General features: G+C 41.9%; 1 protein-coding gene and 1 pseudogene across 2 annotated transcripts in view; one reads left to right on the top strand and one right to left on the bottom strand.

Moving 5' to 3' along the window:
- The window catches only part of LOC147641103 (putative protein phosphatase 2C 60), a 3,417-nt pseudogene extending 1,197 nt beyond the window's left edge, over positions 1-2,220 (top strand). The window contains exons 1-4 of the transcript XR_015268870.1: positions 1-805; positions 899-1,260; positions 1,414-1,650; positions 1,856-2,220. The exon at positions 1-805 is cut by the window's left edge and continues 1,197 nt beyond it. The product of XR_015268870.1 is annotated as a putative protein phosphatase 2C 60 (transcript). The remainder of the gene's footprint in view (positions 806-898; positions 1,261-1,413; positions 1,651-1,855) is intronic.
- A 39,843-nt stretch (positions 2,221-42,063) lies between these two features.
- Positions 42,064-71,162, bottom strand: LOC147641102 (uncharacterized). The gene is made up of 12 exons (XM_086818119.1): positions 70,057-71,162; positions 69,662-69,707; positions 69,240-69,373; positions 66,468-66,611; positions 62,432-62,511; positions 61,748-61,786; positions 61,629-61,671; positions 61,429-61,533; positions 61,263-61,335; positions 60,815-60,917; positions 42,577-42,661; positions 42,064-42,487 (listed from the first exon to the last, which is right to left on the bottom strand). The coding sequence occupies exons 1-12, from the start codon at positions 70,522-70,524 to the stop codon at positions 42,380-42,382; spliced, it is 1,428 nt and encodes a 475-aa protein (XP_086674245.1). The 5' UTR covers positions 70,525-71,162; the 3' UTR covers positions 42,064-42,379.
- Between the last annotated feature and the right edge of the window lie 927 nt (positions 71,163-72,089).

The following is a 72,089-nucleotide window of genomic DNA, read 5'->3' as shown; positions in this document are numbered from 1 at the left end:
TCTGCCCTCACTGCACACAGATAGCTCTTCGTTCTTCTTTTGATTTCTCAGCAGCAAAACTTCCGTACTTGATTCAGCCCCGTTGCCTCTCTACCTTCAAATTTGTCTCTCTGTCTTCCCTGATCTGCGTGCTCCCTGCCATAGCTTGGGCTCCTCTCTCTTTGTGCCAATCTAAATCTATCTTGTCTGCCTTTTCTTCATCTTTTACTGCTTGCTCTCCCATCTGCCTAGACTTCCCTCCATCCCTCTCCTCTCAATACAGCAGAACTCCCGCCTCACAAGAGGTCAGATGATTTGCATGAGGGTTTTCATCTCCAAAGAAAGAAAAGGCGAAGGCACTGCTGGCACTCACAGTTTGTTGGCAGATCAGAACTTAATTTTTCCCCGAGGACGGCCCCTCAATCCAAGTTAAAATATCAGCACAGGTCTGAGTGGGGTGCACATTCTGTGATTCTGTCTGTGAGTACAGTTGACAACCATTGACGGAGAAAGGCCACGAATACAAGTGCGTTTTTGACTTCGATGATGAGCATGTTCTCAGCTTGCTGGAAGCCGGTGGAGCGCTACCTCCAATCTGGTGCTGAGTTGGTTGATGGCCAGCAGGATGCTCTTCTGTGGCACAAAGATCTCACACAGTATGCAACTGGAGACTTCTCCATAGCTGTTGTACAGGCAAACCAGCTTTTAGAGGATCAAAGCCAGGTCAAGGTAGGACCTTACGGTACCCTCATTGGTGTATATGATGGTCATGGAGGTCCCGAAGCTTCTCGTTTTATCACAAATCATCTGTTTCCGAAAATTGAAGGTAAGATGCTGTAATCTGTTATGTGTTACTTATGTTGTTTGCATGACAAGGCATTCATGGTTGATGATGTCTGAACTAAAACTTCTTCTCCAGGTTTTGCGCAGGCATTAGGGGGCATGTCGGCCAAAGTTCTGAAGCAAGCATTTAGTGCGACGGAGGAAGAGTTTTTGGGCCTAGTAGATAAAAACTGGCGTTCCAAACCTCAAATAGTTTCAGTTGGATCTTGCTGCCTTGTAGGGGTGATAAATGGGAATGATCTGTTTGTGGCCAACCTTGGAGATTCCAGGGTTGTTTTGGGAACTTTTAGGCATGGCAAAGTGGTAGCAGTGAGGCTATCACAGGAGCACAACGCAGGCAATGTGGAGGTGCGTGAGGAGCTCAAAGCACAACATCCAGACGATTCACACATAGTCGTGCTCAAACACGGTGTTTGGCGAGTGAAAGGCATTATCCAGGTGGGCTTAAATTCTAACATGTGAAGTATACTACTTGCTCTATAGGTTATCACGTCCATTGGAGAATTCTTGGTGGTCAAAAATGGGGAAAAAAAGAGTCCAAAACGTCTGTCAAAAATCAAGCTTGCTTACATGATTTTGTAATCATTGCAGGTTTCCAGGTCTATTGGGGATGTGTATCTAAAGAAGCCAGAGTTCAATAGAGATCTGCTTTTGTCTCATGATGGGGTAGCTGTGTCTTTCAAGAAGCCTGTCTTGTCAGCAGAACCATCTCTGCATGAGAAGACACTTGCTCCTGAAGATCGCTTTTTGATTTTTGCATCAGATGGATTATGGGAACACATGACTGACCAAGAAGCTGTTGATATGGTGCACAGAGGCTCTCGAAATGTATGTTTTTCCTCATATCTTGTTATCAATTTGGCTGGTTATTTACACAAGGTAGCCCATGTCAGTGGTTGCCCATCCCATTGCCATGGTTGGGAATTTTGTGCGACCATTCTACTTATTCCAGTGGTTATTTTGCCTGTTTTGGTTTGGTTCTGTTGTTGATGATATTGTAGCCTACTGAGTGAGATTCTGCTGCTGTTAACAGGGTATTGCTAAAAGGCTAGTCCGAGCTGCTCTTCAGCAGGCTGCTAAAAAGCGTGAGATGCGCTATTCAGATCTTAAGAAGATCGAGCCAGGTGTTAGGCGTTTTTTCCATGATGATATCAGTGTTGTAGTTGTGTACCTTGACCATAGTTTGATGAACATGGCAGGGTCAAGCCCAAGGCCGAGGGCACGCAAGGTTTCTATGGACAGTGTGAATGCACCTGTAGATATTTTCTCTTCTTGACACACTGAAGAACATGCCCTTGGTCTAAGCAGCACTGATTGCTTTTGGTGAATAGAACAAAACAACCATGTAGTTTCGGTATTTATTAATTCTAATTTGTGTTGCCTTTTTGGGTTTGTGACACACAAGTTTGGAAAAGTCTATATTTCCTACTGAGATTTCCTTGCTTTTTTCTCAAGAACATGGATATTGCATATGCTTGTGTGTAGGACTTAACCAGGAACATCTACCAACAAGCCATAGGCACGCCACACCTTACCATTTGTTGCATGTGCTTAGAACAAGTCCCTTAAGAGTCCTAGAAGGAAAAACTCTTTATGACCATATACGAAGTCTAACCTTCGAGTTGCAGTTATTGCTATTATGGTGACATGTACATGCATTGCATCTTCCAATAGGTGAATGATTCTCGTTATGAAGAGCAACGAGTCTGTTCCATATTTTTAGTGGTGATCTACAAAACTCATGGAAATCTTGAGAGGAACAAAAGAGGCATTGGGCACTGCCCTGCCTTCATAGAGTGGGCTTGGTATTGCCCTCATAGAGGGGTTAAGAGCGGGCTGCTGCTACGATTCCTACTAGAGAATGTGCTACATAACTTGGCCTCTTCCCTACCGGCTTCTCTAAATTTTTTGGGTTGTGTTAATTCTGTTGTTATTTCTGCATGTATTTTATTGTTTTAAGTCTGTCCCATTTTTTGGGGTGATAAATGCTTCTATTTTTTTAAAATGAAATGATTAAATTAAATGCTTCTGTATTTGGAAAGTGAAATGATTAAATGATACCAAAGTCGGATTAAAATGGAGATGAAAGTTAATTAGTTTTAGAAATTATGAGTTGTTAAATCTAAACCTAAATATTTTGATCGTCCAATTGGTCAATACATTAACGACAACATGGTCAAAGAGATTTAACTTTATCTTAGCTTAAAATAAATGCACAATACTCTGAGATTCATGGATTGACAAAGTGTTTGGGTCTTTAAAAGATTAATAATTTTGAATAACTCCATTTTTAAAACAAGGAAAAAATTTAAGTCAATTAAATATATGGCATTCTAACTTTAGATAACTCATAACTTAATAACCAAAAATATAGGAACTATCAGAACAAAATTTGTCTAGAAATATCGTACAGGTAAAGATCAGATCATAATCATGTTGACCATTATTACTTTGACTTAATCACGATATCTTGCATAAGGCAAGACTATAACAAATATAACATATTTCCTGCTCGACTAGCATTACTAACATAACTAAGCACCCCTAACATAACTAAGCTGAAGTTAGCATTTCTTAAACCATGCCAAATATGGACATCACCAAAATAGCAATATCTATTCGATTGACATTCATTAAATCAAGCTACTATTCATAGCACCAAATTAGCAATACATATCATATTAACATATCCTAAACAAATATCAATGCTAGTGTTATGTTGGTGTCACAAAGTTTGCAATACATACTAGACTAGGTTTATTAAAGAATAGTGATAAACAAATATCAATGCTAGTGTTATGTTGGTGTCACAAAGTTTGCAATACATACTAGACTAGGTTTATTAAAGAATAGTGATGGTACCACCAAATTGGAGCTACCTACTAGACTTGTTATTATTCAAGAACAATTGGGCTAATGTGGTACCACCAACTTGGAGCCACCTACTAGACTTGTTATTATTCAAGACTCAACTAATGTGGTACCACCAACTTGGAGCTACCTAGACTAGTGCTTGTATGCTTCACAATTAAATTCACGACCATGCAATGCATGCGTGTACACTTGCATATACATAATGATAGAAACACAAGAAATGGGGGTAAAACCTTGTCCATCACTAGAGCCAATTCTAATGGATGTAATGAGTCGTCTAAGTTGAAACTTGGAAGCTTTTAGTATAGATAAATAAAGCCACAATGTAATATATAAAGATGATACTTTGTGGGTAAGTTGGGTAAATGGATGTGATGAGTCGTCTAAGTTGGAACTTGGAAGCTTTTAGTATAGATAAATAAAGCCACAATGTAATATATAAAGATGATACTTTGTGGGTAAGTTGGGTAAATGGATCTAACTGCACTTAACAACTTTGCAAAAAGGATATCAAAGGGTAATTCCTTTAGGGTTGGTGAGATACAAGCTACTATGTAATTGCATGTTTAAAGTGTCCTTGCAAGGTAGTGGTAGGAGGTAGTAATTGGAGTTGATTCAACCACTTTTTTACCTTAATGAAATAATCCAGAAGTGGCATATGCCATTGCATTTTTATAAAGATATGTGCATGTGTTGGAGAAACTATATATATATATATATATATATATATATATATATAACACTCCTATATATATATAACACTCCTTTGAGTGCTTCACATAACATAACTTGTAATTTATATTTTTGAATTACATTATTTAACATTTTCCGTCACTGTCTATATTCCTTCAAAGTAAATTCTAATAGGCAAATAAAAATCAACTAAATATAGAATGAGCTAAGTGACCAATTTCATGAATAATGATGTGTATGAAACAATAACAGTTATAAGACTAACAGAGTTACATAAAGATTATGGAGTGGGACTAGTAAGGGAAAAGCATAATACAAGAAACTTGATGGATAATGTCCATGGCACACTAGCCAAGACATGATAAAATGGCTCCAATCATGTTAAAAAAACCAATCTTTAGTGAGGCTTATGTATATTTTGCATGCAAGCAACTTGTGGAAGGCATAAATTTTGAATCTTTTACTAGAACATAACATCTTAAATTGATAAATAGATTTTAAAAAATTAGTGCCTATTGCAAAACATTAATACTATAATTATCACAATTGAGAAACTTGCTAGTGAGGCTTGCACATGTAATATTGTACATCCTCAATGATTTTATGTGAAAATATTTTTTTGGCTCTACACATCTATGCTTATTTATATTCAACACAAAGCCCACATCTCCAAAGCAAAAGATTTACAAATCAACAATATTTTCTTTGAGTTTTGTAGCACAAAGGTAAGCATAAAGATTACAACAAAAGACACTCTTAAGGGCATGACTCTCTTTACATTGCACAAAACAAGCTATTGAACTGGGCTAGTTTATGGTAGCCTTGATTTGGCACTTTTAGTAAAATACTATTTTATGTTTCTAAAATCCTTTGATGCTTTGTATAGAGACATCCCATTGATACATGCCTAATGTTCATTTAGGAAAATTCATATGCTATATCTATTTGCAATGATTCTTTTTCCAATCAATATCTTACTTTAAGTTCCATCACCATATTGAAGGCCATAGTTATTGGAAAATATTGTTGAAATCACGCTAACGTGTAGTTTGGGCTTCTTTTCATTGCTTTTGTTCTTTATGTCTATACTTTGGGTCACTAAGAAGATGACATGGTAAAGTGGATGATCTTCAAGATTTTCTTTGAGGTTGCAAGAGACAACAAAAAAGAAAAATAGGCTTCATGAAACTAAATTTAGACTTGTACTTTGAAATTGGAAATTTTGTGCTCCACCTTTTTGGTTGTCCTTTTCCACTTGAGCATTTTTTTCTAGTCTAAGTATCTTTATGTCCTCCACTCAAGTTCCTAGTCAATATGCTCACTTTAGAAAGAAGGAATCATGTAATATCTTTCATTAGTTCAACTAGGTGTTTCAATTCATTTTGTCTATCATTATGCAGAAAGGTTTTTATCCACTAAGGTTTCAATAAGGGGATTTTTTGGAAGGGCAGGGGTTTCACGTATGGTTGATAAAGCATATCAACAAAGGTTTTTAAACCTTGAACCTAAGGCTTTTGAAGGTTTAAACAAAACTAACAAACAAAAAAATAGAAAGTGGTACCGCAAGCTATTTTATTATACATCACACCTTGATTGCCTATATACATGTATAAATCGATATCTCTAAAACTTTGAGAAGGAGTACACATGTGAAGAAGTTCCACGCTAGTGTCACAAATAAATACTTTTTCTTACCATTGAAAAAAAAGAATGGCCTTCAAGCTCAATTGGATTTTATTGAAAAAATGTAAAGATTAATCATTTTAAAGCTAACAATTTAAAATTTTGAATCGTTAAATTCAAGGCTACGCAAAATTACAATTGTTTTTTCTCAATTTGAACCATGAAAATTACATTAAAGGATGGTTTTTTTTACACTGATCCACATTACCTTGTTAACCACTCCATTGGTTAACGTGGTTTTTCCCTGCTCGATCTATCGTAAGATGATTTGTTATCTCACTTGTGAGAGAACGGGCACTTATCTTTTGTAAGGTGCTTTGCTATCTTATCCGTGCGAGAACGGGTACTTATCTTTTGTAAGACGATGCTGGGACATATAAAATCGACCTTACTCTACGCTTAATATCAAATAGGGAAAGTCTAGGGACTATTGTACATAGTTGCTTAAGACTAATAGAGACTGTACCATTTTTAAGTGATAACTAACCACTTATATATATGTCAAATTTGACACTAAGAAATAGACAATCATTCCTTTGTAATACTTTACTTGTGAGCTCTCCTTCTTCCCTCTTCTTGCTTGCTTGATGGATGCATGATAGATAGAATGTGAGAGACTAGAGGCAGGTATACCTAATATAGCATGGACCAATTATACCTAGAGGTAGGTATAATTGGTAGGTATACCAAGTTTAGTATGGACCGATTATTATAGCCATCAAGACCCATACAGACACACCTACCAATGTCCTTGGAAGATTTGTTCTAGCTCCAAATTTCAAGAAAAAATCTCATCCTAATTAATTACACTTACTACCTAATAAGCACCAACCTTGTCATATATGCTATTTAAATTTTTGTGCCCCAGATAGGCTTATTTCATACAAGGGAAGTACGTGAGCCGAGTTCATACAAAAAAGGAGTGACTTGCATACATGAATCTAGACATGTGAACCTGCATGCATAAGCGAAGCCCAGACACATGAACTTATAGCAGATGTGAGCCCATAGACGTGTCTAGAGACATGAACTTGGATATTTGAGCCTAGAGAAGCGAACTTGGATATGTGAGCCTAGAGATGTGAACTTGGACACGTGAGCCCATACATGTGAACCCACAAATGCAAGCCTATCGATGTGAGTCTAGAGGTGTGAACCTGGACACGTGAGCCTAGTAGTAAACAAAAAAAAAAAACTTATCTGAAACGATTCTGAAACTTGATCTAGAAACACCAGGGACCTTAATGCAAACCCCAATTTGGACTTATATAGTTGAAATAATAAAGTCAATTGCAGTGTAGCAAACTACACCTCCTCAACTCCACCGAGCCTTTGGTCCTAGCAAATGACTAGCACTTAGTAGAGTGCTCCCTTGTTAAGAAGGTACATTGCTCTGGTATTAACAAGGCTAGACTCCTTTGGATCCACCTTAAGTGAGGGGATTTAGGAAGAAATGAGTGGAGGAACAATGGAACATTGGAAATAGGAGTTGACATAGTCCTCTGAACTTCGGATTCACCAACTGGCTCTGTAAACAATACCTTAAATTTTATGATGAAGGTGTTCAATTGTCCTATCTTTGGGCATAACCCCAGGGAGCAAGACTACAGGATTAGGACTAGGATGAAGACATTCAACTGCCATATCTTTGGGCATAGCTCCAGTGAAGGAGTGAGAGCAAGACTGCATGAGCAGGACCACAAACCTTAAGGTTCACTCCCATAGAGAGTCAAACCATGTCCAACGCCATAATGTTTCAAACATTTGGTATCGATCCTAAGATAGATTTATCCCAAGTAGACTATGACCATCAATCGGCCCAACAAGTGCATTGTTATGGCAAATGGGACATGTGTTCCACAATAAATCTAGCACCCAGTGCACATAGCACAAGTAGGAGTCCGACTCTCCACTGGATCCCTTTTGTTGGGAATAAGCCCAACTTGTAGTCCCTAGCGTTTTCAATTATTTTGCATAGGATACCTTATAGTCTAAGATCAAAGATGAAATCCACCACCAAATGCCATAAGCAGTGATGTCATCCTAAAAATGTATCAAGTCACATTGAGTGTACCTCTCATGGCTATATAAACACTATGTACAAGCTCATTTAGATCAATGCAATCAAGTTGTTTTTATATTATGAATGGCTCATTAGCATTCCCCCCAGGATTCTAACATGGTATCAAGAGCATAGGCCATTTTTTAAAACTTTTAGCATTCAATTTTTGGACCCTTCTACTTTGGAGTCTTCTAGAAAGCATGTGGGCCCGTCTCCCCCTTGAGCTAAGAGCAGCCACCACACCTAATGTATTGTCAATGCTATGATTCCAAAAGTGGGCCAACTTGGTAGCTTTCTCAAAGGTGGAATCTGCCCATGAAAATCTGCAGTGCTCCTTCCACCACTATGCCTTGGCCAATTTCTTTTGTAGCAATGCGTCTTCAAATCTTTTTTGTTCCGTCACTTGTTGTTCTCTCCAATCCTGGAGCTGCTCTTCTTCAATCTCTTTTGCTGAATGCCTGCTACTACTGATGTCGCTCCTCTTTACCCTTTCGTCAATTGCACAGCCCATTGTAGCAGCAAGCTTTGATGAGATCACCATGCCTGTTCACATCTCATAGTGTACTGTTGCGCATATAGCCATCAACTCACCTGACAAGCGCCATCCTGTAGGTTCTCTATACACAAATCCCTTGCCCACCCTACGCATTCCGCTGCAAATCCTAACCTCTCCACTTGTTTGAGTGAGTCCTCTCCATCGCCACCCAATCAGCCACTTTCACCTCACCCACTTCGATTGCATTAAGACTTTAAGCCTTAAAGCCTTAGGTAAGGCTTAAAGCCTTAGGGTAAGACTTTAAGCCTTAGAGCCTTAGGGTAAGGCTTGATAAAGCTTATTATGTAAGGCTTAATAAAAGCCTTATTAAAAAAGGGTCTTTCCCAAAAAAGGGAGGGAGACAGCTTGCATTTGAGCCTGCATCAGAGCAGAAATCGAGAACAGAAGAAGAGCTTGGCAGTATTTGCAGAGATAAAAAAGAAGGTACAAATCAATTTGGGGATTTTCTAATTTTTTTGAAAAATCCAACTTAACCGACGCATTAATCTTAACTTTTACATGATTTTTCAAAATTGAAAGCATATATGAAGCTTGAGTGCCATATCTTGTAAAGGGTTTATAGACACTACCCTGAGCCTCTTATCTAAGTGGTAAGACCACCCTTAAATGGCATCTACCCTAATCATGGCTACCAACGCAAAGTCTCTCGACAAATTCAATGGCCAAGGTTTTCACACTTGGCAGACCAAAGTCAAAGGGCATCTCATGAAGAAAAATCTTTAGGCATTAGTTAATCCAATAGAAGGGGGACGGTGTGTCCATTAGAGCTGCCATAGCCGCAAATCGAGCACGGGATGATTAAGTCCTAGGCATCATTATCACTGCACTAGATAATAATTATATTCATTACATTGATGATTGTGACACTGCATCTAAAGCTTGGGATACTCGAGAAAACCTTTGGAGCATGGGCAAAGCACTCTAAAAGAAGTCTAAAAATGTAATTATATGTGACATTATTGAGGGGATGTGATTTTGAAGGTTAGGCGAGTCATTATATATATGAAACTAGGAAGATTATGTAAGCAAAAGTTATGACTTCTCAAGATGAGTATTTTCTTGTTTTCGTATTTTTGAGTGATAAAGTAGAGAAGAATGACTTGAAAGCAAGGGGAGAGGAGAAAATAACACAATGAGAGGGAATAATGTAAAAAATCAAATAATAGAGAAAGCAATGGCACCAAGCTCCTTCCCGATTATATAGCATGATGTGACGCTTCTTGAGTTAACCGAGTGTAGATGCCTAGATGCTAGTTACATATGATGTTGATGCTAATAGGTCCAACACACAAGTGATGAAGTTGTAAGGGAAGATCTGAAATAAATGGTGGTGCCAAAGAAAAAACTAGAAGGAAAATTGAGTTGAAACAAAGGGAAAAATCTGTGCCTTTTTTTGGAAGGATGACATGATTAAAGTGGCAATTTTATGATGATAGGCACCCATCTTTTTTTCTGAAATTGCACTTACACATGTTAGTTGTTGTTAACCTATAATTTTATCCTTAGTCATTCAATACTTATGCACCGAATATCTATGAGAAACTAACCGACATGCTAAATGTATGTGATACTTTGTACCACACTTGTTAGCATCTTAAGGTGCAAAGTGCACCGTAAGATCCTATTTGGCATGGTTTTATGATGATGGTCTTTCACAATGTGTTACCTTGGCATAGTTCTATGGTGTTATGCCATCTTTGGGCATATATTCCCAATTGTGAAGAAGGATCTACATTAACATATCTAGATGGTGATATGCTATTTTTTTGTCTATGATGCACATGTTGGAGCTAGCTTCATACAGATTATCGTGTGGGGTTTTGATATGAATTCTGTCCAGGCTCTTGGGGAAGGGATTTGGTTCTACATATTCATATTATATGAAAGAGCATAGTATCACATGTACATGTTGTGTGCATAAACTTGGCATGACCCTATCATGTTTTGGCAAGCAAATCTATGGGTTCGAGTCGTTAAATTTGCTATCCAATCCACTGGGTGTGCCAAGTGTTGGGGCCGTGTGTGCACTTACTCCCCATTTAGCTCATGGGAACCCATTTATCTATTAGTCATGTACACACACTTTTAGTCATGTGCACATGTAAAAATAGGCAAAGACAGTGGGGGAATGTGGAAGGTCAAAGGTTAGGAAGGTAGTTAAAGGGTTTTATTCAAGGGTATAACTACCTTTGTATCGTGTGTGTGTGTGAGAGAGAGAGAGAGCTTTGGGAGTCCTTGGAAATGAATAAATGAAGCTTCAATGGCAATCTCTATCTTTTCTATGTCACTTTGTTGTTGTTCTATATGTGTGCAAGTGTTTCTTTTGCAACATGCTTTGGCTAGCTTTCCATTTAACAAAGGTGTCCTTATAATCTATGCCGTAGATATGTGCATATCCCTTGAAAGCCAATCTTACCTTGTACTTGCTCATAGACCCATATAAATTTTGCTTTACTTTATAAACCCACTTGCTTCCAATTGCCTTCTTATCCTTAAGCACCAACTTCCATGTGTACCATTTGCATCCAATGTAACCATCTCTTTATAGAACCATCTTAATTTTGCTTTACTTTATAGACCCACTTGCATCCAATTGCATTCTTCTCCTTAGGCAAAGGCCCACTCCCATGTGTCCCAATTGCCTTCTTCTCCTTAGACACCAACTCCCATGTGTCCTATCTGTATCATCTAATGTAACCAATCTCTTCATCCATAGCATTTTGTCCAAGTGCCTCCTCAAATCATGCCGGCTCTATTTGGTGTATTACTTTAACCATATAAGCATAATGATGGGTTGTATACCCATCATATCTTAACCTCTCCACTTGATATCTGACCCTCATAAACTTATGCACACCTCGATCATTGTGAAGTGTTCTTAACATAGTTTTAGCTTTTTGCCAGCACCTAGTGTAACAATATCCTAAACTACTCATAAGGCTTTGTTCTGAGCCACCATCCCCATCAACAATTGACCTATTGAAACATTAGGCATTTTGAAAGGCTGGTCCACCTTTTCTTTTCCCTTACGTGATATATGTGAATTTGTTGATCCCCATCAACAAATGATCAAAATTCTTGGAATTCTACCTCAACCTTCCTGATTAAGTTCTAGCAGTAGAATTACTATTAGAGGACTCTCTAGGTTCTTGCTGCTCTCCATTTTTTGCCATATTGTTGTTTACATCAGCCTCTATGGAATCCTTCATGGGAGTGTTCTAGCTACTCATCTCATAAAAAACAACATCCCTACTCACTTGCATCTCATGTGAGTAGCGGGGTTACAACATCTATAGCCCCAATATTCATCTCATTAAAAAAAAACATCCCTACTCACTTATATCTCACAAGAGTGAGGAGGAGTAGTGGGGTTATAGCATCTATAACCTTTATGCTCAAGGGAGTATTTAATGAAGATACATTTTTTTACTTTGGGGTTCAATTTTCTTCTTAGTTCATTTGGCACATGTACATTTGTTCTTCCTTTTTGTAACCCCATTTTGTTGCGAGGTGTACCTCCATGTGAATTGTCTCTTAATCCCATGCTCTCTAAGATAATCACTAAACTTACTAGAGAAATTCTCACCTCCATGTGAATTGTCTCTTAATCCCATGCTCTCTTAGATAATCACTAAACTTACTACTAGAGAAATTCTCACCACCATCAAATCTTAGGAATTTTATATACATGCCTTTGTCTTTCTCAACCATAACCTTGACACTCTAAAAGTGTACAAACACTTCACTTTTCTCTTCCATGAAGTAAACCTAGACCTTCCTAGTGGGGTTATTAATGAACGATACATAATGGTGGCGCTCTTTGATTGATTCCATTTTTGTTGGAACCCAAACATTAGAATACACTAAATCCAATGGTCTTTGACACATTCCTATCATGTGGAAATGTCTGCTTATATTATTTTCCCAAGTGGTATGCTTCACATACATTGTGCATTCCATCCACTTTAAACCTTAGTAAACCTATAATAATGCTTTGCCTGTATACTTTTGAGCCGTTGAATATTGACATGACCAATATACTTATGTCAAATGTCAATGTATACAATCACACTTGTACTATGTGCAAAAATTACAGCTTTTACTTTAGGCATGTTTACATCTAATGTAAACATTCTACTAATTATGTTTCCCTTTGCAAACCATGCGGCATTGATTATTGAAGTCTTCCACATACTAAGCCGTGAAGGTTAAACCTCACTTGAAGACCTTGCTCAACCATCTATTTAACAAAAACTAGGTTTTTTATAATATTAGAAACATGAAGTACAATAGCCAAGTAATTCATTTTACCATTTTGCATAGATAATGGCACCTTACCAACATGCATAATAGGATGTACAATATCAGCACGTGTTTCTACATACCCTAGTTTTTTCATTTTTTTCATATCTCTAAACCACTCTCCATAAGTAGTCATGGTTAGAGGTACCCAAATCAATATACCATACATCCCCAGGGTTCCTTGCATTTGTAGAACTAAGCATATTATATCACAAAAAGCTGCTCACTTCTATATTCGGCTTGCTTTCTTGAAGATGCATAATTCCCTTGTTGAGCTTCCCACTTTTGATGTCATTCTTCTTTTTATAACACTCCTTTATTATATAACATAGGTTGCCACAATAGTAGAACTCCATGATGCTAATTCCACTTTGGTTTCTTTGTCATTTAACACGGCCTCTTTGGATCCCCCTTCCTCTAGATTACCCTCTTCCACATGTTTGTACATTAGGTTCTTGTTATTATTGCTACCCATGATTTCAACTAGCTTGCATCTCAGCCTCTAGTTGATGATCTGCTTCTACCTCTACTTGTGTGCATGTAGAAGGCTTACTCTTGCATATTTTTAGAAGAAGATAATTTACTCTCGATATTCATACCCTCAATGATATAAGAAGGGATAAAATATCCTCAAAGTTTGGAAAGTTTTACCAAGTTTAGATAGATGTCCAAAACTAGTCATGCTCTTCAGTAAGCCCATTCAATGTGATCGACACCAAGTCGTTCATCATCTACAGGAGCTCTTATAGTCCTAAGGGCATCTGCAAGCCCTTTTACTTTTTCAATAATGAGCAATAACTTATACTGATATTATTCCTCTACACATTATGCAGCTTTTGCTTCAATTGCATCTTTCTTGCCTTGATATTGCTTGCTATACAACTTAAGCAAGACATCCCATGCATCCTTAGGTGTCACTACATCTTGTATATGACTAATCATAGCATCTTACACACTAACCGATAGCTAATATATCAGTTTGTTAGCTCTCTCATGCCATGACTTAGGAGGAGTGGCATTTTCTTCTGGAAGCTCCAGTTCCTTCTTGTCATGTGAAATAAACTCCCAGTATCCTTTTCCCATGAGGAAATTTCTTATCTTGATCTTCCATGCTTAAAAGTTATTTGTGCCCACCTTCTTGCTCACAATCTGGCATAGACTATCCGTCAACATGATTACATACAGTAACTTATAAAACAATACGTGCAAAAACTTCTACGACACCAAACCTCTAATCTCTAACACAACACTACTATAACCTGTCATACTATAACTGTATGTGAACATGTTTACATTGGTACTATAAACATGTTATACTACACGACTATAAGGGAACTAATCATATAAACATATATCCACCAACAATATGTAGATCTCAGATTCTCTATATACAGACTGTCTTATAACCAAATTTTTGCTGCAACTTTGTACCTAGCCAGAAACATGTAAAAGTTTGTAATTAACAAAGTTAACTGTACACAATAGGGTCTTCTTCATTCACTAAGGAGGATGCCTCAATCTAAGACTTCCCTATCTGCGTGTAGCTTTCATAGCTACCCAAAAAGGGAAGGAGATTGAATTACCCTTACCCGTATACCGTTACAGACAAACATTGACTTCCTTAGCAAATAATGACTTCCCTATCTACATATAGCTCTCATAGCTACTCAAAGGTGTTGCTTCAAAGTCAAAGATGAAAGAATACAAAATTACCCTTACCCTTGTACCACTTCCTTTTCTTGCCTCTTAAGCTCTTCACACGAACCGAAACTCTGATACCATGAGAGGAATATAAGAGAAAAGGTGAGCTTGAGCTCCTTGTAAGAGTAGACAAGCACACAAGAGAAATGGATGGCTGAATTTTCTTTTATTCTCTTCTCTTCTCTATAACCATAACATAAAGAGATAAGAATACATACTATAAGGGAAAGTACTCTCCTACTATAACATATAAAGGTCGGTTCATAGCATGAAGAACCCAACTACGAGATGATACTATAACTATGCCCAAACTCTAATACACAAAAGTGGCTATCATACAACCTGAAAATAATTGGCATCATATCACCCATATTCTCACCAACCATGCCAATAGCATATGCAGAGCTGTCATCTTGGGTGTCACCAATATCTGCACTAGTTAAGCTCGATATCTCAACAATGCTTATGTATTATGGGGCCTGCATATTTTGACACCCGTGCATTTTGGGGCTTGCATTCCTTAGCCAAAAACATAAATACATACATAATAATTTTAAAAAATGATGAAAATCCTAATCCCTGCTCCATCCCCCCTACGCCTGGCAACACGAGCCCCCTTCCCTCCCATCTATGCTATGCGCCTCTAATCTTTCCTGCTCCCCTCCTATCATATATCTACCACCCTGATACCCATAAGCTTGGCTAGTCTAGGTTCAGGACCCTTGTAAACCTTGTATCGCCATATATACATGCAACAAAAAGATAAGCTTAAGCTTGAAGGTGCAAACAGTAGTGCTCAGTAAAAAGAGGGAAGAAGGCATCTACTGTTGTGCATTCAGAGAGAGGGGGTTTTTCCCCAAGTTGTGGATTAAGGAGATTGCATAAGGGTACATGGATGGCTTGCTATAGAGAGGTGAAGAAGACAAAGAGTGCACAAGGGTAACTGAATGGTTTTCTAGAGAGGTAAAGAAGATGAAGCCAGGGAGGGATGCTCGTGGGTGGTTCAGCTTGTGGAAATATTCAAACTAGATCTCAAGGCACCCCTCTCGCAGTGCTGTGGCCATTGCTAGATTCATGAGCAAGCTTATGAGGAAGATGGTCACCATGCCCACTCCACCCACTGTGTTCTGGACTTTTGGACACTTTGCCAAGACATGAATCGGGTCTTGCAACCAGCCACCCTACGCAAACACCCTGCACAGCTTGCAGTCAAGGACTAGGCAAAAATTCTTTTTGTTTCTTTGAAACAATAAACATAATAAATAAAAACCCTAAACCTTGCCTACCATTACTTTTGATTAATTACCCCCCTCTCCACCCCCATCTGGGTAGGTGTAAGCCATGTCTTCCCTCTATTTCCGCTATCACCTCGCCCCTGCATGCACCTATACCATGATGAAGGAATATCACCCCTTACCTAGGCTGAGGTATGCGAAAGCAAAGTTTGGTGTGCTTGGTAGTGCCCTTCTATATGTGTGTACAAAGATTATTTTTCCTTCAAGTTCATTGATCAACCTAAACCAACTACAAGAGAAAGGTGTGAGAGAGAGCAAGATTCTCAAATTCTGGCCTCAACATGGACGATATTGTTGACTACTAGCCACATTTTTTAAAAGCAGGTAAGAGGAGGCCCTCCACTTTAATGCAATAGTGATGGCACATAGGCAGAGGGCACATAGCCACATTTATTTAAAGGTGGTTTCTAAGCGAGAGGAGTCCCTCCACTTTGATGCAAGAGTGATGGCACACAGGCAGGGCAATTGGGTCTTTCGTGAGATCCTTATCTTTCTTGAAGTATAGGCAAGACCCACTAATTCCTATATCTTATCATCCTTACATGCAAGCATCAGGTCTTCCATTGGTATAGAGGGCTCTAATGGGGTTGATCTTGAAGAGGGCTCTAATGGGGTTGATCAGGTCTTCCATTGGTATAGAGGGCTCTAATGGGGTTGATCTTGAAGAGGGCTCTAATGGGGTTGATCAGGTCTTCCATTGGTATAGAGGGCTCTAATGGGGTTGATCTTGAAGAGGAGAAGCCTCCTGTTTCCAAAGCATGTGTTGTTGGGTCGTCCTACCTTCAAGAGCCATAAATGCAACATCCCATTCTGGGTGTGCTAGCTTGTTCATCGGCATCCTTACTCCACTGTCACACTTGAATTCTCCTTGCTAAAGGAGTGAAGGGATAACTCTCTATGCCATGAAACAAAATATCCATCTTGGTGGTGGTTCTCTCTCATAAAAGGTGGGGGAAGAAGAAGAAGAAGCTAATGCAAGATGAAAATCTATAATCAAACCTATCTAGCATGCATCCATCAAGCAAGAAAGATTCTAATAACATGCAAGAAAGCAAGAAGAGGGACAAATGAGAGATCATAAGAAAACTAATGCAAGGGAATGATTATGGCTTGCTTATTATCAAAAATTACTTATATACAAATGACCAGTTTTCATACTAGGCCGGCCAAACTTAAAAAATGGTCCGGCCTCTATTACTAATCTTAAGGAACTATATACACTAAGTCTATAGATTTTCCTTACATTAAGTGCAAGGCAAGGCTTCTTTATATGTTCCAACATTGTCATTTAAAAGTTAAGTGCGCGTTTGAGGAGGATGGCAAAGCACCTTACGGTAGGTTGGATAGGAAAAACCATGTTAATTAACAAAGTGGTTTAACACATTGGCAATGATAATGGGGTCGATGAGCTTGGAGAGCACTAGTAATAATGGAGGAAAGTTCAGTGAAGATGGTGGAGGCAAGGATGGAGTCTTTGGAGGACTTCACTAGCCATCAGAAACTTCATTGACACAAGTAGGTTATGTATATTGTTATAAAGGACGAAGTCTTTAGAGGACCTCGCTAGTCATCTACAACTTCATTAACAAAAGTAGGCTCAGTGTGAAGATGGTGGAGGTAAAGATGAAGCCTTTGGAGGACCTAGCTAGCCATCTACAACTTCATTAACACAAGTAGGCTCTATATGTTGTTACAAACCTCATCATACAAAGCATGATGCATGTGTGAGCCTCTATGGTGTTTTTGGTCCTTGTAGATCTTATGAAACCTAGTGTTTGTACTGCTCCCTAACTCCTCATCAAGATCTTGATCTAAGCTATGAGAGTCATATCTAGCATGTGTACTCCCCATGTTGACATATTTGCTGGCATTCCATGCACATCTATTGGGTTGAGGGGGACTGAGCTCACATGTACACACACACAAGAGCAAGAGAACTAGAATAGTGTGAAAAGTGATAGTATAATGCCATGCATATCTATTGGGTTAAGGGGGACCAAACTCACACACACACAGATTGGACACACACGAGAGCAAGAGAGTTGGAATCGTGTGTGAGAAGTGATTACATAATGCTCTAGGGTACGACCGCCCAAGAGGGTGGTCACACATGGAAAAAAACCCTTCCTAGCAAGAAGGTAAAAAGTTTTCGAGTACAAGAGACTATTCACACTAGAATGACCACGAGAGGTATACACAACATGTGTAACAAAGCCCCCTAGAGTTAATGATGTGAATGTATGCATGGAATAGCAGATCAATCCCTAAATGGTAGTAAGACTAAAGCCTTATGGAAGACTTCAAACTTTTGTCTTGGAAGAGCTTTTGTAAATAGATCTGCCACATCGCCTTGTGTAGACACATACACCGTGTCGATCTCTCGAACATGGAGCCTTTCCTTGACATAATGATAATGCACCTCAATGTGGTTTGTGTGAGCATGAAAAATTGGATTCCTCATAAACTACCATTGCACTTTGACTATCAAGTGTAGGTGTAGATCTGCCCCAATAGGCGTCTTAGCCATACACACTCAACCTGAATCTGTGAACGGAAGCGGGAAAGGATCAAGCTTCTGATAATCCACACAGACGCGAAGCTTTCCATTCTTTTTCAGTACAATCACTATTGGTGACGATAGCCAAGTCACCTTATCCATTGGATATATGAACCCCACTTTCAAGATTTTATCAATTTCCTCCTTAACCTGCTTTGCATAATTCAGGTTCATCTAGTACCGTTGTTGCTTTAACAGGAATAGCATCCTCCTTAAGATTGATATGATGTTGATAAAATTGAGGATCAACTCCCTTCATATCTTTATAACTCCAAGAAAATACATCCACATATGATGTTAATAATTTCTAGAGTTTTGGTTTAAATTTTGCATCAAGCTTACTGCTAACTTGAACCATCTTTGGATCTTCTGCATCTCCCAAATTCATGTCTTCCAGCTCATCTATTGTGACCCTATGATTGTGCTTCATTTCTCTCTCATGATTTTCATTTGCCTGGATGAGAGCTTGAACTTCCTCTGATTTTCATTTGCCTGGAGGATGAGAGCTTGAACTTCCTCTCGTACACCCGCAGCATCTACAATAGTGCTCTAGGACACTAAAGACTAGACCATATCCGGATTTGGAATATAATGGGAAACAATTTTATCCACATCCACTTAAAACAATGATACACTAATTTACCAATCACTGCTTCTCTCGTCGCTCGCGAGCTTCAATTGCACGTCAATATTGTACTTTTTTAATCATTCGATTGGTGTAATCAGTTGACCGTACCTTTTTTATTGCACTTTTTTAATTGTCTAATTGGTGTTTTCCACTTGACCAACCATACCTTTCCAATCATACTTCTCCAATCATCCAATCATCTCTATGTGATTACTTTTCAAGCAATAAAGAAATAAAAAAGAAGTCACAGTAGTAGTTAGTTACAAAGCCAAGAAGTGCATGTTAGTGTTTTGTGTCTTGAAAAGGAGTCATAAAGCATCCAAAGCACCATTTAGATTTGTAACTATTGGTTTGACTGCTTTGATTGCTTTACCTTTCAAGTCACAAACACGAGCTTGCAAAACTAGTAGGTGGTAGAGGTGCTTACTTGGAAGCATGCATGTTAGATAACCGTAACGCCGCTACGGGCGTTACCACGAGAGGGGACGGCCTCTGGCTCACCACCCAGCCATAGAGGAAGAATGAGGATTGCCCCTCATCCCCCAGGCTATATAGTGTGTGGCCTGCCGTCCACACTAGCCTGGCCGCCCATGACTCCGCATGGGCGTCCTCTCCCACTGAACCCCGGATATGGCCATCCGGTCTGCCGTCGGTCACAGGCATTACAGCCTACGTGACATTACCCCCCCCTTAAGAAGAGTTTTCGTCCTCGAAAACAAACTGGGGAAACCTTTTGGAAATTGCACTACGGCGTTCCCAGGTAGCTACCTCCTCATCCCTATCTGTCCATTTAACAAGTACCTCCTGGTACACTTTATGTCGGGTCTGTCTATCACGATACTGTAGAATCTTTTCAGGTTTATGTGGTATCTTTGGTGGCTCTATCAAGTCCACCAAAATCTCTGGAGAAACTGCGTTCTCTAACCCGTGAACTGATTTCTTCAGTTTACTGACATGGAAGACAGGATGGACTTGAGAACTCTCCGGTAACTCAAGTTTATATGCTACGTCCCCAATCTTCTTAAGGATTTTAAAAGGACCACAATATCTCGGAGAAAGTTTATCACACTTTCCCGTTTTCATGGTTTCTGACTGCGCAGGAACCTTGAGGAATACAAAGTCACCTTCTGCAAAGGTCACCTTTCTTCGTCCTTTATCCGCATAAGTTTTAGCGCGATCCTGAGCGCTACGAATGCTCTCACGTGCGGCTCTGAGCATATCATTCATATCTTCAAGGAAATCCTTGACAGATTGAATCTTCTCCTTTTCTAGGCCTACAGCCGTTGGAGATCTCGGCTGGAATCCATACATTAACATGAATGGTGTAAATCCAGTCGCTGAGTGTTTGGAGCTATTATAGGCAAACTCCAGTAAGGGTAAGTACTCTTCCCAATTAGATTGCTTCTTACTAACATAAGAACGCAACATATCCTCTAGAATTTGGTTAACTCTTTCAGTTTGACCATCAGACTCCGGATGATCTGCCGTACTCATACTCAGAGTAGTATCCAGCTTTTTGAAGACTTCCCTCCAAAAATGACTGTTGAATTTTCTATCTCTATCCGACACTATATCTGCGGGCAGGCCATATAGCTTGTAGAGATGTTCAATAAAGAGTTTTGCCAACTCTGGCGTTTTAACAGTTTTCTTCGTGGCAATAAACTTTGCCATTTTAGTTAACCTGTCCACTACCACCCACACCGAGTCATTCCCTCGACTCGTCTTGGGTAAACCGGTAATGAAATCCATGGAAATGCTTTCCCATTTCCCTTGAGGAATCTCCAGCGGATGGAGTAGTCCTCCAACCTTAAGACGTTCATGTTTATTGACCTGGCACTTATTGCATTTCAGCACATAAGTCTGGACGTCCTTAAACAAACTAGGCCAATAAAACTGTCTTTTTACTAGTGCATAGGTCTTCTGAATCCCGGGATGACCCGCACTTGGACTATCATGACTTTCTTTAAGAATTTGGGCCCGAAAGTCACCAATAGTTGGTACACATATTCTACCCTTGTAGAGTAAGTACCCGTCGTCAATGGAGTAATTAGCATATTTCTCCCCCCGACGAAGTTTATCACTCCCCTTTGAAGCCGTGGCAGTCAAAGGTGATGAAGGGCCTACGTCAGAACTCTCCGGTTCCAAACTATACGTCTTATCCCCTTGTCTCTCCGGACTAACTCTCGCTTCCCTTCCCGTTGCACCTTCGGCCAGTCTCTCCGGACTAGCAATACGTGCCAACGAGGGAGGTGGTCGCGTCTGTGAAGAAGTGCGTACGCGTACAGCGCGCCAGACCTCTGTAAAAGATGGATCGTGCTCACATAAACCACGTAGGGACTCCAAGAAATCATTCTTGAAGACTGTGAAACTAAGTTCATTAATCTGTGGCATGCGACTAAGTGCATCTGCCACCACGTTATACTTACCTTTCTGGTAACGTATCTGAAGGTCAAACTCTTGTAGAATCTCCGCCCACCGAGCTTTTCTACCCTTCAGTTCATTTTGACTTGAAAGCCATTTCAGACTTTCATGGTCCGTCCGGACCTCAAAAGTGGCACCATATAAATAGTGTCTCCACTTTTTCAGTGCATGAACTATCGCTAGTAACTCTCGCTCGTAAGCCGAGTAGTTACGCTGCGCACGATCTAACTTTTTACTTTCAAATGCAATTGGGCGTCCCCTTTGCATAAGTACGGCCCCAATGGCCTCATTACTAGCGTCTGTTTCCAAAACAAACGGCTCATTTGGATCGACAATTGTCAAAACAGGTGCAGCTGCTACGGTCACCTTGAGCTTGTCAAAGCTCTTCTGTTGGGCGTCCCCCCAACTAATGTTTTTTGTTTTTGACCGTAACTGGTCAGTCAACGGGACTGCGATCTTCGCGTAGTCCTTCACATACTGTCGGTAGAACCCCGACATGCCAAGAAAAATCTGCAGTTCCTCGAGATTCTTCGGCGCTGGCCATTTAAGAATAGCTTCTACTTTTTCTGGCTCCATCCGCGTACCATCGGCGGATATAATATGGCCAAGGTAGTGAATTTCTGTTTCAAAAAATTCACATTTGCTTTTCTTTGCAAATAATTTGTGCTCTCGCAACAACTTGAACACTAGACGCAAATGCTCTATGTGTTCTTTCTGTGTCTTACTGTACACAAGAATATCATCTAGGAAAACTACTACGAATTTTCCCAGATATGGACGTAAAATACTATCCATCAGCGTCATAAACGTCGCTGGAGCATTGGTTAGCCCAAACGGCATAACCAAAAACTCAAAATGCCCGAAACGGGTCCTAAATGCTGTCTTCGCAACATCTTCTTGTTTAATTCTAACCTGATGATACCCAGATCTCAGGTCTATTTTTGTGAAGTATCTCGATCCATAGAGTTGATCAAACAACTCATCCATGCGTGGCATCGGATACTTGTTCTTAATCGTTATCTGATTAAGAGCCCTATAGTCTATGCACATCCGCATAGATCCGTCTTTCTTCTTTACCAGAAGAATAGGCGATGCCCACGGACTTGAACTAGGCCGAATAAAGCCTTTGTTCAAATATTCCGTTAATTGTTTTTCCACCTCCTGTGCCTCGGAGTGGCTTAATCTATAAGCAGGTTTGCTTATAGGTTTTGATCCTGGCATAACTTCGATGCCATGGTCTACTTCCCTAGATGGTGGTAAACCATCTGGTAAATCATCAGGAAAAACATCCTGAAATTCCTCTAATAAATTCTTTAAAGTATCTACGTACTTTTTCTTTAATGTCTCATTCACCTTGGATTTTTTCTTGTTTGAATCACATGCATGCCAAACAGGGTTTTCAAACAGTGGGTCTCGTCCAAGGTTATTTTGTTTTTCTTGTTTGTCTACGCAAACATCATTTATCGTTTCATCTACGGAAACAGAATTCAAAAGAGGGTAACAAGCATATACCTCCGCTATCTGGTCTCTGCGGACCGCTGTACACAATTCCATGGAGGAAATAAGTGGTGTGGCAGGGACAGTACGGTCGCCCTGCAGGGTGATGACTCTACCTCCATGCTCAAAACATAGCGTGTTATGTAAGTAATTCCGAACTAGACTAGGGCCCAAGCTATACAGCCACTCCCTGCCTAGATATACGTCTGCTCTGGCTAAGTGCATGACCTGAAAGTCAAGCGGAGCCTTGTAGTCCTGCATAGATAATGGGACCCCCAATACTACGGTATTCCATACCGTTTTGTCATATCCGTTGGCTAGGCCAACAGTATATTCATGATCACTCCAGGTCTCAGTCAACCCCAACTTCTTGACTAACGAATAGTTCAAGAAGTTGTGGCTAGCTCCATCATCAATAAAAACTGTGACTCTACGGCCACTTATGGTGCCATACATGCGCACCATGTCATGCGGACCTACAGTAGGCTGCCACATCGCTGGTGTCACTGAACAAGCGTGATGCTCATCACTATGACACACTGTCACCTCTCTGAACTCTGCGGAACTGAGAGGGAGTCTCTGCACTGTATGCAACTGCCTAGAAGATTTACCATCTTTCTTGGGCTCGTTGCCACTCGTGCTGGCTTTAGGCTTTGGACACTCAGCCTTCGTGTGTCCTACTTCATTGCAATTAAAGCAGCGATTTTCTTTTCGCGCTTTAATATATTGTTCTTTCTTTTGGTTTTCGGTGTCTCTTTTCTTCCTGGATGGTCGCGGTTTTTTAGACCAATGACCACCCTGTCCTTCTTGGTCCGTCTTATCCCCTTGTTTCTCACTGCGGAACCCTTTTCTTTTGAGGCCTGACCTCCTCTTTTCACTACCCTCGGCCCTGCTAGAACCACCACGCGCACTACGGCGCTTGATGTCATCGAATATCTGTGCATATTGAATTGCCTCTGCTAAGTCTTTAGGCTGTAGGGGTTCTACGTACTCAAGGTAATCATCTTTGAGGCCTCTCTTAAAGCCCCGCAATGTTTGGAATGCATCGATTCCTTTTAACTTGAGTACTATCTCCCTGTAGTTTGAGATGTACTGAGTTAGGGATTTGTTCTCCATCGAGCACTTGTCCCATAACTCCCAGCTTCTCTCTGCTTCATTAACAGGCAAAAATTCTTTTCGAAACATCGTTTCAAATTCCGTCCAAGTGGCAGGGCGAGTTGTCAGACTCATCCACCACTTGTACGCTTTGCCGGTTAAAGAGAGGCTAGCCTCTACGGGCTGTATACGGCTAGGCTGCTGTCGCAGCGCGTGCAAATCTGACCACTTCGCTAGAAACATATTGACTGAGTCCTTATTTCTCTCCTTTTCCTCGCCACCAAAACTAGGCGGCTTTAAGTCTTTTAACAACGACGAAGCTGTCGCTACGGACGGCCCCGCAGGCGCATCGGCCTGTACTCCTACAACCACTGGCGAGGCTACGCTCACCCGTGCTGTAGGAGCTCGGCTACTACGAGGAGTCGGAGTACTAGCCGAGGCGGCTGTCAGTGCATCTAACCGTGTGGAGATGCTCTGTAACATCGTGACTAAATCAGCCTGGACTTTATTCATAGTGTTCAATTTGGCATTAAGATATTTAAACAGTCCACTAGAGAGCTCCGTCTCTGTCAGGACATCAGCAGGGTCTAGTAGGTCATAGTCATCGTCGTCATAATCCAAGAGGTCCTCCTCGGTCCCCTCGGCGACGTCAGTGTTCATATCCTCTGGCTCATCGGCCAGAAAGGGGTCATCAGCCAATGCGGCCGCTGCGGGCTCGCTGGGTCCTAAGGCAGGGTCGATAAACGAGGAGGGCGCTGGCGGATCACGAGTGATCGATAAGCGCGCTCCGGACCGAACAACGGTCGGGCGTGTACGGCCTGACAATTCGGTCGGGGTCAAACCCGCGACCGAGGACAAGAGACTAGAAAAACCTAGAGAAGTAGAAGGCGGTGGGGACACACTACGCCTAGCAGACATTTTAAATTCTTGCAAAAAATAATGCGAGAACTCGGAAATTACTAAAAAAAACGCTAATAAAAATGAGCAATGGTGGAGAGAGAATAATAGTCACCCCCCTTTACAGTCGCCTGTCGAATCTGCGTTGCGAGCCTCTACAAGGACGTTTCCGGGATGCTCCGATCCGCGAGAAAATGTGCCTGCAACTCATAACAAAAATTAATGTTCGGAAATACTTATCCCTTGCCGGGATTCTCCTCCCCAGCCGAGAGAGAGGGTTCCTTGAATTTTTCATTTTTTTTAATTTTTTCCAAATTTGATAATGAAAATATATATATATATATATATATATATATATATATATATAAACTAATGGTATTTTTTTTTTCTTTTCTGGTGGCCTGCAGCGCTGGTGGCCGTCTGTCGCCGGCTGTTCTGGTGACCGATGCTGGCTGGCCGCCGGCCGCCCCTGGCTGGCTGGCCTGGCTGGCCACCGCCGGCCGCCCCTGGCTGGCTGGCCTGGCTACCACCGCCGGCTGACCCCCGCCGCCGCCGCCGCCGCCTGCTGGCTGGCCTGGCTGGCCGCCTAGGCTGGCCGCCGGGTATCTTCAGACGGCGCACACGCAGGTTCAAGTCGGCTGGCTCACGCCGGCGGGTATCTTCAGACGCAGTTCAAGTCGGCTGCTGGCTCACGCCGGGTATCTTCAGACGTTGACAAGCAGGTCAATGCAAGTCGGCTCTCAACGCAGAAGACGCAGACTTACAATGGCGCACAGCTTTCATGGGGCTGGTTTCCCCCCCCCCATCTCTACGCATAGTTATTTGCTCTTCGCCCCCCCACGCTAATGGTCCTGGGCTGGTTTTCGCTTTGGGCCTTCGCCCCACACACGGTAGTGTGTTTCCAAGCCTTTCGTGGGGCTGCTCTGCGTCCCCCCCACCTGGACACACAGGTCGTTTGCAAGGCAAGCCCCCCACGCTGAGTTTCAGCTACATGTTTGCAGCCTAAGCTACTGGGTTTCGCCGCCTCACACACGGAATTGCAGCTTCCGCCCCCACACACACACGGGCTGCTGGTCGTGGGGGTGGTCTGCGCCCCCCCACTTCAACACACGTTTCAAGGCTCTCGTGGGCTGGTCTGCGCCCCCCCCCCCACCTCGACACACAGTCTTTATCTTTTGAAAACCTTCAACGAAGAATATTGCGAAGCAATTCAACGCAGAAAAACAAAGAAAACAAAGAAATTTTTGCTTACCTGCGATTGTGTGTGTTGGGGAGAGAGAGTGAGAGAGAGAGAGAAAGAGTTCTTCCCTTCAAAGTTTTGGCCCTCCTTCATCCACACATTCCCTTGTGGAGATAAGGGTGAGGAGATTGTGGATGAAAACCACTGAGTGGGCTCCGGTCCCCCGTTCGCGCGCGGACTCTGACGATCCCTTCGAACCATGCTCTGATACCAGTGTTAGATAACCGTAACGCCGCTACGGGCGTTACCACGAGAGGGGACGGCCTCTGGCTCACCACCCAGCCATAGAGGAAGAATGAGGATTGCCCCTCATCCCCCAGGCTATATAGTGTGTGGCCTGCCGTCCACACTAGCCTGGCCGCCCATGACTCCGCATGGGCGTCCTCTCCCACTGAACCCCGGATATGGCCATCCGGTCTGCCGTCGGTCACAGGCATTACAGCCTACGTGACAATGCACCTACTACATAACAGAAACCGTAGGAGAATCGATAAGATTCAAAAGAATTTTGGGTAGATACAAATGAATAACAAGGTCATAGGCTAAAAACTGAATAACAACACTTGGAAGAGGAGAGAATGCAGTGGCTAAAAAAAAGTGCAATTGGTAACTTATGAAGTGAGTCAACTCTTATGAAGAGTGAAAGCTTCTTTATGGGAAGCACATTAGGATCACACACTATCTTGTAATAATAAAGCAGTTGCTTTATTATTACAAGATTGAAATACAATACCCAAATCTAGAAGTTGTAATAATAAAGCAGCTACTTTATTATTACAAGATTGAAATACAATACCCAAATCTAGAAGTTGTAATAATAAAGCAGCTGCCTTTATTATTACAAGATTGAAATACAATACCCAAATCTAGGAGTTGTAATAATATAGCAGTTGCTTTATTATTACAAGATTGAAATACAATACCCAAATCTAGAAGTTGTAATAATAAAGCAGTTGCTTTATTATTACAAGATTGAAATTTGGGTATTGTATTTCAATCTTGTAATAATAAAGCAACTGCTTTATTATTACAAGATTGAAATACAATACCCAAATCTAGAAGTTCTAGAAGTTGGAATAAAAAAAACACATTAGGATCACACACAATGGGCACAAGATAAATTAGTTGCTTTATTACAAGATTGCTTTATTACAAGCAGTTGCTTTGTTACAGTTGCTTTATTACAAACAATTGCAGTTGCTTTGTTACAGCTACTTTATTACAAACAATTGCTTTGTTACAGCTGCTTTATTACAAACAATTGCTTTATTACAGTTGTTTTATTTACAAGCAGTTGTTTTATTTACAAGCAGTTGCTTTATTACAAACAATTGCTTTATTACAGTTGTTTTATTTACAAACAGTTGCTTTATTATAGTTGTTTTATTTACCAAGCAGTTGCTTTATTACAGTTGTTTTATTTACCAAGCACTTGCTTTATTACAGTTGTTTTATTTACAAGCACTTGCTTTATTACAGTTGTTTTATTTACCAAGCAGTTGCTTTATTACAGTTGTTTTATTTACAAGCACTTGCTTTATTACAGTTGTTTTATTTACAAGCAGTTGCTTTATTACAGTTGTTTTATTTACAAGCAGTTGCTTTATTACAGTTGTTTTATTTACAAGGGCAGTTGCTTTATTCCAGTTGTTTTATTTACAAGCAGTTGCTTTATTACAGTTGTTTTATTTACAAGCAGTTGCTTTATTACAAGCAGTTGCTTTATTATAGTTGTTTTATTTACAAGCAGTTGCTTTATTACAGTTGTTTTGTTGCTTTATTACAGTTGTTTTATTTACAAGCAGTTGCTTTATTACAAGATTATTTTCTATTGAGTAGTGAATCTCAATAGATACAAGATAGCATATGGTGGTTGGGGACTTTTGGATCACAGGAGACAATAAAGAAGTATACAAGCACTTAAAAGATATTAATAGATCTCATAAAGCTCTATTACTTAGTGATGGGAGAAATAAAGAACATGCTCCTAGAAATGATTATATAGGTAAATAGAGATTTGGTCAACTACCCCATAGTGGATGTCTCAAAAAAGTTTAAGAATTGTAGGATGTAACATATTGGACTTAACTTGAAAAAATATATAAAAGTAATACTCTAAAAGTCTAACATACCCTTGCATCATGGAGGCCCAAATAGACGAAAGAAATAGTACTTCAGATAATACAAGTAACTTACAAATTGGGTCTTCTATATTTAAAGCTAATGAGGGTTATGATTATGGATGGCTAGAACATGATGCATTGGAGGAAGTTCCCCAAAGCCCTTCTGACAGTGCATACCAATATGTCTTTTACATAGTTGGCAAGTTATACCTATAAATAATTGAAGAATGCAATCCATGGTTATAGCCACAAGTCTTCTTCCAAGCATTGATAATGCAGGTTACTTCTTTTTTGACCCTACTTGCCCATATGATCCCACCCTTGGTACAATAACTTTGATAACAAAAATGGATGTAATAAAATCTTATATGGGATATCCATCAATGGTCCCCCCCCCCCCCCCCCCCCGGCGTGCCCGCAAAATTGAGAGAGAGGGAGAAGGGTCTCCCTCTCCACTCTCCTCTCTCCTTCTTCTCCAAATTTTTCATCGCTCTCACCACCCCTCCTCTGTTATATCACAGAGAGGATTAACAATTGATTAAATTAACTTAATCATAATCATAATTTAATCATGATTAAAAATTAATCAATTTGTGCCTAAGAGGCGTTCACACGGGTGGGAGGAAAATAGAAGAGAAATTCAGATTTGGGAGAGCATTCTATGCATCAATTGACTGCCCCACACTGCTTTTCAGCAAAAAAATTGGCAGAAAACCGAAAGCACACCCGCGGAAAACCTACAAAATGCATTAAAAATATTTTTTTCATAAAAAATACTCTAATTTTTTTAAAAAAAATAGAAAAAACTCCTAAAAATTATAGAAATTCAGGGAATCCATTCTACCAAAAATATCCACAATAAAATATGTGGTATTTTGGTAAAACTTTCCATTAATGCTTATTTTAAACCACAAAAATAGGAAAAAATAGCATTAAACTCATGGAATTTCCTCGCAACATCGATTCGTCCATTAAATAGTAGTAACACCCGTTCCAACCGCCATATCGACAATCCACGTGCAAATCATCAACACAAATCAATAAAATAATATTTTTTATTTAGTAAATATTAAAATTTACTTTAAAAAATGCTAAAAAATTACAGTAAGAAAGAAAAAATACAAACAATCAACTAGAGATTGCTTGATACCACTGTTAAAACCCTAAGATCTCTCTAGATAATTGTTATGCATAAACATGTAGAAATCAAGCATAAACTCATCTACCCAACCACCCCTGAGCCCAAGGGATGCACACATGAATTATAATGAAGTACATCGTACTTTTACCTTGATGTCCCATACCATCAAGAGGTATAACTCCAATCCAGTAGCATGTAGCAATAGTGTGCAATGGTAGGTGAGTAGTTATGATTCTCTACACAAAAGAACATAACATAACCTAGCCTCAAAAGATAACATCAAGAGACCATAGCCTAAGCCTCCATTGAGTGTGTCCCATGCCCCTATTATATAGGAGGGCCCTCAAGTGACTCTTGACTCTCCATCTCCCATGTGTGACCCTTGGATGCCTAACCCTAACCTTAACCCTTAAGGTTAGTCCTAACCTATGCTCCACTAGAGCTTGTTCCCATTCTCCCATGCTCACAAGCCTAATGTGGGTTAGCCTCCTAGTATATGCACACATAATGTGCATATAACACCCGGGCACTACATAAATGAGTGCAAGAAAAGGCTAGAGAAGGAGAAAAAGAAAGAATCGAGCATGGCTATGGCTGATGCATCTGCACAAGTGTAGAGAAGAAGGAATCTACAAGTTTTGCTCAAGATGATTGGGCATGGATAGTACATTGCAGTTATGACCCTTCTGTTCATGATGTATTGATGTCAGTGGCGAAATCGGATGCTTGGTACTTTGATAGTGGTGCTAGTAAGCACATTACTTCACAAAAAAATTTGTTCTCATCTCTGGAATCTATCCCAAGTGCAGGAATCGTCACATGTACAAATGGTTCCTCATATCTTATCAAAGGAGTTGGTAGAGTTGTGCTCATTGCTACAAATGGGGGCGCATTTACTTTTTCTAAAGTTTTATATGTGCCAAGCATTAAGAAGAACTTGCTGTCACGTTGTTTCACCCTTAGCCTTGTCAAGCTTGACGGTGAAATTTGTGGATGACAAATGTATAGTTCATGATAGAAATGATGGTTATTCCATCATTGCCTCGGGTACCTTGTTTCATGGCCTATATAAGATGGATGTATTTGAGAAGTTGCAGCATGATGCTTGCTCAGTCTCTACGACTCATGCTATGAGTGATGTAGAATTATGGCATGCACGATTAAGGCCATCTAAATTATGGCAGTTTGTTTACGACTTCAAAGACATGATATAGTGTCTAAGTTGCCAACTCTTGAGACCCCTACTAGACATGTATGTGAGGGGTGTATTCTTGGTAAAATGCATCGGGCATTATTTCCAAAGGATGGATCTGTGAGAGCTGTTAAGAAATTACAGCTTATACATAGTAATGTATGTGGTCCTATGAGGACGCCATCTATTGGGAGATATCTCTACTTTGTCACCTTTATTGATGATTACTCCAGATATAGCTAGGTGTATCCATTAAAGCAGAAGTCAGATTTTATGTGCTTTAGGCACTTTATATCCATGGCTGAAAATGCATGTGAATGTAAAGTTGGCACCCTTCGTTCAGATCGAGGGGGAGAGTATATGTCCAAGGAATCTCATGCATATATGGCTGGAAAAGGCATAAGGCATCAATGTACAGTGCCATACACACCTTAGCAAAATGGTGTGGCTAAGAGGAAGAGCAGGTCTCTCATGGAGATGTTTTAGTGGATTTTATTGGATTTTTTCCAAGTTTTATATGGACTCATCAAGTTCTACCTAGATCACTTGTGTGTCTAGGGGTTTTTTAATGAGTGCTACACACGTGTTTCACTTGCTTACTTTGGAGTTTTGCTTGAAGGACACCACGTTCATATACTCCAGATTAATGAGTTGGCCACCAATTTTAATGCTTCTTTTGGTATGATTAATGACCATTAGATGGCATGCATTGATTTTTATGATCAACTATGGTTTTCATGGATTTGAGGAGCTTCTATGCTTTTATCCATGGTTTTATAAGGATCTTTTGATCTTTTGGATAATATCATGTGCTTTGAAGGCATCTGCCTTCGTTTTTTGCATGTCATTTTGGACTATGTTCCTTGTACTTTTGTACATATTCCAACTCGGATACGTAGTTGCTTATGTATCTAGGTGAGTTATTTTTCTACCCTAACTTTATTGTGTTTTGGGTAGTTATCATTAGAAAGGTGCCAATAATTCAAAATTCTTTTCTAATGATGTACTCGAAAAGAGTTATTCCTTGATGTGGTCTCACGAAAATATAGAGACAGGTTTTAATATGTGAAAGTTTAGGATAAGGCCATCTTATTTCTTTTATAAAGGATTTTATTCATATCTCCTAGACGGCATAATAGGGAGTTTCAAATTGGTAAGGTATGTCTGGGTGGTATCATGGTAGTATGGGACGCTGGCGATCCCTCACATATATTATCTTATGGGATAATTTGGGCTCAAGATTGTTGCTTTGCTAACATCACTTAGCATGTTAACCTCAACATTCAAAGACAATCTCATTTTTTGAATTCATTTAAAGTTATTGTGTGGGCATTCTCTAGATAAACTTCTTTTATCTATAGCCTATATGTATTGATGAGTGTAATCTCGTCGGCATTTTCACTTGTTGAAATCTCTTTCTTTAGAGTTCAACGAGTTTATCATGTTGTTTTCGGATTAAGGAAATTTGGATTTTTCCTTTGTTGGCATTTCTTTCTCTAGCTCCGTACTTTAGGTGATTTATACAGTCAACCTGATGGTTTACGGATGGACATATGTGACTCATCGAGACGTTGATGACTCTCTATGTTGATATGGGTAACTCGGGATGCCGATCATTCCATGAGCAAATGTGGGGTACATCAGGCCGCCGATGGATACCTGGTTCCTGCTGTTATAATGCCATGTTTTCCTACTTTATTCCGAATGGTTTACAATGAGGAAATTACTTTGAGTATGAATTCCTATGATCATCCCGCAGTCTGATATTCCAATGATGGAATTTGCCTATAAAAGTTTTAAATATACGGCTATTGGTTTTAGTCTGTTCATGCTTATGTATGGGTATCAACCCAGGGCACCTATTGATGTCAGTCTTAAGGACATCGAGCTTGATACATCGAGCGTGATGTGCAAGAAATGTTGATCGAAGCTCAGGATTCTATCAGGAGTGCTTTGGATAGGGCACGGTTCTATGCTAATAGAGGACGCTCAATTTGGTCTTTTGAACCAGGAGCATTGGTTTATTTAAAAGTTCCTAAAGATTTTCAAACTTTGTCAAAGGAAAATGCTCAAATTCATCTCCTAGATATTGTGGTCCATTTCGATTTATTCATCGGATTGGCACGGTTGCGTATAAACTTAAACTTCCTCCACATGTTAGAGTTCATCCAGTCTTTCATATTAATAGATTGAAAGGGAAACTGGGAGGTGAGGATAACATAGTTACTCCTCAAGAACTCGTTGAAGTCAAAGAATTATCCTATGTTCCACATGAACCTAATAAGGTACTTGAATTCAGGGAAAGAAAACTTTGTAGTTAACTAATTTCCTAAGGTTAAAATTAGCTGGAAAGATAGGGAAATAGAGGATTCAACTTGGGAGTTGGTTGAGATTGTTCAGCGCAGTTCTCCTTCTTTTCATTACAAGAGTGCAATGTTTTGCGAGAGGGAAAGTATGTTATATGTACATTATGTGTGCATATACTAGGAGGCTAACCCACATTAGTCTTGTGAGCATGGGAGCATGGGAACAAGCTCTAGTGGAGCATGGGTTAGGACTAACCTAAAGGGTTAAGGTTAGGGTCAGGCATCCAAGGGTCACACATGGGAGATGGAGAGTTAAGAGTCACTTTTGAGGGCCCTTCTATTTAATAGGGGCATGGGGCACACTCAAGGGAGGCTTAGGCTATGGTCTCTTAGTGTTATCTTAAGGTTATGTTATGCTCTCTTGTGTAGAGGATCATAACTACTCACCTACCATTTCACACTATAGCTACATGCTACTGGATTGGAGTTATGCCTCTTGATGGTATGGGACATGAAGGTAAAGGTATGATGTACTTCATTATAATTCATATGTGCATCCCTTGGGCTTGGGGATGGTCGGGTGGATGAGTTTATGCATGATTTATGCATATTTATGTATAACAATTATATAGAGAGATCTTAGGGTTTTAACAGCTTTGAAGTTAAAAAGCATATCTTACATACATAGGCACTTATAATAGCTAGGACCTACACCCAAGCCTCATCACATCAATAGCCATCCACGTATCTCTCTAGACGGCGAGGCCATGGTGGGCAAAAGCTTGTTGGTCCATGGTATAACCCATTGCTTGGATCCTCTTTGAGCATCCAGGAACCTCCAAAGATCATCAAAGAAATAAACTCCTAATCTCCATTGGACCATTTGCCTCTTCTTTGACTACTTTCACCATCACAACAAGAACCTCATCTCCAATAAAGAGCAATAAGTAATAACAAAATCACCCGAATCTCTAGTTTTACTATGAGATCCAAATCCAAATTCAAGACCACCATAGGGTTGGTCACTACTACTAATCAAATAAAGTTGACCTTGGTGTATGAATCCATAAGTAAAGCCATGGGTCCTTTTTCCTTTCTATATGGGCCCAACCAAATTGCATCATTAAGAATGTTTTTACCCACATTACACTAGATGTAGCCTCGACATGCCTACTAACTCAATGATCAACCAAACCCTATCTCCAGGCAGCCCCGAAACATGTAGTCTTACTAACTCAATGGTCAACCAAACCCTATCTCTACGTAGCCTCGAAACAAGTAGATTGGTCTCTTCATCGAGATGATCCACACCTTTCCAGCACTAGTAGCATCTTGCAGTCAACTTTAGGAAAGGGGGTATGTTAACCACTTTGCAAGTTAACATGGTTTCACCTGTGCTTTGCCATCTTACCCATGGGAAGCCTATCTTTTGTAAGATGATGCTCGACTTTATAAAGTGGCCTTACCCTGAGGTTAATGCCAATAGAGAAGTAACCATGGAATATCTTTAAGTTTTGTCCATCCTAGCATGAAAAATAGTCATTTGTATATGTTAATTTTGACATTAAGCAATTTGGTTGAAATAGATATCCATGTTTCTCCTTCCACCATTCTCTTTATATTTCTCTCTCACTATTTCTTTCTCCTTTTTTTCATCTCTCTCTCTCTCTCTCTCTCTCTCTCTCTCTCTCTCTCTCTCTCTCTCTCTCTCTCTCTCTCTCTCTCTCTCTCTCTCTCTCTCTCTATCTATCTATCTATCTCTCTCTCTCTCTATATATATATATATATATATATATATACTTTCTATTTGTTATTTATCTCTTACTTTAATTATCCCTTTCTCTCACTTTAACTCTCCTTAGGAGGTAGCTCAGGCCAGAGAGCCAAAAGAGTCACATAGATGAGGAGATGTGGAGCTACTACAAAGAAGATGTAGCATGCACGTGGTAGGATGAGCACAAGTGGAAGTATGCCAATGGAGAGGTATGGGTTGCTACATAAGCATGAAACTCATGTGGCTTCCGTTGGAGATGCTCATGGAGTGCCCAACTTCAAATTGTTGTATGGATGCCACACAGAGATGGATTCTTAGAGATGGTGGCTAGCGGGAGGAGAGATGACACTTAAAGAAAAAAAGAACAAGTGCATTTGATCAACAAGTGACGAGCATCCTTAGACATCCATGGTTTAGAAAAAATGTAGAATGAATCATTAGGGGAAATATGGACTATAAAAAGGCTTCTGTAAGGATTAAGCGAGTTACAAACTTTTTGGGCTTAGAATGCTAAAATTATCTCCATAGTGGGGGAAAAGGCTAATGAGTACCCTACTTTTAGGTCCCTTTTATTAAGGCTAGTATATGCTCTCCTCTCGCAAATCTTCCCTATTTTTACTCTAGAGTCTACTTGCCTTTTTGAGAAAGTTCTCACTTTTTCTAAAGCCCACTTGCCTTTTTGAATTATTTATGTGTGAGATTCCTTAGGCCACTTGCCTTTTTAATTATTACCTTTCTCTCACATATGCGTGATTCCACAATTCTCACTCCCCCAAATTTAAAAAATGCAAGTAAAAGATGCAAGTAAAAGGGGCCTTGAACTTGAAATTAAAGTTTTTTAAAATTTTAATTCTCAGCATTTTATATTCAAAAAAGGTCCCCCAATCATGTGTAACCCACAAAAGTAGCTTTTCAAGGTCATTTTCAGTCAACAATTACCTCATTGAAGCCCCACATATTTTTCCATCACATCTCATGCCATATGGTGTCCCACAATTCCCTCCCCCCCCCCCCCTCTCCCCAAATTTAAAAAACGTGGATATAAGGAACCCTAAAACTAGGATTTTTTTAAAAATAATTTTTACCATTTTTTCCCCAATCATATATAACCCCCAAAAAGTTTATTTTTAGTCAATAACTAGCCATTGAAGCCCCACATTGTTTTCCATCACATCTCATGCATATCTTCACTTGTATCACTTACTTTTTCAAATTTGTATGTATGAAATCTCTTGGGCCACCAACCACCCTCTTGTCCATACTCTTGTCTATATTCTCTCTTTCTCAAATTTTGAAAACACGGGTATAAGAGACCCTACAAATAGTATTTTTTTAATTTTCAATGGTTTATATTCAAAAAAGGTTCCCCAATCATTTTTAACCCCCAAAATTAGCTTTTCAAAGGCCTTTAACCTATAACTATCTCATTATAGGCCCACATATTTTTTCCTCATATCTCACAACTCACAAATAAGATATTAGGGTTTTGGGTAAAAATGTATAATTTTGGTGTCTTTTATGACTTCTTAACCATAGCTAAACTAAAAAATTAAAATTTTATTACTAATTTCAGCCCACATCTACCTTCTTGTACCAGAGTCTTTTGAAACCTTGCATTAGGACAAAAGGCATGTTGACCATTGCTCATGATCACAATTACAAGGGAATTTGTGATGTCATGAAAGAAATCATGAAGGACATTGAGGGGCTTTTGAGTACAAATGATATTTAAAAAATTCTTGTGATATAAAGCATGTATCAGTCCTCGTAAGGACTATGAGTCAATACATGTCGTCTCGTGAAAGAGGCTCTTCACAACCAAGGAATTAGAAGTCACTTTCTTCAAGCTTCATACAAAGCTTCATTAGCAAAGAAGATGAACAGTCAGTGAGATGAGTATTTTCATGTAGAGGGAAAATAAGTTTATAAGAACAATTCAAAGAGTGAAATCAAAGTAGTATATGATGTCTTCAATAATATTTTCATGGATTTAAAGATGCTTCAAAAAGCAATGATCAAATTTTACAAAGTCTCTCATAAAGGTTAGTATAATCTTAACACTTCTTTTAATCATGAAAAATCAAAGAATACATATCTCTAATAATGTGTTGCTTTCAAATCATAGAGCCATCTCTTTCATATTGAATCTAGATGAGTGCCAAATTGTCCAAAGAATGCAGATTCGAAAGAACTAGGATTACACTCATGAACAAGATAATGTCATATTGAACACTAAAAGGTGCCTTCTTTTAATGTTCAATCTGAAAAAGATAATTAGTGCCTAGGAGCTTTTGAGGTGCCAAAGGAAAACAATAAAATAGTGGATTGGATGCTTCAAAGATACCTTTGGATCACCGTAGAACAACTTGAAGTTCTAGTTATGGGTATCTTTGCAATGAATTGGTATTTAGGGGGAGATTTGAAAACAATCAAATGTATGCTTGGTTGCGACACAAGCGCTACCTCCTAACGTCCTTATCCTCTATGCAATGAATTAGTATTTAGGGGGAGATTTGAAATAATCAAATGTATTCTTGGTTGTGACAAAAGTGCTACCTCCTTACTTCCTTACCCTCTATGTATGAAGAAATCAAAGCACAAGTGCAAGAAGGAAGACTCACTATGATGCATTGATGGAGTCATGTTATGCAACTTGGAAGCACCACCAGATAGGGACACCAAAGATCCTACATGGAACCCCATCATTCTATTCCCGTGTTTAAAAAAAACTTCTGCACATTACATACCATGATGAGAATATTTGATAAGTTTCTCAAATTTCACATTGACTTTCTATTCACTATGAAATTGGTTGCTCAATCCATGGAAGAAATTTCCAAAGTGAAGGATTTACTTTACTCTTTAGGGGTGCACAAAGGAAACTTCAAAATAGTGAAAGATACAAAGATGCCGAGGGAAAATCACAACGTCAAAATAGTGAAAGAGAAAAAGATGAGACACAAAGATGTCCAAGGAAAATCACATTGTGGCACAACAATGAGTGGAGTGAAGGCTAGCAACTTTTGCACAATATGTTGAGGAGAAGCTCTTAAGCATGGTGGGAGTTGTGAAAATGTATATGTAAAAATGCAAGTCTTCTTAATATGTGCACTATTGATTATTGTAAGAATGCAAGTCTTCATAATAAGCACACAAAGGTTTGGGCATATTTTTACAATGTCGTGTCAATCATGTTGTTAAGTACTACTAGCATAGAACAACAAAGAATATTCAAGGTAAATTTTACTCAACTTTTTATTGACAGTTGGGAGAAACATCCATCACCCATTACATGGTGGGTTTCTGTTATTATCAAATTATTTATAATTATATATAGTTACAAACTTACACAATGACTTGTTTTCAGAAGCTTGTTTATGCTCAAAGGTCATATTACTTGGAAAAATATGGTGCCCTCGACACGTGGAGCACCCAAGGCATGGAGAAGTCACATTATAGAGGGTAATGGAAATTTACTTCAAGAACACTTGTCATGGTGGAGGGGTGACACAAAGCAATTACCTAATTGAAATGTTTGATTGGTTTTTTTGGTACACATTAGGTAGAAACTTATCAAAGGAGAAAGCTAGGGTATTTGAGATTGCAAAAGCAGTGCAACTCTACACTAAGGAGATCAATAAGTGTAAATGGAACCGAAGCATGCCACGTCGCATGGCATGAGGATAAATGTTAGGTGAAAGAGCATTAATTTATAATGGACATTGTACTTTTCAGGTTTTACACTATAAAAAGATACTTTTAAAATTTTTCCTATAAGTTAAGCATCTATTTTAAAAAAAGTCTATATGACCTCGTTTTTGTCATTTCACTTTCACTCTCCTCACTCCATGGATCAAACTAAGAATATTGTACGCAAACTACCACCCCTATCTTGTCAATGCTAACACTAAAAGTGAAAAGTATTATCGTGGCTCTAACAGCACAAGATTCTCAACCGAGAGCGAGCATGAGATTATACATACTCCTTCACCATAGATGGGAAATGATATTCCACCTCTACCAGGACAATATGGAATGAAGACCCTCACTCATGATATGGTTTCCCTTCCAGCTTTAAAGGAATGCTAAGAGGGGATAAGAGGACATGGGGGCTCTATAGTTCAAGAGAATCTGTCTCCGCCTTCTCCTTCACCTCCACCTCCCCTTATATAACCTCCATTCTTGGCAAACCTTGCATCTCCACCTATACAACCTCTACCATGACATTATCATGGTCATCCGCTAAACAATGGAATTGACTAGAGGTAGGCACATTGTCTTCCTAGGCCTCAGAACCCGGCGGTTCCTGCCAAGGAGGAGGAGCAAAAATATGGTAAAGGCACTCCATGAGATGCATCAATTTAAGAAGACAGTTGATATCAGTATTCCCAAGGCCCCTTTCTCATGCGTCACTGGGAGATCTTGCAATTTGTCAAGAGTTATGCCTTCAAAGTCTCACCTCGAGAGCTCTACAAGAAGTTGTAGAGGCCTTTTTGGTATCCTTCTTTGAGAATGCAAACCTCTGTGCTATCCATGCAAAGAGTGTTATAATAATGATGAAGGATTTAAAGTTACACAACTTTTGCATCGTGATGACTTGTAATGATCTAGCAAGTGTTTTCGGCATGTAAAGTTTGCTCTAATAGAATAATCATCTCTTTTTGTTCTTCGATCTGTTTACATATGAATAATCATGATGTGAGCCATTTTGAAATTAATAGATCTGAAACATATTTTTCAAAAAAGAGAGGAAATAATATGATACGAGCATCTATGATTTTTTTTGGACTTGGCATGTGTCCTAAAGCCCCCTGTTGCCCTAAATGGCATACGAGTATTTTTTTGGGCACTAAATGTTTAATTTTGAGAAAATGTAGGATAAAATACTTTTCAAGCCTTCAAGTATTTTTTTAGAGACATTGTTGGACCTCTAAGCCCTTACCAAGATGGGCTCAAAAGGGGCTAGGCTAGCACGGGACGGCCCTAGGTTCCTGTCTAGACCTAGGTCACCTCGTGCTGACTTGGGTCCTTCTCAACCCATCCAACCCCCCTAAGGCCTTGGGCTCAGAAGGGCCTAGGCAAGCAGGGGATGGCCTAGGTCCCTGTCTAGGCCTTGGTCACCTCGTGCTAACCTGGGTCCTTCTCAACCCATCCAGCTCCCCTACTAAGACCTTGGGGAGGGCTTGGAGGTCCAACAACATTTCCAACAAATTATTTGAAGTATGAAACATTAGATTACGTTTATCATTTGAAACAATAGATTAAGTTTATCATTGCAAGAAAATAAAAATTGGATCAATTTTTTCTTTAAAATTTTTTTTGGAACACCACTGATTTCACCATTGGAAGATTAAGACACCAAAAGCTTATTTTTTTTAAATGCTAGAATTATATTTCTATAAAGAACTCATTACAAAATTAGTTTGGAATTTAAAAGTAGAACAACACTCTAATGATAAGAGGCCTTGTGTGAAACTTCATCAATGTAGGTGTTGTTAAGAGAGTAATTGAGCACTAAATTATTTAATTAAGGAAAAAACTAGGGATGGATAGACAAGAGGTCTTGTGTGGCACTTGATCAATGTAGCTACTATTGTTGAATTTAGAGAGAAAACGTGCACCAAAATGTTTAATTGAGAGAAAAATTAGGATAAAATAATTATGCTCACAACTTGAGACAAAAATCTTTGGCCCATTTTGTAGGCCTCTAAATATTTTTTCTTGGGCCCTAGCATGCAAGAGTCCTCCTAGCACTAAATGATAAATTAAGAGAAATAGTTGGTGCGAGCAATTCCACGGTGACAAGTTCTGAGGAGTGGAGGTTCCAAAGAGAGCTTGGGGAGCATTTCACCGTTGTAAGATTAATTTAAACAAAAACAGTTTCCACAAAAAAGTCACTACATCGGCTTGGATTAAAAATTACAACTACACTACTGAATTTTAGCCTTCCAATGATATCTTTTGTAGCCTTGTGCCTTCTCGTATTCAGGGACAGAGTGCCAACATGAATGATGCATCTCTCTCCCTCACACTTTTTGCAATGGTTGTATTGACAAGAACCTTGGAAGCATAGCCCCCTTGAAACATGGTGCAGACCGCCACCTTGTCAATAAGAATTATTTTTTTCGCATTTTGGAGATGTTAGAAAGGAACCATGCTTTGGATATTGCTTTGAGAATAAGAAGCTAAAATCCTGCCATTGGTTTGAATGCATTGTGCATAACCACAATGTCTTTAGATGGAATATGCCCAAACGTATATGGGACCAATGTCGAATTATTCCTGTACAGGTCCCTTAAGCCGCTCTTGCATTGTGCCCAAGCATCTGACTCTGTGACATAATCTACACAACTTATTTTAGTAACCATTTATACCATTAATAAAAATTAGAAAGTAGGGATTAATAACTTACTGAATTAGAAAATAGGGATTAATAACTTACCAAGTGTAGTTCATCTATCTAGTTGTTCAATGTTGATGGAGATGAAGCTGTTCCTCGGGCACATGGGCCTACTCGACCGCTTCTATCTCACATTGGACAAATTACTCTCTCTAATATCGTACCTTTAATTGGTACGAGTTGCTCCGTAATGTGCTAAGAGCCTATGTTGTCTAAAGAAAAATCTAGTCCGATGGCAAGGAGGGATAAGCACTCATCTTGCTTCACATTGAACATTCTCTCCAAGTCTTGCAAGAAGACAAACTCCTATCCATCCACCACTATGGAGCTAAGTGTACTAAGTGCTAGTTCATGCATACTAATGTTGCCCCTACATCCTTGGCCTCATCCTTGTATTCCTCCATGATGGTTGTTGCCCCCACAATCACTTATGACTCTTATGTCCTTAAGGTTGTCGTCTCAACTCGTTATGCCTCTTCCTCTTGTTGTTGGAGCACCAAGGCCAAAGCAGGCTTGACATAAATTTAGTGTTTTTTTACACTTTATATTAAAAAATTATCTCCAATGGTCTATGGTAGGGCTTACATGAAACATAAACATATAGCAAATTTTCATCTTCAATCAAATATTGAAGATTTAGTAAATCAAGTGCAAAACTTGAGAAAAACAAAGGGAAAGACAAATCAAAAAACCAAGAGAAAGAATGAAATAAGCTTAGAGCCCAATTATGTCATTTTAAAGAAATTGAAAGATTCATCATGCTTTGTGCAAATCCTACATGGGTCTATCAATTTGTCAAAAGAATGACGTCAACAACAGCTTGAAGAATAGAATATAGACCTCTTTGGGTTCTCAAGGCTTTCAAAAGCCAAATGAGCTCTATAAATCATAAACAAACTCTTAATTATATCGTTCCCATGCACCCTTGCAGTTACACATAGGGAACCCTTGGATATATGTACAAACTCATGTGCACCACAAGCCCTTGAAGACTCTTGGTACAGCAGCTCAACTCAATAAAGTCTAATCAATCATACAAACTATATTTTTCTCATTACATTTACAACTTCAAAAGATGTCGATGCACTAGATCTCCCTTAAATCCTTCCAGAAGCCCATTTCAATCTTGCGGCTTGTCCCTCCTGATTTTCGCCTTATGTGGACTAACAACCCTAGTGTCTAGCTTCTGGCAAGCAACCATGGTCTTCACATGTTCATACTCATCTCCCTAGTGAAAATTTATAAAAATAATGTTAATTAACTTGCAACAAAAAGAAGAATGGCAAGTACATCACTCACAAATACACGCATACTTACTGCTATTGCATTGAAGACATCATAAAGGCTGTCAATTTTTGGGCGACGAGTTTCAGGTAGCTGACTCGTCTGAAATTCATCATACCTGCAACAAGAAGAGAAACTTTAACTAGATGCTTGTAGTTTCCTCAGAGATAATGAAAAAACTGTAGACAGAGAGACATAGCTTCAATTTTTTACCCTAATATGTCAATCTTGATGAGAAAAATATAACACCACCACTTTTAACAAAGTCAGAAGTAGAAAACAGGAACACATGGGCTGCTCAAACTGGGATTAGTCCTGCTCTTATGAAGAGAGAGAGAGAGAGAGAGAGAGAGAGTCATGCTCTACAAGCTTGCACACATCACAGCCAATAACTGTGAAACATGCAATATCATCTATTACTTGAGGAAGTTGGCATGGCACCATGCCTTGCTATACTTTTGTCAAAGCCCCATTAAAGACGTACATAACAAATCTTTTTTTTTTAAATCCAATGCTTATGCACTCATCATTTTACATATAGCCATCTTCCTAAGATGATGAGGAAAGCGTTCATATGCTTAGGATGATGACTGAAGAAAGCCACACTGCTCATCCTCATACTTCTACATAAAAGATTATGCCCCTCCCTTAACACACTTAAGCCTTTTGGGGGCTGTTCTCACACAAACACAAGTGGGTGCACAAACAAGGGTACACGTACACGATGCATACACACATAGAGACTCCGAAATACCCAACAACAAGTGGGCCCTAGATTGTGTCATGTGATGCAAAAGAACACAATGACACCAACACTTCTACTCTCATGACAGGCCTGATTTAAGGGTTTGACCACTCATGCATTTGCCTGCATCAATCTCTCATAAAATCAACCCCCCTTGGACCTTAACAAGGAAAAATTGAAGTATTGGATCCTTTTATAACACAAGGCAGTACAAACACATAAAAACTGACATATATGACGAACACTTACTACACATATTTTTCCCAAGACAACCCAGGCAGAGGACCCATGACAACTCACACACAAACACAGGGAAAGGAAGTTTAGAAACTTCCGAAGCTTGTGAAGTGTCACTCAAGATGCCCTTTACGACATTGCGCCAAGCAATTGATGCTTGGCCAGTCATTTTAGGCCCAAGGGCCAATGTAGAGGACCGGGAATGTCTTCAATGTGTCAAAGGAGGCTTCAATTTGGAAAAGGCCCAAATTTCTGAATTTGTATAGGCTTTCATTAGGCAATTTTTCCCCAATTTTGAAAACCCCCAAAATTCTACTGTTGCAGAGGCTTCAATTTTGGGCTAGCTGCTGAAACCCCTAAATTGTAGAGATTGTAGGAGAATGAATTTACCTTATTTCTGGAAAACCCTAATTCAATTGATGATGTGGCATTTGCAGGTACTGATTGTAAAAAAAGTCGTGCTGTGGAGGCGGGCTGAGACTATATTGTAGCTGTGTGAGGTTGTGTGCAGTACTGTGCGAGAGAGGAGGGCGCGATCAGCAGCGTAGCATGGTGGGGCTGCAGAATCAGTGATGGCAGCAGTAGAAGCGTCGGGCAGCAGGTCATTGGCGACGAGCGCAGCTGTTCCAGGTCTTCGTCGGCGGCAAGCAGAGGTAGTGAGAGCACACCTGGAGAAGGCGCAGGCAGGCATCGGCCGACAGATGCAACATGTGGGTGTGCTGTAGCAGGAGCAGTCTAACCCTGCTCTGATACCATTTGTTGGCAAGCAAGGCATCCAAGGAGAGCCAAGAGCTATGGAGGATGGAAAATTCCCATGGCGTGTGTGTGTGTGTGTGTGTGTGTGTGTGTGTATAGAGAGAGAGAGAGATGTAACAAGTTCAAATGAACAAAGCAAGAGAATGTGATTGCACAACTCAATGATTTAATCAATTGATTATGTTGAAGCTTACACCAAGTACATGCTTTTGTAGGCTGTAAGCCTTATCTTTTGACTCAAGGGAATCACACACATACTAGACAAGTGACACATGGCACACTTATCTTATCCACACCTTAAGGGAGGGTTCACACACACATACACACTAAGCACTTTTAGGGGTTGTTCACACACAAACACAAGTGGGTACATAAATAGGGGTACACGTACACGATGGGTACACACAGAGAGACTTCAAAATACCCAACATGGACTTCATGGGAGCAAGCTTTCCATACAGTAAATCTAATGTTAGTATCCAGTCCCCCCAAGGAATTGCTTCAACTTTTCTTCCTCGGATGTCCCGAACTGTTGTGACATGGTGATGACTTTGAACGGGTGACCCATTAGTCGGTAAAACTCATCCTCAAGGTTGGTCATGTACTAGGGTGGGAGGAATTTGGTTTTGAGGTCAAACATAAAATTTTGGATTCTTTTTGTGTCCCTTGTTTAATGAATTCAATTCTTGACTCCAAAACTTTTTCTCGCTAAATTTATTCGCTATTTTTATTTATTTAATTGCTTGCTCCACACCTTCTGACAATTATCAAAAGGCTATTAATCTCTTGGCATAGCTCATGCGGTTTGGCATTGACCCTGAGAGATGACTCATAATTGTCAAAATAGGGAATATGAGCAGGAGTATACTGAGATGGACATATTAATAGGGGTGAAGAGAAAATATGTGGGGTTGTGCTCGTACTCTACATGGCTTAGATAACTCATGGGGTAGTTAGTTATAGGGCCTAATCCCGAAAGGCTAAGGTCGTGAGAGACCTAGGGATTAACATGCCCAACCCCAAAAACCTAAGGTTATAAGCACATCGATATTCAACATCCATAGTTTTGTATGGGTTAGCAAGACTAGCCAAGGACTAACTAACACGGCGTTGGATTTTGGTGTCAAAGGGGAGATTTGCTGGCATCGTGCTAATATAGCCCCTAGTCAGCGCACTCAAGCAGCAAGGCTACAAATGAGCTCTGAGCAAGGGCATGTGCCAGTCTCCTGTGTGAGAATATGTGAATGTGAAGTGGAAGCAAATAGAGATCACACGAAAGAGTAAACAGCCAAGAGAGATCCAACACTTGAGCTAGAAACTGAAATATTGAATTAATAAAAGAAGGCATAATAGCCATGCTTATATGCATCTCATGTAGAGCAGTCGGCCAATAGCATTGGAGGACAAATGTCCACGATTGATAAAAATGCCTAAAATAGCCTAAGAAATATGGAAAAAATCCCTTAAAGTATCAGATAAATATTTGGATAAAAAGTGGCATAAAATGCAGTAAAAGAGAGCTGGAGATGAGATGTCCAGCACCTCCTCTCAACTCCAACACGGGGGTCTGACTCCCATACAGGTAAGGAGCTAATCAATAGTATCTCGAGGAAGAGGTTTGGTGAAGAGATCAACAATGTTGTCCTGAGAAGGACAATACTCCAATGTAATGATGCCGTCGGCAACCAACTCACGAACAAAGTGAAAGTGGACCTCAATATGTTTGGTCTTGCCATTGAAGGATGAAGTTCGAGCCAACACCAAGGCACTTTGCCTCTCCATAGAGTACGAATCTGAGAATCCAAGAGTACATCAAGATTTTCCTCAACATCTAGAACAACCATAAAAGCTCCCGATAGGTATCTAGATAAGCACCATACTGAGCCTCAGTAGAATATAATGAAACTGTATTCTGCTTCTTGGATCTCAAGGAAATAAGACCAGAACCAAGAGTAAAGCAATAACCAAAGGTGGATCTTCGAGTATCTTGATCACCTGCCCAATCAGCATCAGAGTATGTGCCTCCTCTAAAAGAGAGACCATAGTCCAAGGTACAAGATAAGTATCAGAGAACCCTCCTAGATTGCAGCTTTCTAGAGGGCACCATGAGCCGGATGGGATTCCCCATGGAGTGGATTCGTGGAGTTTCAAGACTTTACTCGGCATCACATAGCCAGGTTCTCATTCAGGGAGCCCGAGGCGACAGATTCCCCCTCTCCCGCTCGGTTCGACAGTGTTGTCCTCTATCCTCTGGCACCGTACCTCTTTCTATTTATCGCCGAAGCCATGAGTAGCTTTCTCTCCACCCAGGAGACTGGACTTCAGGTTGGCATTGACATCTCTCCCGCTCAACAGCTCACTCCACTTCTTCTAAGTATTCGGAAGAAGCTTTTATACTAGAGCTCGACAGGCTATCCTTAGCAAGCAGAGTGGTGGTGGCGAACCGGGTACTGCTTGCCACCATGTGGTATATCACTTCATGTTGGGTCTTTTCTTGAGCATGTATTGGCTAGGTACAGCGTTTGATCCGGAACTTCTTGTGGGGCGGAAGTGATAAGCGGCCAGCCAGGACCAAGGTGGCATGGAGAGTGATCATTTAGCCACATAGCAGAGGGGGGGGTGGTCTCATCGATCCCGCTATACAGAGCCATGCCCTGCTGGGCAAGTTGATTGTCAAAAGACTCCTACCCGGTGGTGAGCCCTGGAAGAACTTCCTCTTGGCCTGCATTTCAGCCCCCACTTTGAGCCTTGGGGGCCCATGGCTGTAGAATACTAGATGGATTTTTTCACAAATCCGAGCCCGTGGTTTTAGCCCAACCTTTGATGGATTCGCAGCCAATCTACTTTGTCTTGGGATCATCTCAGGCCAGCCCTCAAACAGTGTGTTCCAGTTGCCTCAGAGGAGCAGCTTCAGCAGCCTGTGGTTTGGAACCTTCTGATCCGTTTACCCAGCAACCACATGGTAAGGGCCCGACCGCATATTTCCTCGGGCGCCTTGAGCATGGGACCAGCCAAGTCTCTCAGAGATTGGATTGCACACAGGCAGTTACCTCAGGAGGAGCGGGAGAGAGGCTTGAAAGGCAGAGTCACACGGGGACGCGGGGACGGGCCGTAGGGACGCGGGACGCGGGGACGCGGGGACGGCCGGGGACGGGTGGGACGCGCAGGGGATGCTGTGCAACACGGGGACGCATGAGGGCATCCCGGGGACGCGTTCCCGAAACGTGGGACGGGCAGGGGACGCGGTGAGGGGACATCTCCAACGGCTAGAAACGGGCAGAAAACGGCCAGAAACAAGCAGATTTCCAGCTATAAAAGAAGGCACACTCTCTATTGCACCCACACTCATTTCTCAAGCCTCAAGCTTCCAGAATCCAAACTTCAAAGTTCCAAGTTGTGCCAACTTCCAAGCCATCTCTCTCTCTCTCTCTCTCTCTCTCTCTCTCTCTCTCTCTCTCTCTCCAAGTTCCATGATCCATCCCTCTTGAGACTTGCAAGCCTCAAGAGTCAAGCAATACTTGCAACTCTCTATTGCACCCTTCTTCCCTCTCTCTCACACTATCATCATTCATGGCATCTCAAGGTGAAGGCACCGCCGCCACATCTTCCGTTGCGGGCTCTTCACGAAGGAGGCCGGCGGTGCACACATGGTCATGGTGGGATGAGGTCCACTGCGCTAGTCGTGGAGTGGGCGGTGGTTCAAGGGCATGGAATTGCAAGCTTTGTTCCTACAAGAGAAGTGGCGGCGCCAACAAAGTGCGAGCTCACTTTTTGCACGAGGCCGGTCATCAAGTGCAATTTTGCGCACGCGTTACGCCTGAGAAGCGAGCGGAGCTTCTTGAGAAGCTCAAGGTTTATGAGGCGGCCGAGGCGGCAAAGAGAGGGCGACATGTTGCCGTTGATCCTCATGATGTGGTGAGAGCACGAGAGCAACCGACGCGAATGGAGGTGGAGAGGAACCCAAATCTTGCTTCAAGCTCTCAACCATTCAAGTCCACTCCATCCACATCGGGTGCCTCCATTCCCATCCGCCATCGATCCACTCTTAACGAGAATTGGAACCCAAAATTGAAGGATGAGGTGGATAGGTCGGTGGCTAGGTTCTTCTACCACGACCACATTGCGTTTCAAGCGGCACGGTGAGAGTCGAGACTCAATTCTCTTCACTCTTTTTTTTTTTAATGTCTCATGCTTCAAAGCATTTGTCATATTGCCAAAAAAAGCTAACATGCTACATGGTTTTCCTTACTTGAAATAGGTCTCCTTACTTCCGTGAGATGGCCACAAAGATCGGGGAATATGGCCCCTCTTATGTGCCACCTTCATCGGAAAAGATTCGCACCACTTTGCTTGATAGGGAGAAGTTGGCCGTTGAGCAGGCGGCGGCGGATACAAAGGCAACGTGGGAGACTAACGGAGTCTCTCTCATTGTAGACGGATGGAGTGACACGCGCAAGCGCTCCATCCATGGAGTGGTGGCCTACTCAAGGGGCAAAGTGTACTTCATCGAGTCACATGATGCGAGTGGCACTGGGAAGGCCGTGGATGTGCTTGCCGCGGAATGGGCGTCCACGATCGAGGTCATTGGGCCGGAGCTTGTGGTCGGCGTGGTGGCGGATGGAGAGGCGTCAAATAGGGCAGCCGGGAGCATTATTGAGTCAATGTATCCATCCATCACAGTTTCTTTTTGCATGGCCCATTGTCTCAACAACCTCCTCAAAGACATAGGTGCCTTGCCATGGATTGCACCCACCATTGAGGAGGCTAACCAGCTTGTATCCTTTGTCCTCAACCACCAAAGGCTGCGACATGAGTTCTCTAAAAGGAGCACTCTTTCCCTCCTCAAGTATTCTGAGACAAGGTTTGCATACAACTTCCTCATGCTAGGCCGCTTGTCTACATGTGGCGGAGCCCTAAGAGGGCTTTTCCTTGGTGATGAATTTTCTGCCATGCCGCAGTCAAAATCGGCAACAGGGAGAACGTGCCGAGATCGCGTCGACGATGCCGCTTGGTGGGAGAAGGTGAAGACACTCGATGCCTTGGTCAAGCCTATTGTTCACCTTCTACGAGTCATTGACGGCCGTGAACCATGTATCGGCAAGGTCTATGAGGCCATGGATCGCATGATCGAGTCACTCCAGCAGCTTGTGGCAGACAGGGCCGAGTTTGAGGAGATCCACTCATAATGTGAGTCCAGGTGGAACTCCTACTACTCCCCTCTTCATGCGGCTGCCTTTGTGGTTGATCCAGAGTTCCAGGGCAGAAAGCAAGAGGCCGACAAGTAAGTAAGCAGGGGATGGCGGATCATTTTGGAGCGCTTAGAGCCCGACCCTACCATCAGGCGGAAGATCAAAGACCAGCTATCTCAGTACAGGATGCGGCAGGGATCTTTTGGATGTTTAGATGCACAGCTTGACCGCCTCAAGATTGGGTCTCCTCTTTGGTGGAAGGATTACGGATCAGATGGGCCGGAGTTGCAGCGCTTGGCTATTCGCATCCTTAGCCAGGCTGTGAGCTCTAGTTGCTTGGAGCAACTTTGGAGCGTTTACAATCACATTGCCTCTAAGAAGAGGAACCGCCTTGAAGTGCAAAGAGCAAGTGATTTGGTTTTTGTGAGCGCTAACTTGCGCATGCTATGTGCGACAGCAAAACAGGGAAGGCGGATCCCTTCACCGAATGGGAGATGGCACAGCAAGATCCTGCAGCTCAGGAGCATCTTGAGGAGGTAGAGGAGGAGCTACAGCCTGAGGGGGAGGAGGAGGCTTCAAATGGCATCGACGACTTCGACTTCCAAGCCTCCCACCAAGCTAGCACTTCAGGAGCTTGAGGCTTGACTCTTGAGCCTTGAGCCATCCCACCTTTTTTGTGCCCACTGCCAATGGCCATGATCTATTGTGATCTATCTAGTATCCCTATTTTGTACCCACTCTTTTTTGTAACCCTCACTGCCCATGAGGCATGTACTTATCTCTTTGTATCTATCAGACTATCAATCACATAATCAGTGTGCCATCGATGTTTTATTAGCGCATTTTGCTCAAAATGACTCTTGTTTTTTTGTCTATTCGGTGTAAAATTTTGTTCAAAGTGTGTCTCTATATGTCAACTCCTAAATTGCTTTTAAAAAAGAGGTTTTTTTTTGCCGTTCCCGACCCCGTCCCCAGGACGGCACTTCCCCGTCCCCATGTGACTCTGCTGAAAGGAATCCGAGGTAGAGACAGCTCAGCATCCATATAGACTTAGCTATTCCTCAGGAGTAGCTGACTTCTATTCCCATAGTTGTTTCTCGTACCGGTACGAACCCATTCGTACTGCACGGTTTAGTACGGTACGAGTCCCCCCCTACCTTGAGAAAAAAATTCCAAATGCTAAAAAAAAAATAGAAATCTTGCTTAACGAAGATCCCAAATGCCCGCAATAGTTCGCAACTTTCGTGTCCACTCAGTATTCCATATGGGGTTGCTAAGAGACCTAAAAAATCTGGCAAGGTAGACTGGTAGTGTACACTTGATTGGTAGGATGAGAGAATCTTGCTACATCACTTGGAGATCCCTAGTATAGGTAGGCTAGACAGTCAGATCCTCAAGTTATGTACGAGGGAGAAGATTTGAACATGGCCATTTTGAGGTAGAGAGGAGTCCCTAAACCTATCACCCTAGATGCACTGCTCGTATTTGTGCAAGGACGGTCCCTTAGTCATAAGCGCTACACCGGGAGACCTTTGGTATTGCATTACCCATGCAAGTTCTTTTTTGGAGACAATTGGGAGATCCAACTGGAAGAGACATCTCCATGTTCTGGTTCCTCAATCACTATGGACTCCTCCACACCCCCCCCCCAACCTTGCCTCACATTCAAGCTTGAAGCTCCATAATTTGTAAGTGTTTTCTTTTTTTTTACCGTATTTTATCGTATGGTATCCAAAAATTTCATATCGTACCAAAAATTCCCGTACGGTACCGTATCTTCGTACCGTGAGAACTATGCCTATTCCAGACCCGCCGACCCCCCCCCCCCCCCGGTGTGGTTAGGTGTGTTTACCAGACATGATATTCTTGTGGCTGTCCATGGAACACATGAGAACAGTGGTCTGCTCACTTTCTCTATTGGATCTCATGGCATACTGGAGAGCACATAGATCCAGCACCGGCCAAGGTGGCCAGGGAGAGACTATGGCGGCTATGGATTTGGGAGTGCCGACCTCTCATGAGATTGCACTAGGACCCAGGAGAGTGGACTTCGCATGATCCCGCAAATCGGGAGGAGACTCTGGATGCCCCCTTCTTTGCGTACACAGCACGGCTTTGGCCGCACAGTCCAAATGCCTGAGATAGATGGCACTCCGACAGCAGCAACACACTGGCAATCTTAGGGCCTATCACAGCGCTTCCTTTCAGATTTCTGAAAGAGGCTTTGGGACAGCTTCCGGCCGAGGAAGATCACTCTCTTTCTTTGGCTGATGGCACATAGGAGTTTGGCGATTGGTACTTAGCTGGCAGTTGGTCGGTTAGCAGCTTGCCTGAGGTATGGCCACCCCCGGGAGTCTCAGCGACATTGCCTTTGGGATTGCCCGAAGGCTCAGCAAATTTGGCAGCGAATTCTTTGCATCTTTGCTATGGACAGGACATCGACCCGGATCAACACTTGGGGTACTGTCGCTTGGGCCACCGAGGCTAGAGTGGTCAAGACTTATGAGGAAGATAGGGGAGGACTAACCCATCAAGTCTCCCACCATCGTATTGTAGCAGTACTAGTCACAACCCCTTCGACACGTAACTGGTGACCAGTCTCCTACCAGAGATGGGAGATTTGCAATAGCAACCTAGCACATTGGGCGTGCTAGATGCAGTGAGGCCATCGAGGGTACCCACACTCCGCCGGCTGAGACCATCAATGAAGGCACAATGGCCATGCTTATATACGTCTCATGTAGAGCAGATAACCACTAGCATTGGAGGACAAGTGTGCATGATTGATAAAAATGCCTAAAATAGCCTAAGAAATATGGAAAATTTCCTTAAAATGTCAAATAAATATCTAGATAAAAAGTGGCATAAAATGAAGTAAAAGAGAGCTGGAGATGACATGTCCAACATCTTGGGTCAAATGTTAGGTGGGGGTTGTGGCCACTATTGCCACTAAGATGCGGTAGTGGGAAAATACAAGAGCTAGGCCTGCTCCGTCATACTCTTAAAAGAGTGCTAAGCTAGTCTCTCAACACCCCTCCCACATGCAATAGTATTTGCTATATTACTTGGGAGAACTTCTTTACAATGAAGACTTTACCAAGAACTTACGGACGATAGTTCACTGAGAAATGTCAAATGTACGGACAAGGTAGGCCATACGTCACCCGAACCATGAAGTGGTCAGTAGACAACTTAGAAGCCACTTCGGGATCCAATATGCACACCCAGATCTACTGAGGGACTGATGGCTGAATGCTGAAGTGGACTTCTTTTGTTGCCTTGGAATAAAGCACAATGAAGTGCTCTTGCTGAAGATGGATGTGTTAATATTATGCATCTCCATGTTTTGGGGCCATGCATATTTATTGGGTTTTATCCATTGATTCTCCTTTTAGTAGATTGTGAGGCTGTCGACCAGCTACCTTACATCACTATAAAAGGGCCTCCCCATTTTCACTTGTTATCATCCAATCCAAGCACATTGTATTGCTCCCTTGCTAGCTATTGCCATTGTTAAAGCTTCATCCTATAATAAAGGTGATCTTGTCAACAAGCTCTCTCTCTTCTTTGCTCTCTCTCTCTCTCTCTCTCTCTCTCTCTCTCTCTCTCCTTGTCTATGCTTCCACCTGTGCATATTTCAACATAGTATCAGACGACTAGGTCCCAACTGCCTCATCAGCATTCTTTTCTCTCCTCTCCACCTGCGTTTCTGGCTTCAGAAGGTGACTGTGTTTTTGGCTTCAGAAGGTGGCTGTATTTTCTGCTGATCTACGTTTTTTGCCTTGTCACATCAGCGTTTTCTCTTCTGGAGGTGCTCCTGCCCCGTGCAACCCCTGCAAGGTGCCAAGGTGCAAGTGCAAGTGGTTGGTGGTGTAGTGGCTGCAGTTTTACAGTCAGGACAGCTTCTGGAGGTGGTTTATTCAGATGTGGTGCAACCCGACAAGCGGCCCCGACATCTGTACTTCTTCCCCGGCTTCTCCTCCCTCCGGTTGGGTGTTTCCAATGTGTTTTGGTGGACTGTTTTGCTGCTATCCCGCCTCTTTCTCTCTCAGATTTGAGAGGGGGTTGATTGATCCTCGTGCCTCGCTTCATTGGAAAGTGCTCGAGAGGAGTCTTGGAGTGTTGAGATTTGTGTACTTTGTTGCTATGGATATGGCTCCCCCCTGTATGAACAAGGAGGACAAGTTAGATGGAACCAACTATGCTCATTGGAAGCTGAATATGCATTCTAGTTCATCCATAAGGGCTTGCATGAGTCATCTTTGGTGTAACAAAGACTATGGACAGAATCTGTTCCGAGTTCATTGTTCGAGGTTTTGGGATGTGATGTGTTCACAGTCCACTGTTGGGGGATAATGGGTGGAGTGTCTAGTAGCTCATCATTCTATTCTTGGAGTTCACTACACACTGGTGTGGGAATTCGGAGCCAAGAAAAGCTCTTTGATGTTCATGGTGGCATTGTGTTTCGAGGAAACAGGTTGTCGGGCACTCTCTCCGAGGTGATTCCACTATCTGCAGTACTGGAGGGTCCATGGTTGCATCTTCATCAGCTTATCTTCTTCAGACTCTTGCACACTATTGAGCTGCAGAGGGGGTGTGTTGGAATATTGTGCATCTCTGTGTTTTGGGGCTATTTAGGTCGTGAGGCTTTCAGCCAGGCTCTTCATGCAGTCAGCCAGCTACCTTACATCACTATAAAAGGGGCCTCCCCATTTTCACTTGTTATCATCCAATCCAAGAACATTGTACTGCTCCCTTGCTAGCTATTGCCATTGTACAAGCTTCATGCTATAATATAGGTGATCTTGTTAACAAGCTCTCTCTCTTCTTTGCTCTCTCTCTCTCTCTCTCTCTCTCTCTCTCTCTCTCTCTCTTTGTCTATGCTTCCGCCTGTGCATACTTCAACAGTATGCACAAGTCCTAGGACTCAAGCGCACATGGGAACTACTTTGTTTCACGGCTGGCTGATGAAATAATGAGATGATTTGAGATGGGACTAAAAGGCGCCTTCTATAGGCCCCTGCTATGGGCTGACTGGCTACGGGCTGGCCACTACACCAAGGCTCAAGTGCTGGCCCCTCTTGTGGCTCTTGGTGGCTCTTGTGAGAGAGCACCTAAGGCTGGCCAAAGGCTGGCAGAAGCCCATGTTACCTACATGCTTCTACCCTAGGATGACCTACATGCTTTGTTCTCCAAGTAGGTCGAGTGACATTCCGAGACCTAAGGCTTCAGATGTGACCTACGTAGCAGCACTCATAATGATCCAGTGTATCACGTAACACCTCAGAGATGGGTGCATGTGACACCTCTAGAGGGTTGGCCCCTTCAAGGAACAAAACCCTTGCTGCAGAAATGGGAACGTATAGTAGTAAAGAAATCCCAGGAAACTCTGTCCCCCGATTAAAACCAAAAGGAGATGCGTACATGATATCTGTACTCCACTCTCTACTCCTCCAAGGCCACGAGAGCAGTCCAAGCTGCCTCAAGTTGTGCTCCAGCCCAGAGGCCATCTGGGGTATGCTCTTGAAGATGCTGAAGGGAGGCGAGGCAAGGCAGAGGCCTCTTCTGCTCTCTGGAAGCACTGATCTCTTCCTAGGCTGCCGCCTGGAGGAAGTGGCTAACCTCCTAGAAGGCGCAGTCCAAGGACTCTACAGTGCCCTTGCCCCGGGTGGGGGTAAGGCAGACCATATCTCCTCAATCCTCCTAACGATGATGGGGTCTTATAGAAGGAAATTTGGGATACACGCTAATTAACTGTTAGCAGTCTTGGTGCCAAGGGTCTGCCAAAAGAAGAATCACCACGACATTCTCGAATAGATTGGTGCCGGCAAGGATGCCCACCATGCCACCTATGTTGCGACCCCACTCATCCACATCCAAAAGGCGGTGCCATCCACTCCTCTATAGGGAGCATAGATGTTAAGGAGGCCAAGTCTAGTCTCCCCAACCTCGAGAATCAGCCACAAAGCTGATTCTCTAGGTTGGGGAGGCCAAGAGTAGTCTCCCCAACCTCGACAATCAGCCACAAGCTGGTCTTGGGTAGAGCTTACCTCTGATGTGCGATTCCATCCATAATTCCATCCATCATAATTGCGTTCGTCCATAATTCCATATGTCAGAATTATGTCCGTCAAATTTCTGTCCGTTGACATACATCCGTCGCCTTTTGTCTGCAAATTTCCGTCGATAGAGAGATTCCATCAACTTCCATCTCCCAATTTCCATCAACAACATTCCGCCCGTCGTTCCGTCATCTGTTGACAGTTTCGTCGCTGTATGTTTGACAAATCCTTGTTCTCGTTGTTCTGTTCCATCCATCTATAGTTTCATCATCATGACATCCCTCGCATCTGTCTGATCACAGTGCCAGCAAGCAGCAGCAGTAACCATCATCAGAGTGGGATGAACCGTCGTCACCACCAGAAGTGAAGAGCCACGTCAGCAAACCAAAAATTTAGCCTGTTGTGATCCAAGCATTCAGGAGCTTCAAGCTCAGTTTATGTAAAAATTTTGGAAGCATTTTTGTGCATTTGCTTTTCAGTATCTATCTGTAGATTTTTAGCCTTTTTTAGTGAGGACATACGCCCACCCACCATTCAGCCACAGCTACACCTCGTGCCACGACAGCTGCTCAAAGAGCAGCTGGTACAGATGTTGAACTTGTTGTACCTCCTCTTACTGCAGATCAAAGAAGGTGGGATTCTCAGGATGCACAGGCAAAGTCTTTGATAGCCTAGCAGGGGGGAAACCTCAACTAATCTGGTGATTTATGCTTCCAGCAAGGTCCCATATGAGAGGGTGAAAAGGTCTATCATTCCGTATATCTGCTCATGCTGCATGGGATTTGATGTACCAAACTCGTAATGAGGCTCAAGTCATGTACTTGTTTTTATCCATGGATGAGGGTGATTCAATAACTGAGCATGTCACCAAAGTCAAGGATTGTGGAAGAAATTGCTGAATATTGATGATTATGCCAGGTAGGCAGTTGCTCTCAACCACTTTGAAGTCTTTGCCTACTTCCTATCTCAATTTCCATACCTCTTAATATCTCAACGAGGGGAGGTGCCATTCCGATCAGCTTTGATGAGTTAAGGGATTTCTTCAAGAAGAGTAGACAAGGCGCTTGTGGGGGAGATCAGGCATTTTCAGCCAAGTAAAAGGACAAAACCAAAGCTTTTTGGTCATAGTGGGCATCAGCCCACTAAGACTGAAAATGGACAACAGTCCTCTAGGGCTGATTCGTCAGGCAAAGGTGATACTTCGAAGTCCAAAAAGAAGGGGAAATGCCACTACTATCATAAGCCAGGACATTACATTAGTGAGTGCTCGAAAAGACTTCCTAATGAAAAGAAGAAAGAGTCTGGTAATGTATTTTCAAACGCCTCACAAAGTAAGCAAAAGCCATCAGCTAATCTTGAGCAGGATGATTATTGGACTTCCTTGGCTATGGAGGAGAAACGGATGATGGAACTACATCTCCTGATATGTATCAATCCTTCGGGTCATCAACACTTATAGTATATAGATAGCGCTGCTATCCGCCATATCACTTCTAGGAGTGATGTATTTAGCAGCATGAAGACTGCTTCTGGTGGTAGGAGTGTGTCATATGCAAAAATGTTGGCATCTAAAAAGAGATATACGTGAGACTTCTCTCAACTCTCTCTCTCTCTCTCTCTCTCATGTTTTTATGTTCTTAGTTTTCCATGACGAGTTTCCATGGACAGTTTTGTATCACCCCAGTGAGAGAGCTATATTTATATTTTCATTCTGTTTTATTTTCCATTCCATGATGAGATATGCCATGGACATTATTGTACCACTTTGGTCTCATAAGCCCATTGGGTCTTTAGTAGACGCTTAAGCTGGGGACGGGTAGGTGTGACTCCTGCTGGGAAGAATCTTCCTGCAGAGCTGTGTGTGGCTTGCAGTGAGGTAATGCTCCTGGATCATCAGCACATCAACAGTCCCCCCACAAGGGCACTGTGGAGCTCTGTCCTAATGATTGACTTGTGCCTTTTAAGGCGCCTCAAAGCCCACGCACATTCATTGAGACAATCCTCAAGGCTAAAACGCTAGGTGTCGTGCCACAATCACACTCTCCATGGTACAATTAAGCTTCAAGGCAGGTTTCAAGGGGAAGTAGTGGCAGTCGATGCACGGGCGAAGCCTCTCAAAGTATGCTCGGATGCAGGCAGAGAGATGAACCCACTCCTCCCTAGCCTGCTGCCTGGGGCTTGCTATGGCATGACCTCCTCTCTGAAAAATCCACGAGCTCTAAAAAATGAGTCCTCAAGGCGGGGGACAAGTGGTGATACAGGATCTCCAGAGAGGATACAAGTATCCAAAACATGGAAGTGCATCTCGATCCACAAGAATACTTGGCACTACTACTGCCAAAGGGTTTGCATCTCGATCCCGCGAGGAAAGCATGTGCCTCCCGAATCATGATCTGGCTCTGCAACAGGGTGCTTTCTGCCAAGGCTGCCGAGTCAAACTCGACCCTAATGTAGCTGTTGCCTAAGAACTGGATGTCAATTGACCCATCCTTGGTCCCCAATGCGGGCTGCCTGCAAGAGGTCTTGGAGTTGCTTGTGCACTGGTTGGCTGCGGACCAGTTTGCATACTAGCGTGGTGGCTTCCAACGATTATGAAGTTGAAGCTAAGAGCTGGAGGTCAGCATGAGAACATATGCAGATGGGGGCGGCCTCCCACAGGGATGAAAGAGCCACTGCCGTAGAGTCATCCAAATGGTGGGGCTACACCAAGGGAGGGCTCGAATTGTGGAGAAAACACAGAACCAATGACCAGGCGGAATCAGGGGAAAGCAAGCAGACAGGGAAGGGGAGGACCACGGGAAGGGTGAACAGGACAGAGGAGGCACAAGGGCGAAAAGGGGAGAGGGCGGGGTGGCTGCACACAGAAGGGGCAACCAAAGCAGAGGGGGCAGGTGGGAGCAGAAAAGGGGCGGGGGTGGAGACGCGGCACATAAGAGGCAGGGGGCGTGCGAGCAGCACACAAGAGGCGAGGACGACCAGAGGTGGCAAGCAAGGGCGAGCAAAGGATGGAGGCAAGGGTGAGCAGAGGGGGCAGGCAAAGGGGCCACGTGAGGGCGAAGGCAAGGGCTAGGTGCAAGCTATATGCACAAGAAAAAAGGAGGGGGGGTGTCACGTGTAGAAGAAGGGTCAAAACCAGGTGAACCATAACACGCTCCAAAAGTGTCACACATTTTCCATGCTAACTCCAGCTTCCGCATCTGACCAACCACCTAGGTCATGATAAACAACTCTCGTTCTCTGAATAGCGTTGCTGCGCGGACATTCACCAAGAACATATCTGTTACCGATCCATGTGCCACTGGATAGCAACCTCAGACCATCCCCTTCAAGGTGCTCCAATAACAGAGGCGTTGTTGCCTCACATCTTCCCAGCTCTCAATATGCATCCCCAACCTGCCAGTGATGAAAATATAAAACAAGACCCTGTCAAATCTATCTGAATCTGTATGAAGTCCCCCTCTCGATCTCAACAGCTGCCAATGACAATGTCCAAATGTGTCAGACTACCATTATCTGACATGCCAAAACCTCGGGAAACCTCGGGAAACCTCAGGAGACACTTCCTTCTCACTCTGAGAAAACCTGAGCAATTTAGTTCTTGTGCATGAAGCCTGCATACTTCCACATCTCGAAGTCTACAACCTGCTCCTGTATTACTCCATGATCACTCATACTCATCTGCACACCACCACCACCGGTGTGGCCCTGCTAGCACCTCCCAACAAGCACCCACTTGCCTGTCATGACCAGCCTAGCTACCACCTTCTACACTGGCCAACAAACAATGGCTCCATCTACTTCAATGTACCCGCCAAGGACTAAGAATCACCACATGCTGGCCAGCCATGCAATGACCTTCTCCCCCATGTTGACAGCCCAGCAGACCTTGCCACCCAAACACTAATGTCAGATTCGGCCAGGCTAGCCCCATCCAACAAGCACCAAGGCCACTAAGGTGTAGTGTCCAACCGCCCAGAGGAGCTCACACGTGAACATTTTCCAAAAACAAAAAACCAAATGCCCACAATGGTCTTTTGACTGCCCATAAGATGAAGAAGTCCCAGCAAGTGTGACTCGGTCACACTTTACCCCGCTCGCACCTCTGACAGGCTCCAAGTGCCACTGCGTGTGACTAGCCCCCTCTCCTTCTCTCTCACAGAGTCTCTCCTCCCTAAACCCTAAAAGGATAGCCCTCTCCCTCTCTCTCTCTCTCTCTCTCTCACAATCTCTTTCTCTCTCACACGGAACTCCCCTTTCTCTCTCTTATCAACCCTTCCTTCACTCTTTTTTCCTCTCTCTCTCTCTCTATTCCTTTTCCTCTTCTCTCTTTTCTCCATTGTTTCTTATGTTTTCATTTAGGAGTGTTGCTGTGAGTTAGAGCAGTAAGAAGTAGCTAACAGTTGCCTTGTCGAATACAGAGGCAGAGTACAGGGGTGCAGCTAGTAATCCTCCTCCTCTGCAAGTAACCCTGCCCCTCTCCAAGTTTCCTTTCATCCCAAGCCTTTCTCCGGTGAGAAGAAACAATGTGAGAAACTTTTCTATGTAGCTTGGGAAGTGGACTGATGCTCATTGTATTAGTTAGATTCGAATCATCCTTCAGCACAAAGCATTCACCTAGTGAAAGGATCTCAGTGTAGGCTTCCGACCCTTAGGCTCCAAACATCACCAAAACGCAATTCTGGTTGGCTTCACCCGGTCATGGAGTCGCCATTGTTGTCGCCACCATTGCTTGGAAGCCTACCTAGAACCACAACCCCATGTCAAGCAAACACGCAAGACATCAGACTATCTCCGGATCGTCTCCCGAAGGAGCTCACGACATAGAGATGTCCGTCACACATCCGAGCACTAAAAAACTCTTCTGAGCTTTCCCCAAAAGCACACCTTTTGCCCTCTTCATTGTTTAGTTGAGCAATTGCCCATGCAGTTTATACAATTTCAGAAGAGAGCAATGCAGGAGATATAAATATGCATCCATGAGAGCAGCACACTTTTACTACGTCATATTTTGCAACGAGGAGAAGCCCTTTACATGCTCTGATTTGGCAAAGCCCTAAAATCACTTAACCTTGCAAATGCATAATTAGAACATAAGCAACCTAATCTCAGGCAACACAATCTGCAATGATCAGCTCTTCGAGGACAACTCACCCACATGTATTAAATAAAACTGCACACAATTGACCCTTCGATGCTTTAAAAAGATAAATTGAAAAGCCACATACAAGCAATGCAAAAGTTTTCCTTTGTAAGGCTGCTCCTCCTAACGTTGCTACACTTACATATAAAGGTCTTCACTTTCGTAGTAATCCATTGCTACTGGCGGAGGAGGAAGATTTTTCAGAAGCTTTTCATTTTCATCAACAAACTGACCATATGTATCCACTGCCATCCATAATAAGTACAAAATCAATATCATAAAAGTGTGAATCCTTCATAAAAGCATGCCATTCATATGATTTTCTTTCCTTCTTTTTCAAGGGTTGTTCATGTGTAGCATAATTTCATACGGGCCTTGACACACACAACCCGCATGTTCAAGCTGTCAACAATCTGACAAAAGACGGCCAGGAAAGGGGGACTTGCAGCTCATAGACGGGCCATTGAGCCCATCCATAACCTGCCCACATCCACAAAATGCAGGCTGTATGTGTATAGAGTCCCTAAGATAGACAGCGTAAAATCCACTCATAGCCTTCAAACAATCTAATACAGAAATAAACACATCACCTGCATGCATTTCAATCAGCTCAGAAAAGTTGTATGCAACCTTTGGAGAGATCAGGAACATTAAATTTAAAATCTGCAAATATAAAACAAGACAAACTCAGGATCATCATGATATCATAAGATCCTTGCCTCTGTTGATTTGGAAACATAGCATCAAAAGTTATACCCAGTAGTAAAAGAAAGCTGCATGCTGGCCAAAAAATCGGTCACGCCACTCTAGGTCACCTCCAAGAGATTCCATTATTTTCAGATGATGCATCTCATTCCATTCCTTTATCAAAGTAAGGTTTCAACCAGAATTCCCATTCAATACTGTTCTAAGAAATGAAGGATCAGAAAACAATCAGAAAATGGAACAATTCACACCTCAGCAAAGTGGACTTTGCGTACTTCAGCACCCACACGCCACCTATGCATAAGCAGATGGATAAGTGAAAATGAGAAAGCCCCAGATTTATGCCTTGGCAGAACCAAAAAGGACCTACCATCCAAGGGTCTCGTACAGGTGTAGCATTGAAATATATCTGCAACATCAGTTAAGGAAAACCTACTAAGCCAAATAAGAAACTCGAAACAGAGACATGATGAATTTGACTCCAATGGAAGGTGACCTCTTTCTATAGTTACAGTGTTCTTTGGATGTGACAAGTTTAGCCCCGATCTCTGTTAATGTTGCAGCCAATGCATATGATTATACCCTGTGAGCCAGCTACATGGGGAGAAAAGCAGTGAATTCGTAGGTTCATTACAGATTCCCACATTTTTCAAAAGGAAGAACATCATTGCGAGACGGTTTGTCTCGCAGTGACCCCCACTTGCTGTCAGATGTTCTTATAAAAGTGAAGGGAAGGTCTATATGTACCACACCTTCCTAGCAATTCTAAGAAATGCAAAAAATTAGGTGGATCAACAGTGAACAAGCAAATAGCAGAGAATTGTAAGTTGTTCAACAAGTAAACATCTGAGAGCCATATTTCTTTCATCTTCTTCTAATCCACTAAACATGAGATCCACATGCACATGCAGGTTAAACATAAGATCCACATGCACATGCAGGTTCATTGCCCTAAGAGCGCGAACACTTGTCCATATCATTCAACAAAAGGAAAACCAAGTTTTGAAGCTTAGCCTTTTTAAGCCTTACACCCATGACTCAATATGGAGGATACGAAAAGTATGGCATGCGTGCAACAGTTTCGAGGAACCAAAACCTTTGAATTGGTCTGTCTTCAAAGATAACATCTAACATCTGAAAAAAATTCATTAGTCATTTAGAAAAGAGAACAAATATACGAGCTTGGTGGTGCAGGTACTTAAGAACAACATAAATATTACACCACTTGAACTACATACGGCGAAGAGATAAGGGGGGAGAAGATAACAGGAAGAAAACTTGATTATTTTACAAAAGACCACAAGGATAGACAATTATAATGCATCAAAGGTTCACTCAGGATGCTCAGTGGCACAAGCAACCTAAAATAGCTAGGCTATGAACTTTGACAAAGACAGAAAAAAAATATGAGAGGGACCAACATGCGACTGTGAGGAGGACTGTTCCCGAATGGTTTTAACAGCCTAATTGGCAGGATGATGTAGCTATGTACTTCAACAAAGACAAGATAGCAGTATGAGATGGACCACTGTGCAACAGTGAGGAGGAGGGGTCCATGATTTTAACAGCCTGATTGGCATGATGATGTATATTAAGCTATACGATAGGCCATAGGAGGAGGGGTCCATGATTTTAACAGCCTGATTGGCATGATGATGTATATTAAGCTATATGATAGGCCATCCTCAAGTTAGACAACCATTCATGATCCAAGGCATGGATGGAAGAGACAAGAAGAGTTTTATGTGGTCACTGTTGGGATTCCCAGCTTTATGTGTAAATCAGCCCTTTGCAAGTGTAGTAAGCAGTGATGTCATCACATGTGCCATGTGCCCATAGTTGCATTCCGTACCCGTACTCATCCAATGTGTGCCTTCAGTTCTTTCAGTACCACTCCATACGTACCGTACCTCGTATGGATAAGGTCGTCGTACCAAATATGAGCATCAATGAACAACACTTATTTGGCCCATTTTTCAATTGTTTTAGTTAGTGGTCATTGCTCAATAGTTAATAGATTAGTTTTCATTTCAATATTACCATTGTCTTTCATGCTATTTTTGTATGGATGCTAGATATTTCTTATTTTATATACATATATATACATACATACATACATACATACATACATACATACATATGTATGTATGTATGTATGTATGTATGTATGTAGTAAAAAATGTGAACGTACTTAAAGTACTTATCTTGATGCGTACTTCACGTACTCGTACCGTACACGTACCATACCGCACCGTACCTAGAGTACTCAACCACTATGCATGTGCCACTATATCAGTGTGTGTGAATGGGTCAAAAGATAAGGCTCTAAGCCTACAAAAGCATTGTACTTGGTGAAGGATACACATCAATCAAAAACATTCACTGCGCACATCCTCACACCAGCTAGAGATTGAGACTGGCAGATTCAGAGGAGTACCAGTTGAGGCCAGGATTTGTCAGCTGTGGTAGATGGAGCCATAGACAGAGTTACATTACATGTCACTGTCCAGTATATTATGAGATACGAGGCCGTTTTCACTGCCTGTTTAGAGAGGGTTTCGGACCACTTTCTAGAGTCATGAGATACCAGGATCAAAAATGCCTCAAATTACACTTGCTGGAGCTTCGTAGACATAGAGAGGGTCTCTTGAGAGGGAGGGGATCGGAGAGGGAGAGAGAGGCAGATTACAAACTTCTTTCGACCAGAGATTGCGGAGTCAGGCCAACAGGTATTGCAGCTAGCCCCAGAGTATAGCCGCACTAGAGGTGCACTGATTGATTGGGCTATAGAGCTGGGGCGGTCCAGGTGCCCCAAGATGAGAGGCCCATCTCGACACCGGCGGAGACTACAACAGAGGATCAGGACCATACTAGCACGGCATGGGAGACGTCCAATCAGAGTCCTCACCATGGAGGACATTGAGGATATCCGCCATCGACCGATGAGAGACATCTTTGGATAGTGATGTGTATGATGCTTACCTTTGTTGCTGGAGTTTTCCTCCCAGATGTTATCCATTAGGAGCTCCTAGTACCGTACTTATCCTCATAGTTATTTCAGTTTCAGTTAGTTGTTTAGTTGTTTTTAGCTTTTCTTACACAGACATTGTATCAGATCCACCAATTGTTGTAACCTTTTTGGTCTCATAGGTCATTTTGGCCTTCTGAAGACGTTAATATATCATTTCATTTCATTTCATTTCTCTCTTGATCTTCGCATCTCTCTCTTGCCATAGTTCCATTCCGTACTCATACTCATCCATTCCGTACTTTCAATACATACTGTACCAGTACCATGCTTTTCGTACCATTAAGTGCATGTGGTAAGAGTTCTATTTGAGTCCACCTCTCCTCAGAGTTTATTACCAAGCACTAAATGCATGTGGTAGATCTTCTTGACCCCACATCTCCTTAGTGTTTGTAGCAAAACATGAAGTGCAAGTGGTAGAGTTGACTTGAGTCCCAATTCAAACAAAGATGCACATGGTAGAGATGTCTGGGTTGGACCCCTTTCAGTTTGAGATCATTTGTTTAGAAACCGGGAGGGATGTCACCATTTGGTCCTGACACCTTGCTAGAAAACCAGGTGAACTAGTACAAACTAAATGAAAGGAAGATTATCCAATGTATTTTGTTTGCATGGCATTCCTGCATGCCTGGAACTATTTTTGTGAGACATGTTTTAGTACCTGCAATATCTGTATATTCAGTTTACCGGAAAAGGACGCCCTCCCAAGAACCGTGCACGCCAATATGTATTCTGACCTTGCTTGTGGACTGTAAACATATGGTAAGTGTGACTCTAAACCCTTCATTTAATTGTATAAGAGTTATTGCTTATTTTTATGTTTTGCAGGTTCACACTTCATTAAAGAGTGGGTCAACAATTCATGAATAAGTTGGGCATTTTATTAATTCCCACCCGGGATCCTTTACACATGCGCCTTTTTTCCTATTGAAGTGTGGTGAGGTGTGTGGCCTTAGGTGAGGTAACCCACTCGGCACCACCTTCCACATGAGAAGCCTCACGACTATTTCCCTCCCCAATACTGATGTAGTTTCCATAAAGCAAAACCATTGTTGCTGTAGTTGAACACACACTTGCTGCTTATACTTGGTTGCTCTTCTCAAAAAACCCTAATTTTAGGGAAACCCTATGATGCGAAAACCCTAATTTTCAGAAACAATAAGTTGCAGAAACCCTAATTTTGCAAAACCCTAAATTGCAAAATTGGATGCGTTATTTGCTGACAAAGAAGAGAAAGAGTTGTGCGAGATTATTGGTTGAGCCCTTTTGCTCTTGGCTAGTCACTTGGTTCCCAATAAGAGGTGGTGCAAGCACGTGAAGGACGGCATCGACACTTGAAAGTGAAGGACGGCATCGACACTTGAAGACCTATGTGGACACTCATATTCCACATCCGTGTTCTTCATTATGTCGATCTTCTACTTCTCAACTAGGCACATGTTTGACTACATATGGATGACTGTAGAGAGTAGCAACGACTAGCAAGGTACTGGGGATTGGGGAATGAGGGGCTGCTCCTTGGAGTTGGTGTATTTGACAAACAAAGCTTTGAATTTCAAGTTTGGCATCAAGCACACCCATGTTTGGTATTTGTATTCATTGCATATTTTGTCATTGGAAATCTGGTATTTTGATGTCTGCGAAGCTTATACTCCTTGTTAATACAATATCATGGAGGAGGCATGGGAGGGGGGGGGGGGGGGGGGAGGGTCGAGGTCAAGGTTGGGCCTTTCCAGCCCCAATGCAAGTGTCATTTAAATTTTAGCATCCCTATCTTGTGTTGTGTTGTGCCATTTCATTATTGTTTAATTGTAAGTGTATGTCAAGATTGTGCTCAACCCCATCTAGGGGAATTTCATTCTCCCCCATTCTCATGATGTCCATCTGCTATTCCATGACTATTTTGGTGACTCCCTACAACATCTCTCCAAAAGAAAACGAAGAAAGTGGATCCAAAGCAAATAGTTCCTTGCAATGTAAAATTGTTCACACTCAACATCATTAAACTTGTCATGCTCTATAATAACATGTAGGTAACTTGTTTGTCAGCATAGAAACATACTAGGCAAAGTATGTAATAAGGACCAAGAATCCACCAAGGTGCTTCAACAGGTGGCCGACTTCTCTCTCGCTCCCATACAGCCTCATTACTGAGTGTCAATTTCTTCAAAGTTTTTTGTAGCTCGTCCAGTTCTTCCTCCATCACCTGGTAATTTGAAACAATAGTCATTAAGTTTACTCTCTGATGAATACTCTCTACATTAAAAGTTCATGCAACAAAATACATAATTAGAATGCCTTAATTAGACATCTTCTCCTACGCAAGTAATTTTGGTATTGTAGCTAAGACTATTTTGAGGCTCTGAAGATAGGTGCAAACTTTCTTTTTTGTTTTTGTGAGAGCTCCGGGAAAACCATAGGGCAGCCCACTCACAGTTTTTAGTGAATGGTTTGTACACACTCTGCAATGGGTCGCCATAGGAAGAGAATTCTTCCAAAAGAGACTTCCCAAGTGTCACATTGCAGGGAACCCCCCATTACCAACCTCAGTAACACACTAGTACTACCCCCTAGATGAACACCATGAGAATGCATGTTCTTGCAAATGATCAAGCCTACAAGACCTCCAGATAATAAGTTGGAACGTAACCATCAGCACGCTCTAGAGATTATAGGTATGAAATCAGAGATTGAAGCCAGAGCAGCAGCGACACAAAGCCACACAAACTCAATGTGCAAGTAGGACTGCTACAAGACAGGAGGATCGGTGATCCCCAGGAGTTCATAGCGATCCTCCATCACCCTTCAGCACTTCATAGGCACCCTCACAGTTCACCGCCCAACTCAAGCATCTGCCAGAGATGACCGTGTTCCATAAGTATGACCGTGAACTTGATCCTTCAACTCCGCACTCTTGGTTACACCAATTTGAAGCATACTTTCAAAGTTTAGAAAAGGACAAGATCCTGACTGGTGAAGAATGCACATGGTGACAAGACTGGTTGTGTATCAATGAGACAAATTTGAGGCTGAACACAAACATCGTTTACACCACATTGCTTCGAGCCTGCAGTAAATTTCACAATTTGTACTCCATTTCACCACCAAGGTCACTCAATAAGCCTTATAGTTGTGAAAAACAGACACACAAAAAAGGTGCTTTCCTATTTGAATTAGACCACCCTCTCCAACAGAACATTGGCAATCTCTGCCTGCAACCTTTTGCAAACACAGTTGAGTTGGCCCAAAACATGGAAAGGACATATAAGACCCAGAAATCCACAAACCACCCAAAACACAGAGCATAACCCACCTCGGTCTAAGTGTAACAGGATGCAAGCCTGGGGACACTCCAAAACCAAATCACAAGCACGAGGTGCTTCTAAGCCTACAAATAACAGACCCAAGTTAACTCCATGCTATTTAACGTCTAGTGACAAACTCTAGCCCCACACCTTCCACTGCCACATTCCTCACTCAAGCACCTCCAATTCCAAGCCCCTATGTTGGAATTGGGAGACAGAAGACAAGCAGCCCAGCAAGTTATTCAAATGTTATGGCTATATAGAAAGACCTTGTTGTCATCCTCTTTGACAGTTGCAGGAGAGAATAACACAGAGCAAGCCGCTCGACACGCCCACTATGAGATAACCCCAGTAGAGACACACACATAGAGGGCCTTGGCACAGTGACAAGTACCAAGATCAGGTACGAAGCCCACAATGGCAAGCTCATAATCCAAGCATGGAGTTTGTGTGCAACTTGATAGTCACCTAATTATTGGGCACAAATGTGATTTTAGATGAAGTGGTTTCGCAAATACAAACCCATCCCAGACAAGGGCAAGCATATGTATTCAAACACTGAGCTAGTATAAACCTAGATAACAATCAAGAGGGAAGCGGCCTTCACCATTTTCCTCTGAATTTTCACATTCAAGCCAAGTGGGTAGCCAAGTGGGAAGGTAAACAGGATTTAGTGTGCTATGATTTACGTCCACCAGACTAAAACCCATGCTAGCACTTTATAAAGATACAAAGCCCTGTTTATCAAATTTTAGGAGTTGTTCCTTTGGACAATGCCCCACCCCGACTCCCACCTTCTCATCTAGAGTATCAGACTTCTCAGCAAATTTCCATACCACCTCCGTCAATCTACTAAAAACATAAGCCCAAGCATATTCTCCAAAGTCTAATTCACCCCTTCCATCTCATCATCCAATTAAAGACTGTCCTTTGAACTCATATTCAACCAATACTTTTCCTACCATAAGTGCCTCTAAGCTTCTAGTCAAGATCACTAACAATACTTGGCATATGTGCTGTATAATGACAAATATTACTACGAGCTCCAAGGAGTTCGCTGTAGAAATACATATAACTTGTCTTTCACCTTGATGAAGATATCCAAAGAAAGCCAACCACTAAGCTTAAGTATGGTTGGATACTCAGAAAGGGTTTTTAAGAGGCGTATTTAAAGATAGTCATACAGCCAATGGGTTGTAGCCCAGCTGGTAGGGTGCTCGACTTGGACTGGGGATTCCCAAATTCGAACCCCTCAATAGCGCTCCCCCACAGCACCTGGTAATCACCATCTTGGATGGGCTTCTACACTGTCTTTGGGCAGGCAAATTGTACTACTGAAGGATCTACTACTCGTGGGGAAAAAAAAAGAGAGAACCATACACACTTAAGGATTAATAGAGTGCATTTTCACCAACAAAATGGGACACTAAAAGGCAACCTTGATGAACTTGGCCTGTGTAAAAAGACTAAAGAGCAGTACTGAAACTTCCACACGGTCTCCATAAATGAATAGATCTGTAGCCCCTTACCTGCTTCTCTGGCTTCAGTTCTGGAAGACCATCATATAATTGCAGTAGTTTGTCAAAATACCTCAGAAAGAGAACAATACCGCGGCCTAAATATACAGACACTATCCCCAGAGGGCCTCCTTCGACCTTGTTTACTGCAACAATAACACCAACTTATATTACCAAAGGCCATCCTGACTTAATGGGAATGATTCAAAAATTCCAGAAATCATATCCATGCACAGCACAAAGTAGTACATCAATCATCACCAGTCCTACTAAAACCGCTGCCTCTGAAATACGAGGAAGAGGACTAGAATATGAAGAAAGCAGCCTGAAGTAGAAGGAAAAGATATGAAAGTACAAGCAAGCACATAGCATGGATGATGGGGCTATATAAGCAACAAAAATGCTCATCAGCAGAAACAAGGCAGAACTCTTACTGTTTATCTTCTCTAGTTCTCCAAATAAATAACTTCGTCGCAAGGCCTGCATCCACACGCCCGAACAACTCGTAATATTGCCATGATGGAAATGTACATTGTGCAATTATAGAAAGCTTAACCTTCTAACTCTGCATTTATGTTTTCAAAAGTATTTAAGATAACAGCAGCTGTAATAGCATAGAAATTACTGATTCTAATTATTTTTAAAAATTAAAAAATTCAATTTGCAATATGAATTGCAGGTAAGAAAGCTGATATAAAGAAATGCATGTAAAAGATAAATATTATGCATGCCCATTGCAAATGGATTACAGATCACTGATTTATGCAATTCGTTTGCAAAAAGGCCTTCGAAGGGCTTCCTCATTGCATCGTTGAAAAACCAAACATACCCGCCATTCCCGGCCAAAATTCTCAAACGCAAGCTTGAGGACACCTCCCGGGACAGTAGGGCCTTTCCTAAGAAATTTCGCTTGGAAGCCATAGTCAAAGGCAATCCCTTTCGGGAAAACTCGGCTCTCTTCTATCTTTGAAGATGATGCATTGTTACCTGCATGGTGCTCCCCCTGCTGCAATTCCGTGATGTTTGCCTCCTCCACCACCAGGAGATTGCTACCATTTGATGGCAACTTTCCATCAAGATCATTGTCAGAAAGCTTTCCAGCACTTCTTGCAACACAAAAAGAAACCCGTTTTCTACCATAACCTGTCAGCTGCTGCAGTCTGAAGAAACCTGCCTTTGAATGGTGTATACAGTGGGGTTTGAGCCGTCTTACTGGCTTTCTGTCTGGCAAGGTACAACTTTCTGATGACAACAGAGAGTTTTGAGAAAGGTATAGCTTGGTGGTTGCAGTGGCCATGTTTGCCCTCCTCTTTTTCAACAGAAAAGTAAACTTAGGGTTTGTCCTCCTCTTACAACGGGAAAGGAAAGGGCTAGAGCTTTGTAGCAGGAAAGCAAGGTTAGGGTTCGTCAACAATAAGCAAGCTGTAGAGTGTATCCTTTCTCTTGTACAAGAATTAGGATTTACTCTGCACAGGGATACAAAACCCTAACCTTGTCAAAATTTGTTTTGATGTGCCTGATTCAAACAGTATGTGTTCCCCTGATTCGAAACTGCAACAGCATGTGGTTCTCTCTAGATTCCACTCTAATGCAGAGTGCAAGGTTAAACCAATAATCTGCTGCTGTGATAGAGGCCAAACTCGAAGAAATCTGCGATACCTGAACCTGAAGGACTTGGTTGAACTTGTACCAGACGACAGGGTTGACCGCTCCGATGAAAGAAACTGCTAGAGTGATCCAGAAAGGACTGCTTGACGAAGCTGTGGTGGTGGCTCTGCATACACAAATTTATATGCATTATCTTTGCATTTCTTGAAAACATTTGCCAAATGATCATGTGGCCGGTGGCTCCTGTCTTCTAGAGCTTTTTTCCCCACCTCTTATTTTTCGCAACCCATGTTTGAAAATTTGGCTGCTGACACGTGTCTAAAACACAAGATGCTGTCACACCCTGTGTTTTAACGTAGCCTCATAGGGATGAAAATTTGGGCAATAAAAAGGATTTCCTTTTATTCATAATTCAAGCTTACCCTCCTAATCTTTCAAGGAGGGGTTTAGCAGTGGCTAAATCCTTTCGAGAAACTATTTCGACACAGTTCTACCAAAGAAATTTGACGAGATGTTCACTTAAATAAATTTATTGGCAGCCTTTTGGTACGAAATCAATATATTGCCAAAAGAATAGGTAACCATACAGAAGTATAGACCCAAGTTCAAAACCAGGTGACAACCATAGAGGTAAACCCAAAAAGAAATGATACCAGTCACAAAGCAACAGAACCCCACCGATTACATCTGTTAACCAAAATGACTGCCCAATAATGAAGGTGTGGTTTAGAAGTACCCATCCTTTCCACCTTGACTGACATTCTGGCCCTTGCCCACCCCAAATAGCCTTGGTGATGTATACTTATTAATTCCGTCTTTCGTAACTTCTAGAGGGAAGGGCTACTTGCTAAAATATCATTGGGCAAAAGGAAAGAAAATGAGCATCTTCCCATGTCTTTATATAATGGCACGTGAGCCTTCTTTCTTTTCACAAAACTTGGGACATCTAACCCTTCCTCCTTTGCAAAAAGAGTCTCAACCGAAGTCACCACCTTTGGCAACATTTTGATCCATCACATTTTATATTTTGTATTTGGTATAGGTTTGTCTCCTTGGGCATATTTAGTTTGTGAACATGTTTCAAGAATAAGAGATGAGGTGTGTGTGTGTGTGTGTGCGCGCGCGCGCGGAATGTGCGACTTTATCAAAATATACTTTATGGTAGTAATAAATGGCTCCTTTCCTTGAAAATTTTCATATCTTTTCAATGGAAGGGATGCTTGCTAAAAATATCATTGGGTAAAAAGAAAGAAG

This window comes from Cibotium barometz, chromosome 2, assembly GCF_041138505.1.
Source record: "Cibotium barometz isolate CiBa-2024 chromosome 2, ASM4113850v1, whole genome shotgun sequence".
Taxonomy (NCBI): domain Eukaryota; kingdom Viridiplantae; phylum Streptophyta; class Polypodiopsida; order Cyatheales; family Cibotiaceae; genus Cibotium; species Cibotium barometz.
This window is presented reverse-complemented; position numbering and strand designations above follow the sequence as displayed.

What these genes read in the sequence shown, in the direction of transcription:
- LOC147641102 (XM_086818119.1), bottom strand. Translation starts at nt 70,524, where the DNA reads ATGGCCACTGCAACCACCAAGCTATACCTTTCTCAAAACTCTCTGTTG. An exon ending in AACTGAAGCCAGAGAAGCAG is followed by an intron (nt 66,612 to 69,239) that starts GTAAGGGGCTAC and finishes TCAAATTACCAG; the next exon opens with GTGATGGAGGAAGAACTGGA. An exon ending in GCAAAGTCCACTTTGCTGAG is followed by an intron (nt 61,534 to 61,628) that starts GTGTGAATTGTT and finishes ACTTTGATAAAG; the next exon opens with GAATGGAATGAGATGCATCA.